The following is a 72089-nucleotide window of genomic DNA, read 5'->3' on the forward strand; positions in this document are numbered from 1 at the left end:
CTGATTGAACTAAAGGAAAACAATTTTCTGGGTGCTACATAGACAGTTGTACTAGAGAAATATGTGCATAAGTCCTCAATCGTTGTGCTTATATTCATCAAGACATTTCCTGAAGTTTAAAATTAGTTTTCAAAAATAAAGAAAGTGAACATTGCAATAGTAAACTGTATTCAGTTGCCTAAGGAAGTCCTCAGAGTTCCATGTGTTGGGTATATGCATCCCTGGTGTGTCTTATACAAGTGATGGCCAAAGCTTTCTGACACTTCAATGTACATTTTTCTTCCATACTTTGAGTTTATTAAGTGAAAGTTTTAAAAATAATTCTTCTCATTAGGGAACAGAAATATGATAATAATGGGAACACAAAGTTGAGAGAATGATTCTCTAAAATTGGCTCACTGTGCTGACCCTGAACATGCTTTATTTTCCAAGAAGCAATTGACCTGTAGCCCTGCCTGGCCTAAGTCGACAGGATATGTCACATTCCTCAGGAAAATACCTGTTAACTGCAGGAAAATGGAGACTCAAGATAATGTTAATGGGAGGAACCCAAGAGACACTTGTCTTAAGATCCTGAAACTCTGGAAGATAACAATAGTTCTTCCTCAATGTAAAATATGTAAGAATATGTGGTTAAGAATCCAATTAGAAGCTGGGCACAAGGCTGCACACCCATAATCCCAGGGACTCAGGAGGCAGAGACAGAAGGCTCATGAGTTCAAAACCAGGCTTCGCAGTTTAGCAAGGGCCTAAGTCACTCAGTGAGACCCTGCCTGTAAATAAAATACAAAATAGGGCTAGGGATATGAGCTCAGTGGTCAAGTGCACTGAGTTCAGTTCCAGGTTGTAAAATAACAACAAAATCCAATTGGAACTAAACAGCATGGGCCAAAGTGACCTATAGTTGCCATGACAGTCAGTTCTTCAAAGTCTGATGTCACCCTGCTCTCAGTCAAAATCCAAAGGTGGACCTGGGCAGAACTTACTGGAAACTTCTCTGGGATTCCCAATGAAACCCAAGTGCAGGAGAGGCATGTCTTCCTTTTCCTCTCTGAGAGGAACAATTCTCTCCTTTGAGAGTGTCCCCTTTCCCTTTTGCTATATCCCTTCAGTAAATTCATTCCTGTTACTCTGAGTGACATGTCTGAAATTATTCTGAACTGATCACCAGACTCAGGGTTTGAATGGGGTCTTTGCATTGCCTCAGTGTCTCAGAAGTTCCCAGCTCAGTTAACACTATGACTTCATAATTTTGTAAGATTTTTTGGAAGCCATATATGAATTATGGGTTTCTTTGAGCCAACATAAGGCTGGGAAGTTGCTTTTCTGGGAATTCCTGTGTGAAATTCCCAAACAACTGATCATGCATGTTCTCTGCCTTAGCTCAGAGTCCTAATCAAACAACAGCTCCCCAGAAGTGGGCAGAGATGGCCGTGACCTACTAAGCATAAAACAACCTGTTTACCAGAGGATCCCCTGCTACACTGAAATCTTACACATACGGAACCCCTTTTGTCTATACTGCTATAACTAAAGCAAATGCAGGGTATTTCTTTGTTAGAGTCAGATTCTTCTGCTCTGTTCAATCAAAAATCAAAAAATTGATATTTTATATATAAACCAAAAGAAGGAATGAAAATGAGAACATCTAGGTGAACATTTTTAAAGGGCTAAGAGCAAAAATGAATGATCTCATGAAACCAAATATTTCCCACATACTCCCATTTGATAAGAGAAAGCAGGTAGGCATCACTACATTTCTAAAGCCACTGACAAATGACTTTCTTTTCTACATCTTTCAGGAAAGAGGGATGCTGGGGCTCAATGTACAATGAAAGGTAAGCATCACTTCCAGTTTCCTGGAAAACCAATGGAAAGGCAAATCCCAACACTCTAATTTGTGACCTCTGTCTTCAAAGAGGTGAAAGCTACAAAACAGAAACAAATGGCAATATAAACACATATGGTTTAATTTTATTTTCTCAAATAACTTTTCCTTGAACTGAAATATTTCTGTCTCTTATACAGGGAATGAATATCATGGAGATAAAATTTGACTTGACAAAGTGATTTGTGAAAAGTGTTAGGATAGGTAGGACCCTGGCCATATAACCTCCTCTAATGGGAGCAACGGGAGGAGCCAGGCCTAGATAAAATTACTCCCTTTTTTTCTTCTTTCCAGTTTTAGAAAACATCTGGCAACAAAACAGACAACATTTAGTGATGATGAACATCACAGTTGCCACACAGACCAGGAAGAACCCAATCACATCCAAAGAGTAGTACTGGAACCAGGAGAGGTCATGGGCAGCCACCCGGAGGTGTTTAGCTCCTTTGTGGCGCATGACAAACTCAATCCAGAAGACAGCTCGGTCCAGAGGCTTCACTGGCTGATCACGGTGAATTCTTGATAACTTCATAGCATTCTCTTTATATCTAAAGGTGAAACATAAAAGGATCAAAATTGAAAGTAAGTTAATCTGTCTATGCACATGAAGTCAATGAAAGTTTTTCACACGTGCCATATGGATGATTTAAAAAAATTATCAAAGACTTGCCCTGCATATGATTTGTTTTTTTTTTTTTCTTTTGTCACCATCTAATGTCTGATTTTAACTTATGTTCTGATGTATAAATATTTCAAAAGTGCCCATGGAATTTCAAGAAGGTGAGTCAAATTCATTCCATCAGAGGAAATTGTTATGAACAATTCTGAGTCCAATAAGTGAGAGAGAAAGCACATAATTTGTAAAAGATCACCTTGAAGCTTTTAAAGAGGAATCATATCATGGTGTGCAGTGCTTCCTAACTATTCTCTCTGTATTTCCTCTTCTTTTTTACCCTCTACTGTATTTTCCACTCAGTAACCAGTTTGGGATTATTAAAATATACACATGTAATTATGAAGCCATCCTGCTCAAAATCTTCATATGACTTCTCATCATAAATAGAATAAAATTGAACTCTATTCTTGTACAAGTAGATTCTTATGGGTTAGACACTGGCCATGATTTCTGATATCATTTTTTCTCACTCATTCTGTTTAGGCATATGTGTCCTTTTAGTTTTATTTTTATTGACTTTTTTTAGTTATATGTAACATTAGAAATAGCCTGGGTTTGCTTTAGTTATAGCAGTACAGACAAAAGGGTTTCAGTAGGTGTAAGATTTCAGTGTAGCAGGGATCATATGGTAAACAGGTTGTTTTATCCTTAGCAGGAAAAGCAATAAATATAACTTGCTCTAACTCAGCCCCTAGCACTCCTGTCTTCCCATATCCTCCCCTTGCTTCACTCTCTCTACTCTACTGATCTTTCTGAAATTTATTTATACTTTTTTTAATTAGTGTTTTTTTGCATATAATTGATATTGAGATTCACTGTGATATCGCCACAAATGTACACATAAAGTTTAGCCAGATTTTTTCCACTCTTCTTCCCTTTTCCTGTTCCTGCTTATTCCTCCTCAATATCCTTTGTTCACTCTATTGATCTTTCCTCTATTTTGATAAAATTCTCTCTTCTTTTTTCCCTTTCTCCCCAGATGCACCCCATAATTTTGGATTAAATTGCACATATGAGAGAAAATTTTGACCTTTGGCTTTTTGAGACAGGCTTGTCTCACTTGGCATGATAGTCTCCAGTTCTATGTGTCTACTGGCAAGTGCTATAATTTCATCTTTTATGACCAATACTCCATTATGTGTATACACTACAATTTCTTTACCCATTCATCTGTTGAAGGGCACCTACATTGGTTTCATAGCTTGGCTACAGTGAACTGTGCTACTATAAATATCAATGTAGTTGAATTCCTATAGTATAAAGATTTCAGATCTTTTGAATATATACTGAGAAGTGGGATAAGTGAATCATATTGTGGGTCCTTTCCTAGTTTTTAGTGTTTTAGGCACATGTGTGTTTTCCTGTTCCCCAGTGTCACCAATGTGTTCTCCCTTGACACCTTCATACTTTATAATCTCATCTTGCTTTTCCTTGAGCATCCTTTCATACAATACCCCCAGTCTTGCTTCTTTCTCATGGCTAAGGTCTTGGCCATCATGTCACTCCTCAGAGGTACTTTTCTTGGCCATATTAGCATAGCAGCCCTAGGCATTTCTTCCATTATTTTATGTTGTTTTAAAAGTATTTCTTAATAACAAAATATATGACATTTTCTAAAATAAGCCCCCCAATAGTACAAGAAATACACAGCATATCCTAAGTGATCACCTGAAAGTATCACTATTAACTTGCAGGGATGGTGAAGTAAGAATACCTATGTACCCACTATTGGATCAAATTTCAGGATTTGCAGGTCATATGTAATGCCACTTAGAAGATCCTTAAGAATCAACTAGAAGACTTAAATCTCATAATGAAATACAAACTCAGAAAAGTAATAGTATACAAATCACCACACAAAACACAATAGCTTTTTTAATATACAAACAAAAACTCAGTGAGAAAGAAATCAGAAAAACATTTTTCAACAATACCTTCAAAGAAAAATCAGTAGGAATTAATGTAATCAAGGAAGTGTAAGTTTTGTAAATACAATTTATAGAATATTGAAGAAAGAAGATACTAGGAGATGGAAAGTCATGAATCAGCAGAAAGAATACTGTTGAAATAGCCATCTGGCTGAAACCAATCTACAGATTTAATAAAATCCCTGTCAAAATACCAATGGAATTCTTCACAGAACTAAAATAAAAATCATAAAATTTATATGGAAGCCCCAAAGACCCCAAATATCCAAAGCAATTCTGAACAAAAGGAGAAATGCTGGAATTATCACAATTCCAATTTTAAAATAGTCTACAGAGGCATAGTAACAAAAATAACATAGTGTGGGATAAAAAGAGTCACAGAACAATGAAATATAATAAAAGCCCAAGAAATAAACCCAGACAGCTATTGCCATCTGATTCTTGAGAAAGGTGCCCCAAATACACATTGGAGAAAAGATAGCCTTTTCTAAAAATGGTGCTGTTAAAACTGGAGAGCCATATGTAGAAGACTGCAGCTTAATCCCTAACTCTCACCCTGTACAAGAATGAACACAAACAGGGTATAAGACCTGAAACTTTGAACCAACAAGAAGAAACACTTCAAGATATAGGCACAGGCAATGACTTCCTGAATAGGACTCCTATATTTCTGAAACTTATAGGAAGTATCAAAAAATGTGACTCACCAAATTAAAATGCTTCTGCATAGTAAAGAAAACAACCACCACAGAGGCAGCCTACAGAATAGGATAAAAACTTTGCCCTCTCCTCTTCTGACAGGATTAATATTCAAACTACATAAGGAATTCTAAGGCTTAATACCAAAATATTCTCCAAATAAACCAGTCAATAAATTGGCCAATGAACTGAACAGACAAGTTATGGTTTGAATATAAGATATCCCCCGCATAGCTCATATGATAGTGCAGAAGTGTTCAGAGGTGAAATAATTAGATGATAAGATTTACAGCCTCATCAGCAGATTAATTCATTTGAATGGAAGTGAATGCATTCCTGGTGGTAACTATTCCTAGGGTGTGGCTGGAAGAAGGAGATTACTGGGGGTGTAAACTTGGGCATTATATTTGTCCCTGGATCCTTATCACTCTCTCTCTCTCTCTCTCTCTCTCTCTCTCTCTCTCTCTCTCTCTCTCTCTGATTCCTGGTTCCCATGAGCTGAGTAGCTTTCCTCTGTGGTGATGTTCTGCTGTGATTTTCTACCTCATCATAGGCCCAGAGCAATCGAATTGGCTGATTGTGAACTGAACCTCTAAAATTATGATCTAAAATAAAATTTTCTTTCTGTAATTTAAATTATTCCTGTCAGGTATTTTGGCCACAGCGGGGAAAATGTGACTATAACCCAATATATTTAAAAACGTTCAACATTTCAACATTTTAGCCAACAAGAAAATGCAAATTAAAACTATGCTGAGATTCCATCTCAGCCCAGTCAGAATGACTGTCATCAGGAATCCAAATAAAATAATTGTTGACAAAGATGCAGGGAAAAGGGAATACTTATGTACTGTTGGTGGAAATTGGAAGTAGTGCAGCTAACATAGAAATTAGGGTGAAATTCCCGCAAAAAAAATAAACATAGAACTACCAAATAATGAAGATATGCCACTGCTGGGTATATACTAAAAGGAAATAAAGTTATCATACTATAGAGATACCTGCATATTTCAGTCTTCATGGTACAATCTACAGTGGCCAAATTATAGAACCAGCCAAGGTTTCCATCAACAAATGAATGGATAAAAAAAATGTTAAATCACACACACACACACACACACACACACATACACACACACACACGAGAGAGAGAGAGAGAGAGAGAGAGAGAGAGAGAGAGAGAGAGAGTATTTTTGAACCATAAAGAAGGAAATATGTCATTTGTAGGAAGATAGATGGAAGTATACATTTCAGTAGTAAGTGAAGTTAGTAAAAAATCAGAAATACAAATATTTCATGTTTCCCCACACATGTGGAATCTGGCAGGGTAGGTGATATAAAAGTAACAGGAAGACTATTATACAAGAGGAAAGGGATCAAGGGAGAAGGAGGAGAGATTCTTAGGGAAATGAAAAGTATTTTAGGACATATTATAAAACTGATATATTCATATTTAAGTCCGATGGTTTAATCTGTATTTTCTTTTTCGCTTATATATTGTTTTATGTCTCTTTTCCCATTCTTTCTTAATTTCTCTCAGAGTATTTTTATTATTCATTGTGTTACTATTTTTTTTTCTTCGAAATGTAGTTTTGAACTTGTCCATTAAGTGATACCTTTCTTAAACAATAATACTATCATTAGGAGAAATGAGAGTTGAGTTGAAGACAGTCATTCTACCTTGAAACTATATACTTCATATAATTTCCTTTTGCAGCATGGAAAAGGTTAATTATTGAAGTTTTGTTTTATCTATTATAATGAAGAACATTTTATTGTGCTTCTAAGATTACCACAAAGTTAAAAAAAATCAACCATATGGAATATTAGGAAAATATTTGCAAATCATATACCTGATGAGACTTATATCCATAAAAGATGGAGAAATATTAAAATCAATAATTAAAATATAAATCACCTGATAAAAATGAGCAAGAGGTTGGAACTAACATTTCTCTCATGAAGATAAGTGAATGACCAAAAAGCACATAAAATGATGATCTTAGCTATCATGTAATGCAAGTCAAGAGCACAGTGAGCTACAATCCTTTTTACTAGGATAGTTACGATAAAAGAAACAGGTATTAATAAATGCTAAAAATGATATGGAAAATTGGAACTCTCTTATATTGCTTTTATGCTGCAAAAGTTTTTGCAACTACTTTGAAAAATAGTTTTGCAGATCTTAATACATATAAAATTATCATATGATCTAACAGTTCTATAACTAGAAATTACCATAAGACATGAATACTTATGTTCATACAAATTATACACATTGTTCATAATAATCAAAATTGGAAACAGAAACCTTTATTAACTGATGAATTGATAAATGACTTTGAATATTTCCAACCACACAATGTTATTCAACAATAAAAAACAATAAAGGCTGACCCTTGGCAAAGCATAATGAAACTAACAGCATTAGTGAATGAAACCATTGAAAAAGACAATAATTTTATTATCTTTTTATGTGAAATATTAGAATAGGATGATGTATAGAGACAAAAAATAAATGGAGTTTGCCTAGTCTAGATGGCAATAAAAAATGACTTCAATGCATTGTCACATTTCTTTGTTGTGATAAAATTTCCAAAAATTATAGTATTTAAGAGTTTTATAACTATGGAAATATCAAATGTATTTGAATTTGAATTCACACTTTTTAATTCAGATATAAATTGTATATTGTGTGTTATACATCTTTAAAATCTGTGAAAATATTAATACTGATGAAATAATTTTTGAGAAAAATAATTTATGGTTGCAGAAATTTTAAGTATGGATTTAAGATACTGTCATATCTCTTCTATAAGTTTATCATTCTTTTCTTGTGAAGATCCTGTAATATTTAAAAATTAAATCCTCATTGCAAATGGCTCAATATGGCAAACATTTTGTGTATGTGTAGAAATGGTGCAGTAATCATTTACGTATGTAATTTATAAGATCAATGCAACTTTGAAATACTTACGATATTTGAAGTTGTATATAACTGTGAAATAGTAATGGTTAAACTGGTTGAAAATAGATTTAATATGGGTTGAATCTTTATTTTTTTTCACAGTTATATGTCCTAAAATTTATTTTACTAATTAGACAGCAGGCTCCCTTCGAAAATATCACTCAGAACTGGGCATTTCCCACATCTTTTAAATACATCTCATTTGTAAAACCTCTGTTTCACATTTCTGAAATAAAGTTACTTGTCGTATGCTGATTGTTTTAATTAATTTCCAGTCTTCTAGTTCACCAGTTCTTGTAGACTTTGTGATCTGTAAGTCAGACATAAGTACCTCTTAACCTATTGAGGTAATATTCACATTGGAACTGGCAGTTCAATGCTTCAGTATCCTCATGGGTAAGCCAGTACTTCCCTAGATCTCCACTCTCTGAAATTCTATCACCAATAAGTTTTGTATATATCAGAGCATCTGTGGAAAGGAGTTGATTTCATCATCTGAACCATGAACCATAAAATAAAGTTTAATAGAAAATGGCCATGGGGTATCAATCAAACCATTCAAGTGTTACACTTGTAATAGAATAAATTTCATAGTTACTTAAAAGAGAAGAGTTGTTTTCTTTTACATTTGAAAAGACAAGGAGAATATGGATGAAATAAGATTTCAGTGGATATTTATGGTTCATAATTAAAAGGGACTACGTCCTACTAAGACCCCTTATAACTTCTAAAGCTGCAATGTGAGGACATCATTTTCAACAGGATGAAATGTAAACAATATGGGAGGGGAAAAGGGGGGCATGGGGTTATTCAGATGGTGGAATGTGATGATAATTATTATCCAAAGTACAGGTATGAATACATGAATTGGTGTGAATACACTATGTATACAACCAGAGATATAAAAAGTTGTGCTCTATATGTGTAATAAGAATTGTAATGAATTCCACTGTTATATATAAAAAATTAATTAATTGAAAAAATACCCTCCTCAAAATGGGCTAAAATTTATACTCATTGATGAAAAGACAATCCTTCTATGAATACTACCCAATGTCAAAGTTGTTGTACTCACAAAGGGTCATTAATGACCATCCTCAAGGCCTTGAGAAGATCTGCACTTGTCAGTGTTCTGTATTCCAACCTAATAGCTGCTCCCTTGGCCTTCACATGAGCAATGTTGTCAGCTTGATCCGCAAACAAAGGAATGCCCACCATAGGGATCCCATGGTAAATCCCCTCATAGACACCATTGGCTCCACCATGAGTTATAAAAGCTTTGGTTTTTGGATGACCTAGAATTGATTCAATGTGAGAAAAATTAATAATGTAAATCTTAGAAAGAACATGAGACATGTGTATCAGAAGACATTAAAGGGATCAGTGTGTATTTTAGATGACAAATTATTATAAACATGACCCTGCATTAATTATTGTTTTCATATCTCAAAGGAACAAGCACCTTAGTCCACTAGAGTGCTAACCGAAAACTACATGAAAGAGAGAGTACATGACTTGAGACTTGAATATTGAATACAACATTAATAGGTAGAAAAAATAGAATATTTTTTAGTAAAATTATCAATATGCACTTATGAAAAATAGGGTCATGAAGGACATGTTAGCATATTATTTCATTAAAAAACTGAAGTCGCTAAGTTTGCTATGTAGCATGTCCAAAGCAGCAGGGAATAGGATGGTGATGGTACTGAATTCAGAGAAAAGAGAGCCTACACTTCATTACAAAATGTGTTTGCACTTCCTATTGAAGATTGTGCATTAATTTCTAGAGAAAATAATGTGTCACTGTCCATAAAAATAATCCTGGATGCCATTTTGAAAGGTATTTGAAATACACCTGCAGGAGAGGAAAGAATAAGTGAAAGACATACAAAAACACAGAAAGGCAATCCAGGAACTGAGTGACAAATTCTTTCAGAGGTAATTGCACCAGAAATAAAGATAACTTGGATTCTGTATATAATGACGGTGTATATTGAAATTGCAGCTTTTTGCTTTGTTTTTTCAAACCATCCCTGGGCCTGGAAAATAATTAAAAAGAAGTTGAACATTGTGTTTGATTTTTTTTTTAAGTAACAAGTATTGAATAAAATGTTTCCTGTTGAATTGTAAGCATCCAGATTGATGGTACTCATGCTTTTAGGACTTATCTCAGAGTCTTAACAAGAAAGTCATTCTGGGGGATCCAGTTGTATATTCGAGTGTTCGGTCCTAATATATCTGGCTTCTTGCCTTGATATCTCCAGATGACCTTTTTGGTAAAGACTATGCCTTATTCTATGATTTAAAGTTTAATGTTATAGCATGTTTGCATTCTAAAAATTTAAGAGATCATCTACTTCAACATTTAACACATAAGGAAATAAGTACGATTTTAAGTAACAAGAATTATGAAAATACAAAATACAACTTCATAATTATTTTTGTTTTATGCAATTTTATCCTAGATTTCATTTTCCAAATTAATATCATTATGTTTATTTCTTGTGAGTGACATAGATTAGACAGGACATGTATTGTTTAAGATGCTTATTTCAGTTTGCATTGTTTTTTATACATAAAAGCAAACCAATGCAGTCAGCTACTGTGAGAAATAAATGAATACTAACTAAGAATTACATGTAACTTGTATTTGACTTCAATTTATTAAACCCTACCTATAAGAAACCTTTTTCTGGTACTTATGGACCTTGACCCACACTTCTATCAATATTGGTGAATTTGGAAATTCTTTAAGTTTTAAAAGGAAGAACCCATTTGCAACTTAAAAATAATTACATGGATATTGAAATAAAGTTCAAAATTGTGAGGTTGCTAAATGTTTTAAAACTGTGTGTTATCATTTAATGATGCAGTACAAATCTTGCTACTAGTCTTATATATATCCAAGATATATTTATGTCTAGGAGCTGACTCTGGAAATTAAAAGCAATCTTCATGAACTGGAGTATAATTTCTAAGTGCTTATCCTCTATATGCAATGGGAACAGCAAAGTACATTTAGGTCTACAGAAGGAAAAATAATTGGGCAATTAGGAGAAACCTATATCAGATAGGAAACTGCAAAGCGGATGGAAAACACTGAAAGACCACGAGAGTGGTTATGTTAGAAATTTTGGTATTAAAGCATTTTGTGGAGGTGGGAACTTTTGAATTTCACCACATGCCAGGCTTGTTTCTGCTTGACTCTTCTTTATACTCTCTTCTTCCTTCTTAAAATGTATTAGTCTGATGTTTTAGAAGCAAAGTCCTTTGGGGTACATTTCATAATGCACAAGGTCCATTTCAAAGGCAGAACTAATCTCTCCACTTTCTCTAATTGTCAGACATTGTCAGGATCCCATCCACTGGTGCAAACTGTTTTTTCTTTTTCTACAAATACATGTGACTGAGTGGGAATTTCGCCCATGGTTTGGGTAGCCTTTCTCCTCAAAACTTCAGGAACAGTTTCTTAAATAAATTTATACTTTTTTTAATGGGGAGGGGATATATTTTGGGCTTACCGTTTCAGCAGTTCAGTACATATTGGCGGACTCCATTGTTCTGGGCCAAAGATAAAGTAGAATATCATGGCAAGAATACTATTCTTAAATGAGGGTAAGCAAGGAATAAGGGATTGCCTGGGGTATCTAAAATCATGATAAAATTCAGCCTTCTTTAATACCTGCTTAGCATTTGTGGTGGTTATGAGTTAATTTTATACCTTTCTGATAACATTAGCCATGTATATAGTGCCCTCAGGGATTCTGCAAGGAAAAGAAAGAAGTACCCAGAAAGAATGTGGTACCTGTGTAAATAAATGCCTGTGATACCCTTACAATTAAATTTCACAATGGACCTGTAAAATATATTCTTTATGATCACAATGTTAATATTAACATGAATTAAACACTCTCTACTGTTTAGAATTACCACACATATTTTTGTTTAAAAACATGATATTTGAGATCAATTAGAGATATCACTATAGGTTATGCTTCATAAAGGATGCTTCATTAAGCAAACCCTTTATAAAGTTTAACAAACTTTTTACATATTTGGTCACTAAGAGGGCACTTTTTCTTACCTTTTGTGGAATCTGTGCAAGGGCAAATGCAATTATATTAACTCTCTCTTCTGGTATGTTAGAAACCATGGACCCCAGAGAAAACACCACAATACCATTTTCTCCAGAACTCTGTAAAAATTCTTCCATTTCCTGTGAATAAAACATTTGCTCCATCAAAAAAGATGAAGAGGGAGAGGATACAAGATATGAGTTTAGAGGAAGGCTGCCTTTCTAGTTGCTCCAAGGATCCAAATACATGCAGTGAGAATACTGCTTCTTAGTGAGATGGGTGATAGAAGGATTTCACTAAAATTCAATACTGGACAGTGAGAGTGTCTCAGAAACTCAGAAGTTTGGGTTCATTAAACAAAGAAGACTACATTGACACCAAACTGTGGAAGCAGCTACAAGCAGTAGTAATGGTGCTGTCTACCACAGAGAAAGGAAAAATGCAGGGAGCAACACAGTGGACATATTTGGTATGAAAAAAACCTGAGATCAGAGAAGCAACATGAACTTAGCTGATCCGGAGGCTCCACTGAGCACTTGTGATTGAAAAGTGCTCTTTATTTACTGCCTGGGGACAGATAAGGTGGATTCATCTTGAGGTGGCCTTTCTACAGTGTCTGTTACCAGAAAGAGGAGATCTGAGCAAACACCGTTAGAATGCTTACTGTGTGGCCTAGAGTGTACCTAGCTAAATGGGAGTGAAACAGGTATAGATAAGATTTTACCCCAGGGGATTCAAGTCAGAAAAGCAAAGGGGCAGCACAACTTGCTTTTCCTTTGAGCTGGTGGCTCTTGTGACCAGCTGAAGTGAGTGAGAATCTGAACAAGGAACTTATGGAAATGTTCAGGGACTGAGCCTAGGAAAGATGTGCAGGTGAACAGCAGAATGTGTGGAAGATCAGCTCCCCTGTGAAATGAGTAGAATTCTTAGGAGGCTTCTGAGACTCAGACTCCCTACAGAGATAAGCAAGTGCCAGGGCCTAGGTGTGTGTCCATCTAATTTCTTCAGAGTATGTATATACCAAACAAAACCCCTGAGGTCTGATTAGACCTAAGTTTCCTCCATCAGAACTCATTTCATAGAACACTGCAGCAACCCCACCCCAGGAGTGCTTAGATCTGGTCTGTGCACACAAAGCTCCAACTGACACTTATTCCCTTTCCAACCTATGTCATACTGGTAAGAAGGGAAGCTGAGAATTATTTCAAACACCTTCAGTCTTAGGCTATTCCCAATGGTAGCTCGGAGAGAAACACAAAAAGAGGAAGGTGATAACAAAATCCAATCTTTGCTTTTACTCTCAGTACATAGCTAAAAAAGAAATGCAAAGATAAATAGTTGAGTATAGTCAGTAACCATCCATTCTGACAATTTTGGCCACCTCAGTGGAAATGATTCCTTCATTTATCATTAAGAATATTTTACCTTTTCTTATTCTTTCTGTGTGTTTGTGTATTCTTCCATTACTGATTGGTTTATGGACATATATACATTTCTTTCTTTTTTTTCAGCATTATTTAAATGTAGCTATTTTTCCTTGGATTGTCTTTTGAGAGTTAGGATATATATATATTTGTATTTTTTTAATTGTTTGTTTCTGTATCTCTCTTTTATTCTCCTGGTTATAGCAAAAATCTATTCTCTATTTTTCTCTCCATTTATTTATTTCTCTTATTTTCTCCTCCATCCTTATAACTCTCACCTGCTCTCTCTTCTGCATTCTCTCTCTTCACTATTTAAAATTTCAAACTTTTTTTCCCTATCTTCCTGTCTCACATTGTTTCCTCTTACTGACTGTAATTTTGCCATCTTTAAACTAATTGGTTTATATAACTCTTGATCCCACCAGTAATGTTATTGCAATTATTACTTCTGTGGATGACATAGTTGACACCTGTTTCTTGTCTTCATGTCAGTTTAGTTTATATTTATGCACTGATTAATTGTTGGCAATTGCTCACCTACTTTTTCTGTTTTTTGTAGCAATTAACATTTTAGAAGTCATAATAGAATCCAGGTATTTATTTTAATGCTGTATATTATTTGTATCCAATGTTGTTATTGTTTATTTCCCCTTATTCTGTGAGTAGCTGGATATCTACCATGACACTACAGGTTTACAGGGTAGAGAAGTGCATTGCTGAAATAAATTCAACCAAAATACCGTTCATCTTGCTCCACATGAAAATTAGTGTTATTCAATCACTAACTATACTTTAATACAGAGAATAATGGAGATAAAACTCAAACTAATGATAAGATCTCAAATAGAAACAGCTGGGCCCCCGCGCTGGCAAAGTAGACGGAACTGTGACCACCCACAGAACAGGCCCAGAGGCCTGCTGAGGGGCAGAACCGCCCCCCACCCCCCACGTCTGCCAGGTAGGCAGAACTGTGACCACAAATGGAAAAGGCCCAGTGGCCCGCAGAGGGGCAGAGCTGCCAACCACACCGGCAAGGTAGGTGGGCCTGCTGAGAGGCAGAGCCGGCCCGCCCCCCACACCGGCAAGGTAGATGGAACTGTGACCACCCACAGAACAGGCCCAGCGGCCTACTGAGGGGCAGAGCCGCCCCCCACCCCCGCACCTGCCAGGTAGGCAGAACTGAGACCACTGACAGAAAAGGCCCAGTGGCCTGCGGAGGGGCAGAGCTGCCAACCACTCCAGCAAGGTAGGCGGGCCTGCCACCCACCGGCAGAACAGGAGCAGCAGCCTGCTGAGAGGCAGAGCCGCCCCCTCACCCCGCACCGGCAAGGTAGACGGAACTGTGACCACCCAAAGAACAGGCCCAGCGGCCTGCTGGGGGAAGAGCTGGCCCCTACCCCACCCCACCCCCGCGCCTTCCAGGTAGGCAGAACTGTGACCACCGACAGAAAAGGCCCAGTGGCCCACGGAGGGGCAGAGCTGCCAACCACTCCTGCAAGGTAGGCGGGCCTGCGACCAACCTGCAGAACAGGAGCAGTGGCCTGCTGAGAGGCAGAGCCGCCCCCCCGCGCCTGCAAGGTAGGCAGAACTTCGACCACCAACAGAACAGGCCAGACCTGCAACCGACAGACAGAACAGGCCCAGTGGCCTGCGGAAGGGTATAGCTGCCCACCCCCACGCCTGCAAGGTAGGCGGACCTGCGACCCACCTGCAGAACAGCCCCAGAGGACTGCAGAGTGGCAGTGCCGCTGCCTGCGCCTGCAAAGTAGGCAGAACTGCGACCCCCGACAGAACAAGCCTAGCGGCCCGCAGAGGGAAAGAGCTGCCGCCCGCGCCTGCAAGGTAGGCGGACCTGCTACTGAACGGCAGAACAGGCCCAGCGGCCTGTCGGCATGGTAGGCACATTGCCCCAATTGGAGGAGGGGCAGAGCCGCCGCCCGCGCCTGCGAGGGAGACTTTGCAACTATACAAGACCAATATAAATATATAGGGGGAAAATCCAATAGCACAAAGTTTCACCAAGCAGAAAGAAATGCGAACAATATGAAGAGACAAGGAAAGAAAGGACCACAAGCAATGCAGGTCAACTCAACGTTAGAAGAGGTAATAGCTGCAGCAGATGGAATGTCAGATAAAGAATTCAGGATATACATGCTTCAGATGATCTGGATTCTCAAGGAAGACATCAGACAGCAAAATCAGACAATGAAAGATCACTTCAACAATGAATTACATAAACAAATCCAAGAAGCAAAAGATCAACTATACAGGGAGATAGAGGTTATAAAAAACAAACAAACAGAAATCCTAGAAATGCAGGAAGCAATAAACCAACTTAAAAACTCAATTGAGAATACTACCAGCAGAGTAGAACACTTAGAAGATAGAACATCAGACAATGAAGATAAAGTATTTCAACTTGAAAAGAACATAGACAGCTCAGCAAGACTGTTAAGAAACCATGAGCAGAACATCCAAGAAATATGGGATAACATCAAGAGACCAAATTTAAGAGTCATTGGGATACAGGAAGGGACAGAGTTTCAAACCAAAGGAATGAGCAATCTATTCAATGATATAATAGGAGAAAACTTCCTAGACTTGAAGAATGAGACAGAATCCCAAATCCTAGAAGCCTACAGGACGCCGAATGTGCAAAATCATAAGAGACCCACACCTAGACACATTATAATGAAGATGCCCAACATACAGAATAAGGAGAGAATTTTAAAATCTACAAGAGAAAGGAAGCAGATTACATTGAGGGGTAAGCCAATCAGGATAACAGCTGATCTTTCAACACAGACTCTGAAAGCCAGAAGATCCCTTAATAACATATTTCAAACACTGAAAGAAAATGGGTTCCAACCAAGAATTGTGTTTCCAGCGAAATTAAGCTTCAGGATGGAAGATGAAATTAAAACCTTCCACGATAAACAAAAGTTAAAAGAATTTGCAGCTAGAAAACCATCTCTTCAAAACATCCTTGGCAAAACATTACAGGAAGAGGAAATGAAAAATAACAATGAAAACCAACAGTGGGACATGGACAGTAAAGGGGGAAAAATAATCAAAGAGGAAAACAAACCATGTTTAGTAACATAAATAAAAAAATATGGCTGGAAGAACAACCCATATCTCAATAATAACCCTAAATGTTAATGGCTTAAACTCACCAATTAAGAGACACAGGCTAGTAGAATGGATCACAAAACAAGACCCAACAATATGCTGCCTACAGGAGACACATTTGATAGGAAAAGACATACATAGGCTGAAGGTGAAAGGTTGGGAAAAATCATATCACTCATATGGACTTCGGAAACAAGCAGGTGTGTCCATACTCATATCAAATAAAATACATTTCAAGCCCAAGTTAATCAAAAGGGATAAAGAGGGACACTACATACTGCTCAAGGGAACCATACACCAACAAGACATAACAATCATAAATATATATGCTCCTAACAATGGTGCAGCTATGTTCATCAAACAAAATCTTCTCAAGTTCAAGAGTCTAATAGACCACCATACAATAATCATGGGAGACTTCAACACACGTCTCTCACCAATGGACAGATCTTCCAAACAAAAGTTGAATAAGGAAACTATAGAACTCAATAACACAATTAATAAGCTAGACTTAATTGACATATATAGAATATACTACCCAACATCAAGCAGTTACACTTTTTTCTCAGCAGCACATGAATCCTTCTCAAAAATAGATCACATATTATGTCACAGGGCAACTCTTAGACAATATAAAGGAGTAGAGATAATACCCTGCATCTTATCTGATCATAATGGAATGAAACTGAAAATCATCGATAAAAGAAGGAAGGAAAAAGCATACATCACTTGGAGAATGAACAATAGGTTACTGAATGATCAATGGGTTATAGAAGACATCAAGGAGGAAATTAAAAAATTCTTAGAGATAAATGAAAACACAGACACAACATATCGGAATCTATGGGACACATTGAAAGCAGTTCTAAGAGGAAAATTAATTGCGTGGAGTTCATTCCTTAAAAAAAGAAAAAACCAACAAATAAATGATCTCATACTTCATCTCAAAATCTGAGAAAAAGAAGAGCAAAACAACAGCAAAAGGAGTAGAAGGCAAGAAATAATGAAAATCAGAGCTAAAATTAATGAAATCAAAACAAAAGAAACAATTGAAAAAATTGACAAAACTAAAAGTTGGTTCTTTGAAAAAATAAACAAAATCGACAGACCCTTAGCGACACTAGCGAAGAGAAGAAGAGAGAGAACTCAAATTACTAGCATACGGGATGAAAAAGGCAATATCACAACACACACTTCAGAAATACAGAAGATAATCAAAAATTATTTTGAATCCTTATACTCCAATAAATTAGAAGATAGTGAAGGCATAGATAAATTTCTTAAGTCATATGATCTGCCCAGATTGAGTCAGGAAGATATAGACAACCTAAACAGACCAATATCAATTGAGGAAATAGAAGAAACCATCAATAGACTACCAACTAAGAAAAGCCAAGGACCGGATGGGTATACAGCAGAGTTTTATAAAACCTTTAAAGAGGAACTAATACCAATACTTTTCAAGCTACTTCAGGAAATAGAAAAAGAGGGAGAACTTCCAAATTCATTCTACGAGGCCAACATCACCCTGATACCTAAACCAGACAAAGACACTTCAAAGAAAGAAAACTACAGACCAATATCTCTAATGAACCTAGATGCAAAAATCCTCAATAAAATTCTGGCGAATCGGATACAAAAACATATCAAAAAAATTGTGCACCATGATCAAGTAGGATTCATCCCTGGGATGCAAGGCTGGTTCAATATATGGAAATCAATAAATGTTATTCACCACATCAATAGACTTAAAAATAAGAACCATATGATCATCTCGATAGATGCGGAAAAAGCATTCGACAAAGTACAGCATCCCTTTATGTTCAAAACTCTAGAAAAACTAGGGATAACAGGAACATACCTCAATATTTAAAAGCAATCTATGCTAAGCCTCAGGCTAGCATCATTCTGAATGGAGAAAAATTGAAGGCATTCCCTCTAAAATCTGGAACAAGACAGGGATGCCCTCTCTCACCACTTCTGTTCAACATAGTTCTCGAAACACTGGCCAGAGCAATTAGACAGACGAAAGAAAGTAAAGGCATCAAAATAGGAAAAGAAGAACTTAAATTCTCACTATTTGCAGATGACATGATTCTATACCTAGCAGACCCAAAAGGGTCTACAAAGAAACTATTAGAGCTAATAAATGAATTCAGCAAAGTGGCAGGATATAAAATCAACACGCATAAATCAAAGGCATTCCTGTATATCAGTGACAAATCCTCTGAAATGGAAATGAGGACAACCACTCCATTCACAATATCTTCAAAAAAAATAAAATACTTGGGAATCAACCTAACAAAAGAGGTGAAAGACTTATACAATGAAAACTACAGAACCCTAAAGAGAGAAATAGAAGAAGATCTTAGAAGATGGAAAAATATACCCTGTTCATGGATAGGCAGAACTAACATCATCAAAATGGCGATATTACCAAAAGTTCTCTATGGGTTTAATGCAATGCCAATCAAAATCCCAACGGCATTTCTTGTAGAAATAGAGAAAGCAATCATGAAATTCATATGGAAAAATAAAAGACCCAGAATAGCAAAAACAATGCTAAGCATTAAGTGTGAATCAGGCGGTATAGTGATAACAGACTTCAAACTATACTACAGAGCAATAGTAAAAAAAAAACAGCATGTTACTGGTACCAAAACAGGTGGGTGGACCAATGGTACAGAATAGAGGACACAGAAATCAATCCACAAAACTACAACTATCTTATATTTGATAAAGGGGCTAAAAGCATGCAATGGAGGAAGGATAGCATCTTCAACAAATGGTGCTGGGAAAACTGGAAATCCATATGCAACAAAATGAAACTGAATCCCTTTCTCTCCCCATGCACAAAAGTTAATACAAAATGGATCAAGGAGCTTGATATCAAATCAGAGACATGCTGTCTGATAGAAGAAAAAGTTGTCTACGATCTACATACTGTGGGGTCGGGCTCCAAATTCCTCAATAGGACACCCATAGCACAAAAGTTAATAACTAGAATCAACAAATGGGACTTACTCAAACTAAAAAGTTTTTTCTCAGCAAAAGAAACAATAAGAGAGGTATATAGGGAGCCTACATCCTGGGAAGAAATCTTTACTCCTCACACTACAGATAGAGCCCTAATATCCAGAGTATACAAAGAACTCAAAAAATTAGACAATAAAATAACAAACAACCCAATCAACAAATGGGCCAAGGACCTGAACAGACACTTCTCAGAGGAGGACATACAATCAATCAACAAGTACATGAAAAAATGCTCACCATCTCTAGCAGTCAGAGAAATGCAAATCAAAACCACCCTAAAATACCATCTCACTCCAGTAAGATTGGCAGCCATTATGAAGTCAAACAACAACAAGTGCTGGCGAGGATGTGGGGAAAAGGGTACACTTGTACATTGCTGGTGGGACTGCAAATTGGTGCAGCCAATTTGGAAAGCAGTATGGAGATTTCTTGGAAAGCTGGGAATGGAGCCACCATTTGACCCAGCTATTCCCCTTCTGGTCTATTCCCTAAAGACCTAAAAAGAGCATGCTATAGGGACACTGCTACATCGATGTTCATAGCAGCAAAATTCAAAATAGCAAGACTGTGGAACCAAACTAGATGCCCTTCAATAGATGAATGGATAAAAAAAAATGTGGCATTTATACACAATGGAGTATTACTCTGCATTAAAAAATGACAAAATCATAGAATTTGCAGGGAAATGGATGGCATTAGAGCAGATTACGCTAAGTGAAGACAGCCAATCCCTAAAAAACAAATGCCAAATGTCTTCTTTGATATAAGGAGAGGAACTAAGAAGAGAGTAGGGTCGAAGAGCATGAGAAGAAGATTAGAAGGGAAATTGCATGGAAATGGAAGGAGACCCTCAGGGTTATACAAAAGAACATACAAGAGGAAATGAGGGGAAAGGGAAAAATAATACAAGGGGGACAAATGAATGACAGTAGAGGGGGCAGAGAGAGAAGAGGGGAGGGGAGGGGAGGGGGGATAGTAGAGGATAGGAAAGGCAGCAGAACACAACAGACACTAGTATGGCAATATGTAAATCAATGGATGTGTAACTGATGTGATTCTGCAATCTGTATATGGGGTAAAAATTGGAGCTCATAACCCACTTGAATCAAAGTGTGAAATATGATATATCAAGAACTATGTAATGTTTTGAACAACCAACACTAAAAAATTAAAAAAAAAAAGAAAGAAACAGCTGGGGGTGGTTTCATGGTTTCCACCTATGGAAATCCACTGCACAGGACAAATAGAGAGAATTAATTCAAAGGTTGTGAACACCATACTTATAAAGGAGTCTTAATCCAGATCAGTCCAAGACACTTTGGAATTTTTTTTTAAATCAGGCAAATATTATGCCTTAACATTGGAAGAGGCCTGGGGTTGTGACTAGGTTGTAGAGTGCTTGCCTAGCACACATGAGGCACTGGGTTTGATCCCTAGTATCGCATAAAAAAACTAACTAAATAAAATAAAAGTATTGTGTCCATCTGTAACTAATTTTTTTTTAAAAGTATGGAAGACAAATCCATTCTAACATGTGCATAAAACCCAACACAAGCCTATAAGAATTATGTAAAAATAAGGTAACATGAAATCACTTAAAAGTTCCTAACTTAGCAACAACTGATGCCAAATATATTGATATTTTTAAAATATCAGGTATACAATTCAAAAAGTAAATAATTATAAACTATAATCAATGAAATTATCATATTTTAAAATGATCAATGAATTATAAAAATGATCAATGAATTCCAAGAGAACACAGAAAAACAATTGAATGAATTAAAAAAATCATTACAGAATATAAATGAAAAATTCAACAAGATAGAAATATTGAAAAAGAACCAAACATAAATCTTGAAAGTCAAAGATAAAATAAATCAAATAAAAGGTCAGTTGAAAATCTTTATACTACAGTAGACAATACTGAAAACAGAACATCAGATATAAAAGAAAAAGTGGCCAATTTGAATATTCAGACAGTACTAAAGTAAAGAAAATAAGCAACCATGATGATAATAATTGTTTAATGAAAGAGTCCATATAGAAGAAATAAAAAAACAAACCCTGAAGTTCACAAATGAGCAAATCTGATGGGAAGAGTAGCTAAGCAAATGAGAAATAGGACCACATTAAACATAAATGAATCAAAATAACAGGAATTAAAAAACATCTCTTTGTAATGACATTGAATATAAATTGTCTCAATTCTTTAATTAAACTATATATAGTCTGGAAGAATGGGTTATAAAACAAGACCAAATGATATCTTGTTCACAAACAACACACCTAACAGGTAAAAACAGCCATAGGCTGAATGTAACAAGATAAAAATTGATACATAATGCAAATGGAATCAGAAAATAAGCAGGATTATCTACTCTTATCTGCAAACAGACTTCAAGCCAAAATTAATCAGAAGAGAAAAAGCTGGTCTCTTCATACTGGTAAAATAAATAATCCAACAAGAAGATATAACAATTATAAATATTTAAGTCATAAACATGGATCCAACTAATTACATAAGAGACACTAGTCCAATGGAAGCCTCAGTTAGATCTGAATAAAATGATTCTTGGTAATTTCAACACAATTGTCTCATCTTTTGATAGGTCATCCAGACATAGAATAATTAGAAATCTTTGGACCTGAAAAATATTATCAGTCAAATGAACTTATGGATATCTATAGAACATTTCATTCAACAGCATCTGAATATACTTTATTCTCAGCAGCTCAAGAAAATCTTCTCCAAAACAGACAATATTTAAGGCAACAAAGCAACTCTCATCAAATACAAAACAAGTGGTATTACTTATTATATTGTACCAGATCATAATTGGATGAAATTAAAAATCAACATGACAGAAACATACAAAATCTATATGAACATATGGTGATTGAACAATCTCTATTGTATAAAAATGGATTATAGAAGAAATTAAGGGAGAAATTTAAAAATTCTTAAACTCAACTGAGAATAGTAATACAACCTCTGGCACAGAATGAAGGAATTTCTAAAAGAAAAGTTTATAGCTATGAGTTCCTGTATAATAAAATCATGAAGATTCCACATAAAACCTATTTTTTCATTTCATGGCCCTTGAAAAAGAAGAACAAATCAATTCCAAAACCAGTAAAATAGCAACAAGGAAAGATAAACGAATAAGAGAGAGAAAACAGGAAAGAAAGAAGTCAAATTATTAGTTGGTAGATGATATGATCCTATATCTAGAAGAGCCAAATGACTCCAACAAAAGACTGATATTGCTAATAAATGAATTTGACAAAGTAGCTGAGTACAAAATCAACATATAAAAATCAATAGCTTTCTTATATACCAACAATGAGTCTGCAGAGAAAAAAAATCAAGAGCATTATTTCATTCACAATAGCCTCAAAACAAAATAACAACAACAACAACAACAACAACAAATACCTAGGAATAAAACTAACAAAAGTGTTAAAAACCTCTAAAATTGAAGATTGAAATTATAGAAGACATAAAATAAGATGAAAAGACCTCCCATGTTCATGGATAGGTAGAATTAATATTATTAAAATCACCAACTATACAAAGCAATATACATAATATATATATATGTAATCCTCATGAAATATCAATGACCTTCTTCACAGAATTAGGAAAGATAATCCTAATGTTCATCTGGAAGAAAAAAAGACCCATAATAGTCAAAGCAATTATAACCCTAAAAGCAATGCTGGAGGCATCACAATGTCTGATGTCAAATTATACTACAGAGCTACAGTAACAAAAATTATGTGGTACTGACATGAATAAGACATATTGATCAGTAATATAGAATAGAAAACACAGAGAAAACCACACACATGCCAAAAAATATACTTGGAGAAAAGATTGCCTTTTAAATAAATGATGCTGGGAATATTGCAGAAAAATGAAACTATACTCTTTTCTCTTACCCTACACAAAAATCAACTCAAAATGGATCAAAAACCTAGAAATTAGAACCAATATTATACAACTCCTAGGAGAAAATATAGGGTCAACACTCCAGCATATAGGCACAGGCAATGGCTTTCTCAAATAGAACACCTAAAGGTCAGGAAATAATTCCAACAGTAGATAAATTGGAAGGCATCAAATTAAAAAGCTTCTGAACAGCAAAGGAAACAATTAGAATTGTGAAGATATAACTTATGAAATGGAAGAAAATCTTTGATTACACCTTGTGACAAATGATTAATATTTAGAATATATAAAGAATTCCCAAAACTTTACACCAAAAAAATTCAAACAACCCAAATAATCAAAGAGAAAATGAACTAAAAAGATGCTTCTCAGAAGAATAAATATAAATAGGCAACAAAAATATGGAAACAAAAAATGATCAACATCATTACAAACAAGGGAAATGAAAACTACACTGAGATTTTATCTTTCACTAGTCAAAATAGAAGTCATTGAGAATAAAAAGAAAAATAAATGCTGGAGGGGATATGCAGAAAAAAATTTTACATTATTGGAGGAATTGTAAATGAGTACAACCACTAGGGAAATCAGTATGGATAGTTTTCAAAGAGTAAGCATGTAAATATCATATCACCCAGTATACCATTTCTCAGTATTTACCCTAAAGAATTAAAGTCATCTTATAACAGTGATACATGCATACCCATTTTATAGCAGTACAACTCATAATACACAAACTATGGAACCAGTCTAGGTGTCTGCCAATGGATGACTGAATGAAGAAAATGTGGTATATATACACAATGGAGTTTTATTCAGCCAAAATAACAAATAAAATTATGTCATTTTACAAAAAAAAATATGAATGGAATTAGAGTCTTTTACATGAAATAAGTCAAACTCAGAAAGTCATGGGTTGTATATTTTTTCTCATATTTGCAAGCTAGAGAGGAAAAATGGAAAAAATGAGGGTTGATCTCAGGGAAATCAAAGGGAGAGCAGTGGAGAAAGAGACCAATGGGAGGGGGGTGGGAAGGGAAGGGAAATTCCTGGGAAGTTTTATTGGCCAAATTATTCTCTTATATTGTGTACATGTATGATTATGTAACATCAGATCTCATCATTATGTACACTCAAGTGAACCAATAAAAATGTAGGAAAAGCAGAGAAATTATTGGTATGTAAACTAAGAAGAGAACAGCATGTATTTTTAGAGTTTGGAAGTTATGGATATTTTTAAATTGACCCAGTCACTCACTTTTTTTGGAAAGAGATTGTGTAATGACATAGAAGACTCCATTGGCTTACTTGTAGAAATAAGTGTGTGTGTATGTAAGAAATGACATAGAGCCATTAAATAGTAATTCAAGAGAAGATGTTAGAAATTATTATATGTAGACTCTTAATTTATAATTTTATTCATTACTAATGTTAATTTTTTGTGATAAACGCTATAGATAGCACTTGGTTATAATTCTTATTGTTATAGTAATTCACTTGATTTTATTCAAGGATTTTAATTTGGATGATTTTTTAGTTTGGAATTAATAGTACTTATTTCGGTCCTTGTGAGCCCAGAGTAAAGTTACCTGTGCATAGGATTTTTGCACATTTTTATGTTTCCTATCTCTATAGTATTTCATTCCTTACTTTATAATTTGTGAGAGTTTCCCAAGTTTTCCTCTTTAATAGCTCATAAAAACTGGAGATGAACAAACACTAGCATTCAGTAGATTAATATTATGGTTTGGATTTTCTTTTACATAATTCTAACGATCCTAACAGTCCTGTACATGTCCAGAACTATACTGATCCATAATCAGCATTTTCACTGCATTGGAAGGATACATATACTTGAGTAATCATATCTTTGGGCTATTATATGTCTTATCTTTTGCCATGAAATTTTTTTAATGATAATGAAGTTCTATGAGAATGAACTGTGTATCAGTGGCTGTAAAGAACCCTTATTTTTCACCTCATTATGAACCATGGGAGCTCTTGCACCACAGTGGGACTTCCTCTGGCCCTTTTATTGAACAGGTCAACTTGTTGAGTAGCTCATTCACATATAGTGGACATTGCACTACTCCTAGGAACTTGTGACTATTTTGTGATTCCAGTAACCTAGAGCAATGTGTACAACAATATATTCAATATATTTTCTCCCTGCTAAAAATGTTCTTAATCATGTATTGTACAAAGATTTTCTCACTACTACTGTCTTATAAATATACCCTTTTTTTAAACCAATTAATCCCTGACATAGACAGGTCCCAGTCTTTCTTTCTGCAACATTATTTTTAAAGGAAAAATAATTTAATCATATGAAAATTTGGAAGAGCATGAAAAAAGTATGCAATGTTTAAGAACATTTGCCAAAATGATCTTTGGTTCATTTAGAGATACTGTTTGACCAAAATTTGAATTTTTTTCATTGTGGTCTTTTTTTCTGTTAATGTAAGTACATGAATAAATACATGCACATATATAATGTCAATGGAAGATTAAAATTCTTTTGTATATATAAAATTATTTTCTTCTCACAAAGAATGATATTATTATAATCAGTATTTTGCCTTTTAATCTCCAACTAAACTTGTGTTATGACTTAATGTAGTTAAGCATTTATTTGTAAAGTAATTGTACTGGGCAAGATGGTACACACCTGTAATCCCAGCAGCTCAGGAGATTAAGAAAGGAGGATCTCAAGTTCAAAGCCAGCCTCAGCAATGGCAAAACATTAATCAACTCAGTGAGACCCTGTCTCTCAATAAAATCTAAAATAGGGCTGGAAACATGTCTCAGTAGTTGAGTGCACATGAGTTGAATCCATAGTACCAAAAGAGAGACAAAAATAAATATATAAGTAAATAAAGTGATTGTGATGATGTCGTATGTACCAGAATAACTTTTAAGATCATTACTTAATGTATGGCATCACTTAATGTGTTAATTAATTAACGTAAGACATTTTTCCAATATGTATTCTATAAGTAACTGCCATGAACACAGATTACATTCATTTGATTTTTTGTTTGTATAATTACAATTGGTATACTGTGACACCCAAGGCTATTTGCATTGTTAAGAGTAATGATACATTTGGATCTTTGACATTTTGACAAATTTCTGTATTTAAACAATACAGAAATTGTCTGAGAATCTATTTATTAATGGAAAGGCAAGTAATTTGGGGGAGAATTACTTTACATAATTAAGATCAAGAAGACAGTGTTTGTAATATTGGCTTGTATTCTAACCTTGTTTATTCTATTAAATAACACCTGCTACTATTATTCCGTATCATGATCACACTGCTATCTACCTTCTCATCCTCCTCCTCCTCTCCCTGCTCTCTTTCACTTTTATTGACCTGGTCACTTTCTCCTACTGTGAATGGGGAAATCTCTCAAGATCAGAGGTTAATGGTTTAAAACTTGCAATAACTCTGTCTCAGTTTTTAGTCAGAACTTTCACTAGCTTTGGTTTTCTGTTTGTATTGTATGGAACTTATCACAAAAAAAAATAATAATTCTATTGAATATGAGGCTTGAGTAAGATCTCAATATGTTGGTGCCTTAAAGAGATAGAAAAAAAAGAAACTCTTAAGAGATCACATAACAGTATGGCAAGTAATGTTTTCTTCTAAGCATGATATTTATTTAAAATGTTTAAGACTCTTCTGTTTCCTCCTATGAAATATTATCCTATTTGCTGACAGAATGATTTTGTAATTGTAAACTAAAGGGCTGGGCTCAAAAATAAATGACAAGAAATCTTAGATCATCATTATGTTTGCAATTTTCTATGATCATTCTGTCAGGAAATTGTGATGTTGAGGCCTAAGTTTTCCAAGGGAGTTTTTCTGAGGTGTCCTCTAAGATTGGCATATGGCAGAAAGCTCTCTCAAGGTAACATCCCTATCATCATCTAAGATGTAGTGGTCTCACTTCTCAGATGAGTTTGTTCAAATCTGGAATGAAGACAAGTAAAGGCCACACATTCATATCACTGAGAAAAGCAATTACTTTAAAGCTAAAAGGTTGTGAAGAGCTTGAACACTTACAATATAATTTCAGCAATTCCACTTACTCATTTGATTGCCAAAACTGATGCATTTACCTTTAAGCAAATTGATGGAATATCTGTTCTCTAGGTCTTTGGCTGAAAATACAGTGTTGATTTTTCAGAAATCTAGTTTCTGTTATATATGAAATTGTATCCTCTGTGCCTGGCACATATTACCTAATTAATATTATTGGTAATAGAGCTATCATACTGTACCTGGGTGGCCTACATTTACAAGAGAACATCTATGGTAGTTTGTTTCAGCCATATTGTGAGTTTCTATCTCTCAATTTGAATATAATCCAAATTAATGTACACAGCAGTGTTTAGGGTATGCTAAAATGAATTAAATGTAAAAATACCCAAATACTACTATTTCTAAGTGTTAATCCTAACTTTTTGGTACAGTTGGGGTCTTTAAAAGTAGATAACCAAGTTCAGCTTTTCAGAAGGAAAAATAGTTTTATAGAAACAAAAAAGGAATAATTACAACAGCGAATATTGCTATGGGTCCTATGTTTGTACCAAGGACATTGTGTATCAGTATTATCTACTTTTTCCAGGTAACACAATATGAAGTTTGATTATTAATAGATAAATAAGCATAGTCACATGTAAGAGCAACCTCATCCATGTTTACATCACTTGTTATCTGCAGTCTTGCAACAACTTTCTGAGTGGTTCCTCTGCATTGCCTTTCCATCTAAAATCCTGCTTGGTGACTGCATTTTGAAATTTTTCAAAATGGAAACTTTATTCACATTTCTCTTGTGCTTAACTCTTTTCATTGGCTACCCAATGCACTTCACAGATATTTTAAATAACTACTAAGTATCTGGCTTTCACTTACCTCTCTAGCATCATTTGCACTTTGCTGAGCCTTCTCCTGCAGAACTACTCTTGAAGTTCTTGGTAGTTTCCCTTACTATTGTATATGCTTTTCCTTTTGTGTCTTCCTCCCTCCCTCAACCCCTTTTTCTATCATGTGGATTCTTAAAATTCACCTTAGTTATTAAGGCTTTTAGGATTTTTTTAATGATCTTTGCTGGAGGCTTCATTAGTATTGTATGATTTCCTTATGATAACACACACGAATTTATTACTTGTTACAGTCTCTGTACCCAGATGGAATATAAGGTCTGGTTGATGCAGAAACTGTGTCAACTTTATAACTCTCTATATCCAGCACTTATCTCTGGTATATGACAGTCACTTAATAAATATTCTTTGTATTTATTAGAAGAAATGATTGATTCTTTATTATATATTACATAATGAAGGCCTCAATTTTCCTGATTATTCTCAAGGATGCCAGATATCCTACTTTCTTCTGCGACAATAATGAAATACCATTACATGTGATGGCATAGAAATGCCTGGGTCTATAATTGGAAGAACTCTTTATCTTGCTTTTCATATCTCTGAGTTAAACACTCTGAATTAAGAATGCAGAGTCACTTCTACCAAAAATGTTAATCAAACCGAACAAAACAAACAGGAGAAGATTTACCTTAGGGAGGGGTTTGGCAGGTTTACAGTGGAGTCCACCAACAAAGTCAAAATTTGGTAAAAGTGGACGGGGAAATTCTAAATCCCAATAGGATCGAATGAGCCAAAAGTCAGCTTTCCCCATTGTCTCATATATTGTAGTGGGTCTCCCTGAATGGAGAAAAGAGAAGAAAAGAAAATGAGAGACATGTACCTTGAATGCTTCATATATTTGCCTTGAAATGAGTTGGATTTGTGTAGGCAAGGTGTTCAAATGCACGTGTGTATGTGTTTTCTAGAGCACATTTTGCATACTATATTTGATGTTTTACATATGTTAATATGTACATAAACTAGTTGTATGGGTACTTTCTAGTGTTCCATTAGTATATTTACAATAACAAATAATTAAGTTATTAACCTATGCCTCCATAGAAGTAAACACACATTTTATTTTCTCTCTAAATTACGAAAGTAACCTAAATTTTTAGAATCTTTGTGATATCCATTAACAATCAGTGCTCCCATAACTGTAGAGATATCTTTTCTAGGAGTAGTCAGTCTAATTCTTACCATTGAGCAAACCATTCCCTTGATCCTTGATTCAAGTAAACTGTAATGATTTAGTGAGTATGCCTGAATTCCTAGTGAACCTCTACTGCATTTGCCTCATATTAAGAGATTAATAGTATTAACTTGGTAAAAATATACATTTCTGAAAGTAACAGCCAGAAAAGTTATACAAATATTAAAATAGATATTGGTTCTGATGCTTAATTTAGTTCATATTGTCTTAAATGGTAAATGCAGTTTAAGAAATATAGATGTATAAGGTGTGGTTCCACTCTACACCAAGGTTTTAGGCCTTAACACATGATTAGTTTGTTTTTATCAAAGGAATATGAAATACAAGTTATCATAATTTATAACTTTCTGTGCCTGAGATAGAGACACTTTTAACTGTGAAGGAATCTTCACAGCAATGCAAATAAATATTAATTTAATTTCTTACTTAGTAAACAATTCTATTCAAAAGTAAACAATTTCATCCATGGTACATATATATGGTTGTGCTAGAAATACATGTGTATGTTATTAATGTACATATCTATCAACATTAAAACATATAGTGAGTTTAATAATGACTGTCCTTAAAGATGAAAAAATACTAAAATGGATATGTAATTGCTCAGAGAAATATTCAGTGATTCAATTTGGAGGTTATTATTTTCTGAAGCATTTTGAATAAGTAATTGCCACTGGTTTCTAACTGGCCCTATAATATAAGGGCCCTTTTATATTGGTGAGACTACTTGTTCATCTTATATTTTCATTCCATCCTTTTAGTTACAGATAAGAAAGTTCTTCTGATTATATATTCATGCAAGCTCAGCTTCAAAGTCACAGGAAAATTAGGTTTCACAGTACTAATTAAAGAACCAGCTTACCTAGAACTTCACTGTAAAACTGATTCCATTTCTTCACATCAAATGTTTGGAACCAAAAATCAAAGTAAAGCATATACATTATGTTTTTAACCCGATCCATGAATGTCATTTGATCACTTAATTCAGACATAACAATGGTGGGCACATAGGAAGGAGGGAATGTAAGTCCCCCACTATACTTTTCATATGTATAGCCAGGAGTAAAGCGGAGAGTGTATACAAATGGTACTTTAAGTAGCTCAGCCAGCAGCTCACCACAGGGACCAAAAGCATCTGAAAGAACAACATCAAATTTTGATTCATGTAGTTTCACCATAAGTTTCTTATTTAAAACTACATTTCTGCAGAGTTGTTCAATTGTATCAGAATATTTCTTGAAATTTTTTTGCACTAATGAAAAATATTGCCAGAAATCATCTTTTGGAGTATCATAAATCCATTCATGGATCCATTTGGTGATACGTTCTTCCATTTGTTGTTTACTTGAAGATGCAGGGTAAATCTCAAAATTAATAGAGGATGTTGTGTTGGGATTAATAAGAATGGAAGCTGTTGATGTCAGAACAGTCACCTCATGACCTCTCTGGAGAAGTTCATCCAGGATTTTCTTTATGTTGATCCAATGGCTGTATTCTGTGGGCCACACCAGCACTTTTCCACAGCTTCCAGAGCTAAAGTAACACATCAGTTGTATCAGCAGAAGGACTGAGTTCCTTTTCACAGACATCTTGGTACAAGGTAATGCTTCTTTTACATTATCAGCTCTTCTTTTCTTCAATTTCTCAGGCTTATATGTCTCAGGATAAATCAATCCAAAGTTAAAGTATAACTCCTGCACTTCAAAGTACAATTGTACAGGCTGATCATGTGGAACTTAGGAGAACAAACACAAGGTAGAGTACCTCAGGTTATAAAAGTTTGTATGCCCTAGAAGGGTTAATCTGTCCTGTGATGCCCCTCTCTCTTTCTTTCTCTCTCTCCCTCTCTCCTTCCAGATACTGACATGAGCTGAGTGGCTTTTCTTTGCTGGGACTTCCCTCAGGATGTGCTACTTCACCTTAGGCCCAGAGCAATGGAGTTAGCCATCAATGGACTGAGACCTCTGAAAACTTAAGCCCCAAATAAACTTTTTCTCCTCTAAGTTGTTCTTAGGTATTTTGGTCACAGTGATTAAAAAGTTGACAAAGTAATCACACCTCTCAATATTGTACAACCAAACCTCAACACAAACATGGGTGGTGACAAGCTATGTTCAAACCAGAAGACTCCCCTACTGAAAATATGATTTCTGTGATGCAGATACTTGAATGAAATCTACCTTACTATTTTTAAGAGTTATTGTTAATGCTTTTTAACAGTAGTGTAAAACATTCTAATCTAATCTAATGTTACTGGGTTTTTTTTATTTTTAATATATTCTTAGAAGCACACAATACATAGGAACTGGGGCAGGAGTTGTGGCTCAGTTGTAGAACACTTACCTGACATGTGAGACACTGGGTTCAATCTTCAGCACCACATAAATATAGATAAATAAAATAAAGTCAACATGTCCATATACAACTAAAATAATTAAAAAAATAAAATACTTAGGAACTTAACTCACCTTTAGATATTTATAATTATTGTTTTACTAAGAAATGTGTTGCACTCAAGTTATCTGAAGAAACATTTTAGTTTCATTATTATGTTTTTCAATTTAAGAATACTAAAATGAAGTTACACATGAAATTATTTGATTTCACTTTCTCTCAGATCTGTATTCCTGTATAGCTTATCTTAAATTTTGGTGAACTTTTCCAATCACCACCCCTTAAATCACTCCTTCAATAAGGTTAAGATTTTTACGATTATGGTGGTATGGTTTAGAATTTCAATGAAACCGTTCCAAGAGTCCTGTTTAGAATCTAGGAGTATACATGTATAGCTACATGTTTAAATTATCGTATTTCTTAGGTTATTGTTTCTATACGGCAACTTTTGCCCTGATAGCCAGTTGATACTATGGTAGAATGTGCTATTAAGTAACTGGATTTGAGTAGTCTTTCTTTTCACTTTTCTGTGTCCCACATGGAGCACTTATACCACAATCAAAGGGGTTCAGTCAGCATTTCTCCAGTGTAGATCTGTACAAAGTTTTGATCAAATCACCTCATCTTTTAGAAAGCTCCTGATAAAAGCATGTATTCTTTTAATTCCTTGAAAATTATTCTTATTTCAGATCATCAATACATACCAACTGCTAAATTATTATCTATAATAACAGCAATCCCATATCATTCAATTTAAACTCTGTTGTGAGTTAGTCTAATTTCCATTGTTACTCTAATAAAATTCCTAAGATAATGAATTGATAAGTAAATATTATTTTGGCTCACAGTTTGGGACATTTCACAGTCTGTTGGAACCACTGCTTTGGGCTGATTTTGAAGGGGTACATCACAGTAGAAAAGTATGTCAGAGAAAATGGCTAGGAATTAAAAAAAGAGACATAGAGAGAGGAAGAGAAGAGTCTTAGATCCCAATATTCCTTTCAAGAGCATATGCCAAATGACCTAACTTTCTTCCACTGAGCCTAACAATCTAAAAATTCTATCACCTCCCAGTGGTGCCTTGAGCCAGGGACCAATCCTTTGGGACACATTCAAGATTCAAAGTATAAACCATTTTCCCCACAACAGGAAGAAAAATGTGGAGGAGACAAAAGTTTAACTACTTGTGTTTTCAAAACCAAAATGATATTCTTTCTTTTCTTTTCTTCATTGCATTGTGTATGCATGATTTGTTATTTTTTCACTGTATAATAATGAGCAACCTTTGAACATAAAATGTATATTTTCTAATATAGAGAGCTTATATATAAAAAAAATTTAGAGAAGAGATAAACAAGCTAAAACTTTTCTAAATATTGACCATGCAGACTGTACATTGTCCAGAGCATTATTCAAAAGTATAATTATTTTCTTGTAGGGAGACCATTGTATTATTTCTGTGACTTGCATGGGGTATCAAGGTACTCTGTGTGTTTCCAGTAAACTATAGCAGCATTAACTTATGTTCAATCTTTGTCTCACAGGTTCGTGGTCCAAAGCTATTCATTCAGTAGATGACATTACACAAAAAAGGTAGAGTAATACAACCTCAGTTGGTGAACTAATTACAAACATGTATTTGTTCTCATTCTGTGATATCCTTATGAAAAAATTACAAGCTCAATTTGAGAAAATTGTGGAAAAGTAAAAAAAAATGAAATAAGATTGACTTTCTACTTTTTCAACTAATCTATTATATTTCTTCATTGTCCTCAGATTCCAGCTAAATTCATAATGAGGCTGACTTAGGCAAACTATACCTGCTTGAATGAAATATTTTGTAATGATTCATTATGCAGATAAAGGTTTTAATTAATTCAGCAAGGTAAGATAATCACATTATATCCAGTGTTCACTTTATAGATAACTGCTATAGATAGTATTCTGTACACCTTGATCATTTTTCCACTATATTATTATGAATATCTTATTAAACCAATGACTATATTAATTTTTAAGATTCTTGATGAATTTTGACAGATGTCTCTTCTCTAATATATTCTGAAGTTATCTATGAATCCAGCAGGAAAACAAGATATGTGGGGGAATAATTTCTTTCTACAAAATTTAGAAGAAATATTCACAACTGTTGATGCCAATTTGAATGTTTCTATGAATTAATAACAAAAGCTGGTAATACTAATTATTGATGTTGCATTATTCTTGATCTTATTCCTTATCTTCATTTTCTTCCTAATCTCTACCCACACCCGCCCCATACACAAACTGCCACTGCCACTTTCTGTTAAAGTGAACAACAAAATCCTTCAACAATAGAACTAGAATCGGGGCTCATTGGCCCATGCCTGGAGGGTCTCAAGTTCAAAGCCAGCCTCGGTACTGGTGAGCCTAAGCAACTTAGTGAGAACTTGTGTCTAATTAAAATACAAAAAATAGGCCTGGGGATGTGGCTCAGTGTTTTAGTGCTCCTGATTTCAATCCCTGGTACCCCTGCCCCACCACCAAAAAAAAAAAAAAATGAATAGAATTGGATTATACAAAACTTCCACAAGTCTTAGTTCAGGTCTTGTAACTTGAAAGGTGACAATAGTTTAAAATAGTTCCATTCCAGATAATATTGGGTTTATTCTTTAAACAATATATCATTATTTATATTGCTTTTTATCAAGAATGGAGACAAAGATAATTTTCTGAAGATTAAATAATAATACACATAGAAGACTGTTTTCTATATATATCTTAAAGTGTGATATTGAATTAAAATACATTAGGATCTATGTTCTTTTTTGAGGAATATCTTGCTTTATATTGACAGAATTACTTCTTTGTTATAATATAAGAGTAATTTTTCAGGTACAGGTGGTAGGAATTTTTAGATTTTTATTTTATATGCAATGTACATTTTCTGAGAATCATTTTGTTTGTGAGATTCATATTCCTCAAGGAAGCTTTACAGAAATGGGCTAGAGACTTGGTGGAAGGCACTAAACAAATTCATTTTGATAAGATAAATAATACTTTTATGCTCAGAGACATAAAAGCCTAGAATCTGAAGTGAAAAATAGTTAAAATGCATGAATGACAAGAAAATGAATGTTGAGTTTGGCTGCAATATCGTGGGGGAATAGATATTTAGTTAAATAACTCAAAAACATCTTCTATATAAGCTAGGATATTGGAGAAAACCCATAATACTTGCTACAGTATTTTAACACTTCTATTTGTACATTTGACTGTGAACACATTTCTTTTTAATCCAATCTATAAAGTGTCTGTTCACTAGCACTGTGTTAGAGAATACAGGGTTGATCTATTGAAAAACCATTTCCCATTAAGTGAGAAGTTATATCTAATGTGGCTCGTGTAAATTAGGCACTTAGTAGTATTAATAATAACAAAAGTAGCAATAATGACAATGCATAGTGTTAGTTCTGGACTGCTAAGTACCAGATATATTACATTAGCATTGTGTTCCTCCTTTATTATAACCCTTTTGACACTCATTTTATTACGTATTTACATGCTATCTGTCCAAGTATTATGTAAGGTACATGGGGGAAAAAAAATGTCTGATTTGTTCCTCTGCATATCCAGTACTGACCTGAGCTGCATACTCTTCACTTTATAAGTATTTTTTGATTGAATAATTTATACTTATGTATTGAATAAGGAAGAACGTAATTTAACTGACATTATTCTCAAAGTATCTCATGTATTTCTCTTTATTCTACAATAATAATGAAATGCAGTCATTTGTGATAGTGTAGAAACACATGGCTTTCTAATAGAAAGACCCCTTTATATTACTTTGCATATTTCTCCATCTATGAGTCAAAACTCTGGATGAATGGTGAAAATTCATCCCTACTGAAATTCAAATAAAATAGAACAAAACACAGGAATGTGTTGACCTTAGACAAGGGTTTAACTGGTTTCCATGGGAGTCTTAAAACTAAATCAAAAAGTGGTGGTAGGGGAGGGAGTATGGGGAAAATAACAAATTGTGATAGATTTGAATGAAATACATTTTGGATATCCTCATTTCTCAAATAATGCTGTGAATCTTCCTTTAAGGAAACAAGAAAAAAAAGTTACAGGGAATTAGAAAATTTTCATGTGAATATGTTAGATAATGTTTGGAAAAAAACGTTGGAATCATATAATCATAGAAGTATAAACTGTGGTTTTATAAAACCAATATATTTATATATTTGAGAACTGAAATACAAGCATTTAGATACTTACATATTTGAATACTTACACATTCATACATATGCATGCATATTTTAATTTATATGTATATTATATACATAGTGTATGAGCAAAGCAAAGTTAACTTGAGAAAAAATATTTTTTATGTGACTTCAGTATATTCAATTTTTAAAAAATCATTAAAATAAAACACTGTATTATGAACTCCTTTTGTTTTCTGTTTAAAGGTCTAAAAGTAAGAGGTATAAATGTGAGCAACCATTGTAGCTCCACAATTTATTGATCTTGCTATATCCATAAATACTTTGCCACAATTAGTCTAGTTTGTAATAAGGTAGCAAGTTAAAATTTCCAAGGAAAACATGAGGAAATTCCTTAGGTAATATGCCAAATATTTTAATTTCTGAGGAGGAAACAGAAATGTGAGAGAAAACTATTTCTCATTTCTATACAAAAAGTGATGCTAGAACTGTTCAAAACTCCACACCTATATAACTATGTAAAGACATTCAGTGAGGTTTATACTTGTTATTTTGGAAATGAAATTAAAAATAGCATTAAATAAATGTATAATTTCTAGAGAAATTCTAAGGTCTTCAATTGGTAGGATGAGGATATTCTGGAATGCCTAATGAGTGATGGCCACAGAGCTCTAAATAACCCTGCAAATAAGCCTTAAATCTTTGTGAGATTTATCAATGATTTTATATTTCCCTTTTATAATATCACCTGTACAAATTTCTCTGATTTCAAATATTCCTTCACACTCACCTTCAAATGAGGAAAGTTATGACTTCATGCTACCAACTGAAATTATAATTCATTTAGTATTTCAAAAGCAAAAATGATTCTACTTCTTCTTAAATGTGTAGACCCAAACACAAAATAATGTACATGCGTCATATTCTTTCCTTCTCCATAAATACCATTTTGCCACTTAAATCTTAGATAAAAGCAACCACGTCAAAAGGAAAAGATAAAATTCCTCTGTTCTACTACTTCAGTTTACATCCAGGAAAGAAGCTGACATTGTACACAAAGTGTGTTTCAAGTATTTTAGCCAGCTGTTCACCACAGGAATCGGTGGCACCTGAAAGCAGAATATTCTTAGTTGATTTTTGTTGCTATAATTAACTACTTTGGTATATTTAAAGAATGAAAATTTATTTCTCAGACTTCAGAGGCTGGGAAGTCCTTGAGCCAGGCACTTGCAAATTTTTTGTTCAGTGGTGTGTGCTTTCACTAAGAACACAGCACTCCTCCAGAGAGGAGGAATGCTTTGTCCTCATGTGGCAGATGATGGAAGGACAATGAAGTTTTGATTTGCATTTTCTTGATGGCTAAAGATGCTGAATATATATTTCATATATTTACTGGCTATTTTTACTTCTTTTGAGAAGTGTCTGTTCAGCTCATTTGCCATTTATTGTTTTTAATATGATGCAGTTCCATCTGTCAATTTTTCCTATACGGGTCTTATTCAGAAAACTATTGCCTGTGTCTACATCATGAAATGTCCTTCTTTGTTTTCTTCTAGTAGAAGATTCATGATTCAAGATTCATGAAATCGTGAATCATTCATTTCATAAATGATCTCATACCTGGGTCATTCCTCTATTTTGAGTTGATTTTTTAATAAGATGAGATAGAGGGATCAAGTTTCAGTCTTCTACGTATGGATATATGACTTTCCCAGTAAAATTTATTAAAGAAGCTATCTTTTCTCCCATGTATGTTTTTGGCAATTTTGACAGAAATTAGATAACATAGCCTCATGGGTTTATTTCTTGGTTTCTGTTCTACTCCATTGGTCCAGGTATCTATTTTTATGTCAGTAACATGCTGCTTTTATTACTATGTTTTGTAGTAACATTTTGAAATTGGGTATTACGATGCCCCCTGTCTTGCTCTTGTTGCTCAGGATATCTTGGGCTATTAAGGATCTTTTATACGTTCATATGAATTTTAGATATTTTTTCTAGTTCTGTGAACATGAACATTTGAGTTCTTTGTATTTTCTAGCATCTTCCTTAACTTTATTCTAGAACACATGCTTATTAAGACATATATATATATATATATATATATATATATATATATATATATAGACAATTTATTTACATTTTCATGCAGTTTCTGAAAAGAATATCTTCAGTTTTCCCCTAGCATGAAATATAGAAAAATTTGAATAGTAGATAGTTAGTTGAGAGCAAAGGAAATAGAAGATGAAAGTTTAAGGAAAGCACCTTATGGCCTGTCAGGCCAAGTTCATTCAGTACTTCCTTATAAATGACCTTGCCACACAAACTCTTTTATACCAGTCCCAGAGTTGGAGTAATAGTTCAGAACATTTTGATTGTGTTGTTTTCTTATGTTTGAGTTTTAAGGGATTTTTAAAAAATATTTCTTCACATATTTATACTCAACTTTTTTCAATATTTGATTTGCAAATATATCGTGCAATCTTGTGATTTGTCTTTTTATTTTCTTGTTGATATCTTTTTATGAATAAAACTTTTAATTTAATGAAGTCCAACTTATCAATTTTATTTGGTCATTTTTGCTTTTAGTGTCATTTCAAAGACCAAATTAGAAATAAAAAATTATTTAACCATATTTTCATTAGGTTCATATATGTCATCTGTATAAAATATATGCTTCATATTACTTTCTTTTGATTTGTTAAGAGAATTAGAAGAAATATACACTTTTACTCTATCTTATAATTGCAAATTATATTTATTGTTCTTTATCATGTGGATTAGAATTGGAGTTTGAGTCAGGTACATTGGTGAATGCCTGTAATTCTATTAACTCAGGAGGCATATAAGCAAGAGGATTGAAAGTTTGGCACCAGCCTGGGTAACTTAGTGAGACTTTCAAAAACATAATGGTCGGAAAACAAAAAATATAAAGAGGTGATTATGTAGCTTAGTAATAAAGCATCTCAGAGACCAATCCCTAGAACCTACGAGAAAAAGAAAAAAAAAATTAAAATAAAAAAGAATCGAAGCCTGGGTTTACTCACGTTGAAGCTGAAGAATTTATTTAGAATTTTTTGTTAGGCAGATTTTGTAAAACAAATTATCTTGTTTTGTTTGTTTGAAAATGTCTTTCTTTCTTTATTATTTTGGAAAAAAAATAGTTTAATGGTGTTGGAATAACTTTCAGTTTACAGCTAGAAGCTAGCAGCTATGAGCAGTTCAGAATGCTTGAAGAATCTACACTCATTCAGACCTGATAGGAATGCCTACAGGATGGGATGCTCCAGAGAGCCATTAGTTAAGCCACATCCTTAGTATTTGTGGTTTGTGTTGCCAAGCTGCCAGGCCAGGAAAGTGATAGACAGGAGCTTCAGGCATGGAACTCCTAACTTAGAAACCCCCTCCCCTAGGGACAAAGACCCTTCCTGATGATAGCAATATTTAGAGCATCCTTGTAGTGTGGTTACATTAGGCTTAAGATGATTGGCTTATGGATACTATCTTGCTTGTGTATGATTGATGGCCCGCCCCACTCGAACCCTACAACAATTGTATGCATTCCAAAAATAAACTGAGCTACTGGACGACGACTTGAGGTGGGTCTCCAGCCAGTTCTCTCACCAGCTCCCGGAGTCTGTGAGTTGATTCCATGTCTCTACCCACCACGACTGAGGTAGCCAAGCAACTAACTAACCACATCATAATGGTACATAGGATTTATCTTCAACAGAATTTTATCATTGTTTTGAATATGACATATTAGCCCCATGTGGGTCTCACAGTTTATGATAAGAAGTCAATAGGTACTATTTGTGGAGTTCCTCGAGTGTCATGAATTGTTTTTCTCTTGCTACTTCAAAATTTTCTCTCTTTAGTCATTACCTTTTACTTTGATGTGTCTGTGATTGGACCTCTGTGTGTATCTTACTTGGAATTCATTGCACTTCTGGATTTTATAAATCAATGTATTTCATCATATATAAAAGTTTTCAGGTATTTTTAAAGGTTTTTTTTTTCTGCTAATTCTCTTTTCTTCTTGTACCCCCACTTTACACATATTGGTGTGCTTAAATGTGTTCCATAAATCTGCAGTGCTCACACATTATTCTTCGTTTTTTAAATCTCTCTGTTTGGGGGTCATATAATCACTGTTTACCAACCTGCCATGTTGACTGACTTATCACCTGCTGTTTCAGATCTACATTTGGATCCCCTATGATGAACATTTTAATTTCAATACAGTAATTTTCAATTCCAATATTTTCTTTTGATTCTTTTTAAAGAATATAATTACTATCAGTATTTGTGTCTTCAATATTAGATCTTAGATTCCAATTACAACTTCTTTTATTCTTCAACATTGTTTTCTTTAGGTCTCTGAACATATTTATAGTGGTTATTGTGAAGAGCAGTGACTTGAACCATGGTTTCTGATTGCTTATGGCTGTATTTTCACCTGGAACTACCTGTAGAAAGGTACAGGTCAAGATGGCCCAGTTGTTATGCTGACACTAGTGCAAGGAGGCTATGTACAAAGGCACTGAGCTGTATTAATTGGGACCTTGAGTTCAGGCACCAACTCACAGGGATGGAGAATTCTGAGCATAACAAGATGAACCTAATATCTCACCAGTCCTGCATTCTTCATATTACCTGCTTTGCTGAAACTTTACCAAAAATAATCTTTTGAAGAAACCTATATAATAAATGTGCTGTACTAATTCTGGGCCATTCATCCTCTTTCAGAGGGTGATATTCCATTTGGCCTCACCTTTTTCTCCTTGTGTGTCTGTCTTTTCTCAATCCCCCTTTGTCCCTCCTCCTGTTTTTGTTTGTTTGTTTTACCCATCTGAATTAACAGCCATGGCTGAGAGATGGGACCACAGCAGCCTATCTTGAAGCTTTTACCTGTTAAATACAACTCATCCCTCTATTAGAAGATTCTACTGCCTGTTTGTTTCAGATGTAAAGATCACACTTTCCTGATTATTGGCATGCCTTTTCAATTTCTGTTAAAAACTTTTTTGCAATACTGCAGGTCAAAACAAAGGCCTCACACATGCTGGGCAAATGCTGTACTATTAGACTAAATTCCCACCCCAAAACTTTTTTGATAATAGAATATAGAAATTCTGGATATTAGATCTCCTTCTGTGGATTATAATTGGTTTTTGTTTTAAGATGAACTATTTTAATGAAATCTTTCTCCTACTACAGTGGTTAGTCTTTGAATTTTCTCTCACGTGTGTAGATTTTTCATGCTCATAGATCTTGTGATGGCAGAGCTGGTAGCAGAACACTCTTTGACAGCTACTTTTAATGGTTCAGTATTCTGTTAGCCTTCAGAAAACTAAGATTTACTGAATGCCTGAAACCACTAACTACTCCTATACTTTCCCTAACATTGATGTTTTATTTTAAAAACAAATCATGCCTGAGGCTGGAGAATTTTTTTTGTCTTAGATACTGGTCTTCTTGCCCATAAAGATTAATAGGTTTTACTAAACCTGGATCACTTTGATTTTAAAGTGGTGTGAAGTATTCAGGCAGGCCTTGAGAATCTCTTTGATTTTATTTGCCAAGTTTTCATAAAATGTTTTAGAGTTCTTTCTTTCTTTCCTTCTCTCTTTCTTTCTTTCTTTCTTTCTGTCTTTCTTTCTTTCTTTCTTCTTTGCATTGTTACTGATTATGGTAAGACAGAATATGTCCAGGTTCAAAATAAACGAATGGATAAAAAAATGTGGCATTTATACACAATGGAGTATTACTCTGCATTAAAAAATGACAAAATAATAGAATTTGCAGGGAAATGGATGGCATTAGAGCAGATTATGCTAAGTGAAGGTAGCCAATCCCTAAAAAACAAATGCCAAATGTCTTCTTTGATATAAGGAGAGTAACTAAGATCAGAGTAGGGATGAAGAGCAGGAGAAGAAGATTAACATTTAACAGGGATGAGAGGTGGGAGGGAAAGGGAGAGAGAAGGGAAATTGCATGGAAATGGAAGGAGACCCTCAGGGTTATACAGTGGAGGAGGTAGAGAGAGAGGAGGGGAGGGAAGGTGAGAGGTGGGGAGGGGGGATGGTGGAGGATGGGAAAGGCAGTGGAGCACAACAGACACTAGTATGGCAATATGTAAATCAATGGATGTGTAACTGATGTGATTCTGCAATATGTGTATGGGGTGAAGGTGGGAGTTCATAACCCACTTGAATCAAAGTGTGGAATATGATATGTCAAGAAATTTGTAATGTTTTGAATAACCAACAATAAAAAAATTTAAAAAAAAGAAAAAAGAATATGTCCAGGTTCAAAATGAAAAGGCCATTATTTTACCTTAAGTCACACAGATTATTTAATGTTTTTGTATTTGGTTTATGGAAAGATGCAGCAAGAGTCTCCTGAGAAAAAAGAAGGAATAAGAAGAGGAGGAATATTCACTAGAGTATGGCCATATAGAATAACTGGCATTTTTTAAACACTCCTCTCCAAACACATTTAACATCACAGAATATCTGTAAGGTAGCTACATGGCACTGTGTCTCCTTCTGAAAGAAATGAATATATGTATATTTACTTGTCACTGGGAGAGAATGAAAATTGACTATGTCCTGTTAGAGTACAGGTTTTATGTTATCACAACCTGTAAGTCACACCTTACCTTATATCTACTGTCAATTTTTAAAAATGAGAATGAAATCATCCATGTAAATTTTTGTAAAGTCCCACAGTGAAAAAAAAAAAAAAAAACTACTTAGTGGAACCAAGACTTTCCCAGACAACTCAAAGGTATAGGAAGTTGACTGAGGTGATAGTATTTCTAATTCCATGTGCATTGCCACTGAGAAATGAAGTGAGATGTTAATTTTGCCATGTCCTTTAGAAGAAAAATGTAGAACAGCACTTGGAGGCATATTAAAGTCAAGCAATATAATTTGTCTTCCAAAGTTGAAGAGAACATTGTGAAAATACATATATTATTTTCAAGTGCAAATGAAACATAAAGGAGATCTCAGGCATGGTCATAGATGAAATCTCAGCAAATTTAAATTTTTAAAATGAGATAAATCTGACTACAGTGAAATAAAACTAAAAAATCACTGGGAGAAAAAAGGAATGTACCTCATCTACTGTCAAATGCATACATTTGGAGTTCCATTTATTGCAGCAGACTGAAGTGTTCCTAAATGACTCAACATTTTCCCACTATTTCTACTCCCAATATAAACACATCCTAAAGAAGGAGCTGTGTACAACAGCAATCCCATCCAGATATGGGTCTGAGAAAGATATTCACTAATGATTAGTGTGTTCTTGAAATCCAAATGAAACATAGGCCTTAAATGTAGGGACAAAAATTTTTATTCTATAGACTGCAGTGACTTTCTGCTTAAAAAACTAAGCACAAATTTTGGAACTGAAGATCTCTGTAGGCTACAGCAAAAGCAATCAACTGTTCTCTAAAATAGAACACGCATTCATATACTTGAAACAATATTGAACATATGAAATAATATGGAACAGAATGGATGAACAAAATAATGAGCAAGATCAGCAGTGGAGAGAATTAGTGAGTTTTCTGGGTTTTGGAATTAAACTTATCTATTAGAGCCCCCCAATAGGAATTACATGTGTACTTTAAAAATTTCCAGTTAACTGATTGAAAGTGTGTTTTTTTTTCTCTTTTTTTAAAACACCTTATATTAGGGCCCATTGCATTCCCCGATTTCTTTGCCCTAACTATCTATCTTATACATCATTGAAGTACTTATGAACTTATTAAATATGTTCTTCTCTATTTTGATTTTTTTCTAGGTTAACTCTTGCATCATGCATGTACTCATTATAATCGATTAGATGTTTCCAAATCTCACCTTCTCTGACCTATAATTTCTGGTTAATTTTTTACCCAGCTTCTAGAATCTATATTGATCTCAAATTAAGCCACAAACATGACCCCTGTCATCATGATTCAGGATTTCAACAGTTTTACAAGTTTCACTTTCTTACTTTCCTATATTAAAGGAGAGGTTTGGAATCTACAAGATTCAATATTGAAGAAACAAACACATGGATAACATTTAAATTTGGGGCATTTAATATAAAAAGGGATTTATATGACTCTGTTAAGTCTGATTTCATGTTTGCATATTTCCCTAATGTGTAAATATTGCTCTATGTGAAAAAACTTTCAACTTAAAACAAGTGAAAAAATTTTGATGACTGCATATGAGTAGCAAAGGACTTATGTATCTGGCTTTATACTTCAAGAATTGAAAAGACTGATTTTGACAAAGTCATTAGAGATTTTGCAGAATTTCTTCATTATGAAAAAAAAAATACTTTGATATATGTAGAACTTATAAAGCCTCATTTGCCTCGTAATAATATACACACAAAATTTCCATATTTACAAAATACATTAATGTAATATAATAATATATTAATATAATGCATTACTTTTCCCCTTTTTATTTTTAAATTAATTAATTAATCTTTTTTTTACACAACTGAAATACAACTTTCCATTTCTCTGGTTGTACATGATGCATAGTCACAACATTCATGCAATCATAAATATACATAGAATAAAAATGTATCTCTTATTCCACCATCTTTTCTACCCCCACACCCTCCTTTCTGCCCTCACTCAACTCCACCCAATCCAAAATTCATACATTCTACACTTCCCTCCCATATGGATCAGATTCCACTTATCAAACAAGACATTGGCCTTTTTTTGGGGGGGCGGGGTGGTGGTATTGGCTTACTTTACTTAGCATGATATTCTCCAGCTCCATCCAGTTATCAGCAATGTCATAATTTCATTCTTTAAGGCTCAGTAATATTTCACTATGTATATATACCACAGTTTCTTTCTACATTCATCTACTGGGGGATATTTAGGTTGGTTCCACAGTATAGTTACTGTGAATTAAGCTGCTATTAACATTCATGGGACTTCATCACTATAGTATGCTGATTTTAAGTTGTGTGGGTATAAATTGAGGAGTGGGATAGCTGGGTCAAATGGTGGTTCCATTTCAAGTGCTTTCCAGAGTGGTTCTTTAATTTGCAATCCCACCAGCAATGAATGAGTGAAACTTTTTCCTACATCCTCCCAACACTTATACACTTATGGTTGCTTGTATTCTGCATAATTGCCATTCTGACTGGAGTGAAATGAAATCTTAGAATAGTTTTGATTTGTATTCCTCTAACTGCTAGAGATGGTGAACACTTTTTCAAATATTTTTTGATCAATTTATTGATTTTGTTGATTTTTTTAGTTTATTGATTTTTTTATACATTATCATTTATTTGAATTTTGATTTTTATTGATATGATGGTGTTGCATCACACAACTAAACCAGTCAGGGTCACTCCAAGGGAATTTGGGGAATAAATAAAGGCATAGACACAGAAAGTACCTTTTCTTTGGGTTCAGTGACCACTTCTCAACTGCAGCTCCCAGAAGAGGGGCAAGGCAGGCAAGAAAGCGAGTGAGGAGCACATGCTGAATGCTTTTATTGGGGAGAAGCTATTCAAATGAGGCAAGGGGTCAGGTTTCAGAGGGTTGAGTCTAGTTTCATGATATCTTGCTGTGAGCAGGTTGACTGACATCTAGAAAGGCCACGCCCATCTCATATGCTGTGTGAGGATAATAGGCAGAGTGAGCAAAAAGAGGCTGACATTGCCTGCTCAAACAGAGGGGCAACATTGGTTCAGTCCATCCTGTGTGCTCAATTCTCATAGTTCATTTTTATTTTTAACTCAATACTCATGATTCATTCACACAAAGCCCATGGCTGGCTTGCCACATCTCCATATTCTCATCATTCAAGGCTAAGGGGCACTCCTTTCCAATGTGTCAGCTCCTGACATGATGGTACATTCAAAGTTTAATAAAAGATGCTAGTACTTATCTACTTTTCTGGACATTATTATAATAATTAGCTTCAATAACAATTATTCTTATTTTTGAACAAAAATAGTCCTGTAAAAATCTTTTGTATGTGTCAAAAATGAAAATTATGTCTCTCTTCCACCCAACTAATTAAACTTTTCTATTGTCAGGCAAAAGAACTGTTCTTCATTTAATTTCCTTCCTCTCAGAATTTAAAAATGATATTTGCACATATTAAACAGCAAGTTGTGGAGTCCAGCACAGGCTTTGAAAATTGCTGCACACACTATTTGTTTTTATTGAATTTTTAATTTATTCACATTTCAATTTAACTTGGTTCTCTATTTAATTTTCTGTTTATTTTTCTATGCACTGTGGGAGAAAAATAAATAAAAAGAAAAATACAAATTTCTGGTTTTCATATCCTAACTAGTCCAGGTATTAAAGTAGCTAGAAGAATCTAACTAGAGAGGTAAGGCAAAAGATGGGAGATGTTATTGTAGAAGGAGGGAAATATAACATTATAATCTGGTGGGACTGAACCAAACTCGCAAATCTCCAACTCCCATTCCTAACTAAAGGGAATAGTCCCTCCTCTTATTTTTTCTCTTATGACTAAATTGCATAGGATCATTAACAAAGTAAAAAAAAAAGCAATTCAAGAATATTTAAGACCTCATGTGGAAATGATCTTTTGTCTTGCTAACCAAAAAGTTTACCAAGTTGCATAGTTTTGGGTAGGAAGCTACTTAGGATCATCCACAATTTTTGAAACAAAGAAAAATTCAACACTGAAATATTTTGTACTTCATGAGGATGTATACTGTAAACACTCATGTAGCACAGAGGATTTTCTTTAAAAATGTGTGAAGAGATTTGACGAGACTTAGCCTGGCTTCCATCTGCAGTAATTCATAGATTATTTCCCAAGAGATGATCTCATCATCCATGATACCTCTGTGCTCATGAAAATCAAATTCTCTCAAGGAACAAAGTACACATTGTTAAATCCCCCTGCTAGGCCATTTTCAGAAATGTTCTACCTCTTCCTCTTCAATTTTCCATTTATACATAGCTCAAAAGTCCTCTTTGTTGCATCCACTTTTTACTGGTCCCTCTCCAGATTTCCTTCTTATTCCTATGAAAACCTCACTCATCTTTGTTTTAGTATGAGTTGAGCTGAATTTATACTATAGTCTCTTTCCCCTATGTCAATGTTCTGAATAAGTTAGGTTCATCCACCTTTAACAAAGATGTGGCTCTGGTATGTTTTGAAAAGCACACAAATGGTTCATTTGATTGCAATTTATACCAACAGAGGATGTTTCAGAAAATTCACAATAAAAAATAATTAGGTTTCCTGCTATTCTGAAATCAATAGCTAAGGTTTCAGTGGTCTCATTTTATTTTTCAGTTATGACAATATACAAGATAGTACTAAAATAAAATTATTTGAGGAGTTTTGAAACTATATAGAAGTATATATACCATTATATAGAAGCATATACCCATTAATGTTTAACAAGAAATAAAAAAAAATTCAGGAAGACAAAAATCTTATAGAACATGGAGCCTAATCTTGCTACACTTTGATTCAGAGTGGTTGAATTAAATGAGAGAGTCTGCCTATCATGCATAAGGACCATATGAATCAGAGAATTCTACTCTTTTTCTTCTTTCCTATCTGTTCCTAAGCTTTTTTTGGGGAAAAGTGGGTACCAGAGATTGAACTCAGGGACACTTTACCACTGAACTATATACCCAGCCCTATATTTTTATTTTATTTAGAGACAGATCTCACTGGATTGCTTAGTACCTCACTTTTTCCTAAAGCTGCCTTCAAACTCTCAATCCTCCTGTCTCAGCCTCCCAAGCCACTGAGATTACAGGTGTGCACAACTGCACCAGGCTTCACAGTCTTTTCATAACAGACATTATATGACAGAAAAACTCACAGTTGCCATACAAGCCATTCAGTCACAATGACATCCAGAGAGTAGTACTGGAACCAGGTTAGGTTGTAAGAAGCTGGCCACAGGTATTTGACTCTTTTGTGGGTCATGACAAACTTGATCAGTCCAGGTGTTTCAGAGACTGGTCATTGTGAATGTCTGATAACCATATTGCCTTCTCTTTAGAGCTAAAGGAAAATCAAGTAGAAATAGATAGCATGGGCTAGAAAAGATAGAAATGAAATGGTTTGTGTATATGGGAAAATGAGTGCACAAAATGTGGAAAGGAAATACATTATTTTCTTCAGTGATCATTACACAGATTTTAGTTCACAGACCAGAACTTGAATCCATAGGATTTAAACAAATGAACAGAAAAGATGGGAGAGCAGAGCTCAAGTTTAGAGCTCAAACTCCAACCTAGAGATTGGATTTGTTAAATGTCAAAGGAAAAATAAACCAGAACAACACATCTATCATTTGCGAGTGCGATGCTTGAATTATCTAGTAAACAAATATTAATGGATTATGAGTACAAGTACTCAAAGAAAAATCACAATTTAGTGATAGAAACCAAGTCCATGGCTTCTTTCAGATACCTGTTTGAAACATGATAAAGACATCATATTGATCTGAAGATGTATTGAAATTTTATGGATGGATAAGTGATTAAAACAATAAAAGCAGATTAAATCCTGGCTCTGACTCTTACACTTGTCCCTTTTATAAAATTCTGTTTCTAGGTGTTCACTGTAAAACACGAGGTCTATGAAAAGTAGATTTCTTCATGGATTATGACAAGCAATATTATAGTGATCCTTAAAATCCTTTGAATTGTTCATATTATTTGGTAGCTTCTCAATAACTGTTTACTATCATTGTTGTTGTTTTTCTTCTCAGTATGAAGATTTTAGCTTTTGAGAAGTCGTCAATATTTTCCATTGAGGCATTGTACTTGCATTTGCATCTAGTGTTAAAATGATTATGGCTAATGGTTCAGAAAGAAAACATATAGGGAAATGGCTTGCCAATCTAAATCCCAGAGAGCTAAAGCGTGACAAGGTAGGATTAGCTATGGAGGCAGCCTCTCTTTCTCTTTAATAAAGGAGTGTGAGAACTATTTTTCAGAAAAGTACATTAATTTTGATACATTTCTATATAATGGGGAAAAGTTATAATGAAAAAGTTACATAATTAATTTATAGAACTTGTACATGGGTGTCATATGCATTCAACATGTGTCAGCTAATTAAGATAAATTTAAATATGTGGATAGACATCTGTCTGAGAAAGACATATTTTTACATTAAAAAGCATATAAAAGACATGTTCATTTAAAAAAAAATCAATATCAATACACTCCTGTTATATTTTGAATAAGCATCCCCCAAATGCACATTGCTCAAGATTTGGACACTAGCCTATGGTGGTATTGGGAAGTGGAGGAGTCCTTAAGGAGGGAGAAGAAGTTAGGTTACTGTGGGGGTGCCTCTGAAGCAGAGTTTGGGACCCCCACCTGTTTCTTTCTCTCCTTTTTTTGTTTATGGGCCATCCTCATGTGAGCAGGTTAGATCTACCAGCCATGATATACCGCCTTGCCGTAGACCCAAAGCAATGGAGCCAACCACAATATACTGTAAACCTCTTAAATCGTCAACCAAAATAAAACTTTCCTCTTTGGAAGTTATTTGTCTCAGGTATTTTATCACAGTAAAAGAAAACTGAATAACAGAAAAATTACTAATAGGAAGTTTGAACATTGCTGTGACCATTCCTGAGAAGATTTGGACAATTCTTAGGAATTGGTTTATGGGAGGAGTTTGGAAAAGCATACTAGTACAACCACAGGATACTATCAGTGTAGTAATATGTGACTCTGGTAGAACCCAGAGGACCCAAATTCTGACGGAAATGTGGACAGTAGAGGAGATGCCCAGATAGATATCATGACTTTATTGGGAAATGGACTGGAGGATTTCCATTTTATATCAACAAAAACAAAACAAAACTTCATGTTTTCCATACTCCGAGACTGTGAGAGCCTATCTGAAGTTGATAGAATAGTTAATGTCTTAGAGAAAATTTCGAAAAGGCAAAGCATTCAGGCTCTGGCCTGGGGATTTCTGGATGCTTTAAGCCAGATTCAAAGTGAGAATCAGTGGCAAAAAAGAGATCAGAAAGACTTAAAACATTCACATTTTGGTGGTAAAATGAGAGCTTTGAAGGCATTGCCAAAGAGGGTTCAGAGGCTAATGAGATGAACTCCATGAAAAAGAAACCAAATACTTCTCACTGGGAAAATAGGAAAGATGTGCCTTATGGAAATCTCAGGAATTATCAAAACCCCACTCATCAGAAGCTCAAAGATGTAAAAGTAAGAACTTTCATTTCTAAGACTTTCATTTGAGAAGAGAGCCCTGGGATTCCCTGCTTGCATAAGGTCATTTGGCATGTTTGCCTGCAGGATTTCTTTCTCTGTATCTATCACATAAACCCTGTCATAATGTGCTGCATTTCCTCCTCTGTGTTTAGCCCATCACAGAAACCTGAGGCCACTGTAGCTATGGTCCAACCAGGCTTGATACAGCTCACACATGTGATGGATCTTATCATCATCCATGTGATGCTGGTTGTGTGTACACAGAATGAAAGAGTTGTATGCTCATGGAGGTTTTCACAGAGACTTCAGTGAAAATCCTGGAGGCTAGGTAGTAAGTGGAAGTATTGAAGGTCCTGCAAGCATCTATTTACGTGGCAATATATGAAGCTGTCAGAATGAAACTGAAGCTTCAGTGGAGACCCCAGGAAGCTGGAGATGCCAGGAACCTAGAACATTTGTCAAGGGAAGCTGCAGGGCAGGAGCAGAGCCAGAAAAGTGTGACCATGTGGGTTGCATCCAGCAAGAAGGCTACAGGGACAGGGCTGGCCATGACCTTAGAAGCTCACATTCTGCCACCATGTGTCTAGATGATGTATATGAAGAGTAAGGATTTATTGTTTGCTTTGCTGATTTTTGGTCCTGCTTTTTTCTTCATACTTTTTATTTTCTATAAATAAAATTATTCCCTTTTAGATGGGAATTATTAACTCATGCCAGAGTACCTTGGAAGTATGTAACTCATTTATTTATTTATTTTTAAGTTTTATAAGGGCTCAGAGATGAATTTGCTTTGAGTACTAGAAGAGATTTTGAAAATAGACTTTAGTACAATTGTGAAATATTTAAGTCTCTGAGGACTCTTGGATTAGGCCTAAATACATTTTTAATAATGATATAGAAATGAGCCTTTGAAGACCTAGAAAGGAATTCTTTGATTTGACTAAATGTTCCCCAAGGTCCACATGTTAAAGACTCTAGTTGTCAGCCTGTGGTACATGTGGGAGGTGGTACATGTGGGAGGTAGAACAGACTTTAAGAAGTGAAGCCTAATGGAAGAAACCTAGGTGACTTCAGGTGACACCTTGTGGTGGATATTAGAATCTATCCTCTTCCCTTCTCTCTTTTTGCTTCTTGGCCACCATGAGGTGAACAATTTTGTTTTGTCTATCACATAAACCCTGTCATAGTGTGCTGCATTGCAACAGCTCTAAAACCAACAGGAACAGTAGACCATGGACTAGACTTCTGAAATTGTGAGCTAAAATAAAACTTTCCTTATTATACATTGTTTATATTAGATATTTTGTTACAGTAATGGAAAGCAAACTGATACCCCCCAAAAATGCTTTATTTCCATTTAAAGTCATTATGAAAGGGAGAAATGCATTCAGAATATTAATAATATTAACTTTTTAATGATAATAACATAACAAATTAATATACCTATTGAAATACATTGGAGTCCAAATTTTCTCACTCAGAAATTACGTTTAATACACAGAAACATTCCAACCTATGTCATACAAGGCAATTGATTTTTTATTTCACAGTTCCTTCAAATGAAACAAAAGCAACCATGACCATAAGCACTAAAAGTATACCTACATGTATAAAACCATTTTTCTCAATGGTTTTAGCTCAGCAAATTTGAAAACCTTAGTAACTTACCATTTATCATTGACCAGGAGAACATGGTTGGAACCCAGGCCCCAGGACAAGGACTGCACCCACAGGCGCAGAACTATAACAGAAACGAGGCCAACCCCACCTCCATTGGGGACAGTGCATCCAATGCCATAGCCCTCCCCCACATTCTAGGCTTAATCTTCAGACAACAGATAGGACATGGAGGCAGCTGTATCTCTGAATAGACAGCCTACCTCTCAGGATCATCTCTGAAACTGGTTGCATCCATCTTGGAAGACCATTACTGCTTTCTTGAGTTATCTCTGCTACTTCCACCAACACCTTTAGTTGCAGTAAGGCGAGGTACAGGTAATCTGCAGGGACACTATAAGATTATAGGGTAGAAACTGTAATACCCCATAAATGCACTGCAAGAAAGGAAGACACATAAACAGCATGAAAAAACAAGGGAATAAATTGCCCCAAATAAACCAAGATACTACAATTATAGAATCCATGGACAGCACAGTTGATGAATGTCAGAGAAGAAGTTCAGAATGTACATAATTAAAATGATCTATGAAATAAAGAATAATCTAAGTAAGCAAGTACAGGCAAAAATTGATCACTCCAACAAAGAGATAAGAGAACAAATACAGGCAATCTTGATCAAACCAACAAAATGTTAAAGAAGCAAAAAATAGACAACTATTGATCACACCAAAAAAAGAGACAAAGGATCAAATACAGGTAGCAAATATTACTTCAAGAAAAACATACAGATTCTAAAACAAACAAACAGAAATCCTTAAAATGAAGGAATCAACAAACCAAATAAAAAATTTAATAGAAAGCCCATCCAACAGACTAGATCACTTGAAGACAGAACATCAGATAATGAAGACAAAATATACAAACATGAAAATAAAGTTAACCACACAGAATCTATGAAGAGAACATCCAACAACTATGGGATAATATCAAAAGACCAAATCTAAGATTTTGGGGGACAGAGGAAGGCACAGAGGTTCAAACAAAAGAATCCAGAATGTTTTCAATGAAATAAAGAAAATTTTCCAAACATGAAGAAAGAATTGGAAAATCAAATACAAGAGACTTACAGGAAACCAAGTGTACAAAATTACAAAAGATCTACACCAAAGCACATTATAATCGAAATGCCTAGCATACAGAATAAGGATAGATTTTTAAAAGCCACAAGAGAAAGGAATCAGATTACATAGAGGGGGAAACCAATTAGGATATCTACAAAGTTTTCAACCCAGACGCTAAATGCTAGAAGATCCTGGAACAGCATACACCAAACTCTGAAAGAAAATGGATGCCAACCAAGAATATTATATCCATCAAAATTAAGCTTTAGATTTGATCACAAAATAAAAAAGACTTCCATGATAAACAAAAGTTAAAAGAATACAACTAGAAAGCCTGCACTACAGAAGATCCTCAGCAAAATATTCCATAAGGAGGAAATAAAAAACTATAATAAAATTCAGCAAAGGGAGGTATTACACTAAAGTAAAAACCAAAGAGAAACCAAGTCAAATTCAATACCAAAAAAAAAAAAAAAGAACTGGGAATACAAATTATGTCTCATTAATAAAAGTGAATGTTAATGTCCTAAACTCAACAATCAAAAGACATAGACTGGCAGATTGGATTAAAAACAAAAAGACTCAACAATATGCTGCCTTCAAGAGACTCATCTCATAGAAAGACATTCACACACTGAAGAAGAAAGGTTGGGAAACATACCACTCACATGGACTAAGAAAACAGCCAGGGATTTCCATCCTCATATTAAATAAAGTGGACATTTTATACTGCTTAAGGGAACCATACACCAAAAGACATAACAATTATATATACATATGCCCCAAACAATGAAGCATCTATGTTCATCAAACAAACTCTTCACAATTAACGAGTCAAATAGACCACAACACAATTCTGGGTGACTTTAACACACCTCTTTCACCACTAGCTAGATCTTCTTAACAGAAGCTAAACAACAAAACTACAGAACTCAATAATATGAACAAAAACTTTGACTTAACAGACATATATAGAATAGTTCATCCATCAATGAGTGAATACAATTTCTTTTCAGCAGCTCATGGATCCTTCTCTAAAATATACCATATATTATGCCACAAAGCAACTCTGAGTGAATACAAAAAATTAGAGATATTACCCTGCATTCTATCAGATCATTAATGGAATGAAATTAGAAATCAATAATAAACTAAAATATAGAAGCTACTCCAACACTTGGAGACTAAATAATATGCTGTTGAATAAACAATAGGTTGCAGAAGACATCCAACTGGAGATAAATATATATATATATATATATATATATATATATATATATATATATATATATCTTTTTTTAGATAAAAAAATTTCTTAGGCAGATGGAAGGCGGTCCAGCGTGGCATGGTCAGCGCAGAACACAGAGGCTTTGCTTGTGGGTCACCACACCAAGCTCTGAACACAGCACAAAGTCACTCCAGCACCCTCCACTTCACCAAACACCCTACGTGGGAAACAGATGGATTCCATCTTGGAAAACCTTACTCGCCATCTATCAGTGGGCATGGCTACCAGCCCAGTTCTGTGGCTGATGAGAGAGATTTTAGAATTATACAAGAGAAATATAAATATATAGGGGAAAAACATTAACATAACAGTCACACAGAGCTGGAAAGAAATATGAACAATATGAAAAGACAAGGAAAGAAAGGACCATAAATGCAGGATAACTCAACATTAGAAGAGGTAACATCTGTAGCAGAAGGATTGTCAGATAAAGATTCCAGGATATACATGGTTCAGATGATCTGGAGTATCAAGGAAGACTTAAGACAACAAATGCAGACAATGAAAGATCACTTTGACAACAAATTACATAAACAAATCCAAGAGCAAAAGATCAACTCTATAAGAGATAGAGGATATACAAAAAAATCAAACAGAAATCCTGGAAATGAAGGAAATTATACAACAAATTAAAACCTCAAATGAGAGTATCGCCAGCAGAGTAGAACACTTAGAAGATAGAATATAAGTCAACAAAGACAAAGTATATCATCTCAAATAGAGTGTAGACAGCACAGCGAGACTGATAAGAAACCACGAGCAGAACATCCAAGAAATATGTGATAGCATAAAGAGATCAAATTTAAGAGTTACACGGACACAGGAAGGTATAGATGTCCAAACCAAAGGAATGAACAATCTGTTCAGTGAAATAATATTAGAAAAATTCCCAGACATGAAGAATAAAACAGAAATCCAAATCCTAGAAGCCTACAGGATACTGAAGGTGCAAAAATCACAAGAGATCCACACCAACACACATTATAATGAAAATGCCCAACATACAGAACAAGGAGAGAATTTTAAAAGCCACAAGAGAAAATAAGCAGTTTACATTTAGGGGTAAACCAATTAGGTTAATAGCTGATCTTTCAACACAGACTCTGAAAGCTCGAAGATCCTGGAACAACATATTTCAAACACTGAAAGATAATGGGTTCCAACCAAGAATCTTGTATCCTGTAAAATTAAGCTTCAGGTTTGAAGATAAAATAAAAGCCTTCCATGATAAACAAAAGTTAAAAAAAAAATTGCAGCTAGAAAACCGGCGCTTCAAAATATCCTTGGAAAAACATTACATGAAGAGGAAATGAAAAATAACAATGAAAACCAACAGTGAGGGATAGTACAGTAAAGGAAAAACTAATCAAAAAGGAAAAACAAATCAAGTTAAATAACAAAAATAAATAAATATGGCTTGAAATACAAACCATATATCAATAGTAACCCTCAATGTTAATGGCTTAAACTCACCAATCAAAAGACATAGGCTAGTAGACTGGATTAAAAAAAAGATCCAACAATATGCTGCCTACAGGAGACTCATCTGATAGGAAAAGACATACACAGACTGAAGGTGAAATGTTGGGAAAAATCATACCACTCACATGGACTTCGGAAGCAAGCAGGGGTGTCCATACTCATATCAAATAAAATAGACTTCAAGCCAAAGTTAATCAAAAGGGACAAAGAAGGACACTATATACTGCTAAAGGGAACCATTCACCAACAAGACATAACAATCATTAATATATATATGCCCCAAACAATGGTGCAGTTATGTTCATCAAACAAACCTTTCTCAAGTTCAAGAGTCAAATAGACCACAGCACAATAATCACACACCTCTCTCACCACTGGACAGATCTTCCAAACAAAAGTTGAATAAAGAAACTATAGAACTCAATAACACAATTAATAACTTAGATGTAATTGACATATATAGAATATACCACCCAACATCAAGTGTTTACACTTTTTTCTCAACAGCACATGGATCCTTCTCAAAAGTAGATCATATATTATGTCACAGGGCAACTCTTAGCAAATACAAAGGAGTAGAGATACTTCCATGCATTTTATCTGATCATAATGGAGTGAAATTGGAAATCAACAACAAAATAAGGAAGAAAAATTCCTACATCACATGGAGAATGAACAATATGCTACTGAATGAACAATGGGTTAAAGAAGACATCAAGGAGGAAATTTAAAAAGTCCTAGAGGTAAATGAAAACTCAGACACAACATATTGAAATTTCTGGGACACTATGAAAGCAGTATTAAGAGAAAAAAACATTGCATGGAGTTCATTCCTTAAAAGAAGAAAAAGCAAACAAATAAATGATCTCACACTACATCTCAAAGCCCTAGAAAAAATAAGAACAAATCAGCAGCAAATGCAGTAGAAGGCAAGAAATAATTAAAATCAGTGCTGAAATCAATGAAATCAAAACAGAAGAAACAATTGAAAAAAATTGACAAAACTAAAAGTTGATTCTTTGAAAAAATAAATAAGATTGACAGATCCTTAGCCATGCTAATGAAGAGAAGAAGAGAGATAATCCAAATTACTAGCTTACATGATGAAAAAGGCAACATCACAACAGACATTACAGAAATACAGAAGATAATTAGAAATTATTTTGAAACCTTATACTCTAATAAAATAGAAGACAGTGAAGGCATCAATAAATTCCTTAAGTCATATGATCTGTCCATATTGAGTCAGAAAGATATACACAACTTAAACAGACCAATATCAAGTGAGGAAATAGAAGAAGCCATCAAAAGATTACCAACCAAGAAAAGCCCAGGACCAGACAGATATACAGCCGAATTTTACAAGACCTTTAAAGGAGAACTAATTCCAATACTCAACCAGACAAAGACACCTCAAAGAAAGAAAACTTCAGACCAATATCTCTAATGAATATAAATGCAAAAATCCTCAATAAAATTCTGGCAAATCGACTACAAAAACAAATCAAAAAGATCATGCACCGTGATCAAGTGGGATTCATCCCAGTGATGCAAGGTTGGTTCAACATATGGAAATCAATAAATGTAATTCATCATATCAACAGACCTAAAGATAAGAACCATATGATCATCTTGATAGATGCAGAAAAAGCATTTGACAAAATACAGCACCGCTTTATGCCCAAAACACTAGAAAAACTAGGGATAATAGGAATTTACCTCAACATTGTACAAGCTATCTAAGCTAAGCCTCAGGCCAGCATCATTCTAAATGGAGAAAAACTGAAGGCATTCCCTCTAAAATTTGGAACAAGACAGGGATGCCCTCTCTCACTATTTCTATTCAACATAGTTCTTGAAACACTGGCCAGAGCAATTAGATAGATGAAAGAAATTAAAATAATAACTATAGGAAAAGAAGAACTTAAATTAGCACTATTTGCTGATGATATAATTTCTATACCTAGAAGACCCAAAACCTCTACCAAGAAACTTCTAGAACTAGTAAATGAATTAAGCAAAATGGCAGGATATAAAATCAACACCCATAAATCAAAGGCATTTCTGTATATCAGTAACAAATCCTTTGAAAAGGAAATGAGGATAACTACCCCATTCACAATATCATCAAAAAAAAAAAAATACTTGGGAATCAACCTAACAAAAGAGGTGAAAGATCTTTACAATGAAAACTATAGAACCCTAAAGAAAGAAATAGAAGAAGACCCTAGAAATGGAAGGGTATACATTGCTCATGGATAGGCAGAATTAATATTATTAAAATGACCATACTACCAGAAGCACTATATAGGTTCAATGCAATTCTGATCAAAATCCCAATGGCATTCCTCATAGAAATAGAAAAAGCAATCATGAAATTCATCTGGAAAAATAAGAGACCCAGAATAGCTAAAGCAATTCTAAGCAGAAAGAGTAAAACAGATGGTATCACTATACCAGACCTTAAACTATGCTACAGAGCAATAGTAACAAAATCAGCATGGTACTGGCACCAAACAGGAAAGTAGACCAATGGTACACAATAGAGGACACAGAGACTAACCCACAAAATTACAACTACATTATATTAGACAAAGGTGCCATAACCATGCACTGGAGAAAGGATAGCATCTTCAACAAATGGTGCTGGGAAAACTGGAAATCCATATGCAACAAAATGAAATTGAATTCCTATCTCTCACCATGCACAAAAGTTAACTCAAAATGGATCAAGGATCTAGGGATTAAACCAGAGACTCTGCATCTAATAGAAGAAAAAGTAGGCCCTAATCTCCATCACATGGGGCTAGGCCCCAGCTTCCTTAATAAGAGGCCTATAGCACAAGAATTAAAACCAAGAATCAACAAATGGGATAAATTCAAGCTAAAAAGATTTTTTTTTCAGCAAAAAAAATAATATGTAAGGTGAATAGGGAGCCTACATCCTGGGAACAAATTTTTACCCCTCATACATCAGCTAGAGCTCTAATCTCTAGGGTATATAAAGAGCTGAACATGATAAGCACCAAAAAACCCCAAATAATCCAATCAATAAATGAGCCAAGGACCTGAACAGATACTTCCCAGAAGAGGATATACAATCAGTCAACAAATATATGAAAAAATGCTCATCATCTCTAGCCATCAGAGAAATGCAAGTCAAAACTACTCTAAGATGCCATCTCATTCCAGTAAGAGTGGCAGCCATTATGAAGACAAACAACAACCAGTGCTGGCGAGAATGCAGGGGAAAAAGGTACACTCATAAATGGCTGGTGGGACTGCAAATTGGTGCAGCCAATTTGGAAAGCAGTATGGAGATTCCTTAGAAAACTAGGAATGGAACCACCATTTGACCCAGCTATTCCTATTCTCATACTATACCCAACGGACCTAAAAACAGCATATTACAGGGACACAGCCACATCAATGTTTATAGAAGCAAAATTCACAATAGCTAAACAGTGGAGCCAACCTAGATGTCCTTCAGTGGATGAATGGATAAAAAAAAAATATGGCATTTATACACAATGGAATATTATTCAGCAATAAAAAAGAATAAGATCATGGAATTTGCAGGTAAATGGGTGGCATTAGAGAAGATTATGCTAAGTGAAGTTAGTCAATCCCCAAAAAACAAATGCCAAATGTCTTCTCTGATATAAGGGGGGTGGCTCGAAACGGATTTGGGAGGGAGAGCAAGGGAGGAATATTACCTCTAGATAGGGAATAAGGGTGGGAGGGAAATGGAGGGAGAAGAGAAATAGCATGGATGGTGAAAGGAAACCCTTATCATTATACAAAATACATGTATGAAGATGTGAATTTGATGTCAATATATCTTATATATCAGAGATATGATAAATTATTGTATAATGGTGCATTAAGAATTATATGCAAACATATGCAAAAAATAAGAATAAAAAAGAAGTCTTAAAATGTCAAAAAGTTCTTAGAGGTAAATGAGAACACTGATACAACATATCGAAATCTCTGGTACACTGTGAAGGCAGTACAAACGAGAAAGTTCATTGGATGGAGTTCATTCTGTAAAAGAAGAAAAAGTCAACAAATAAATGACATAACATTATATCTCAAAGCCCTAGAAAAAGAAGAACAAACCAACACCACAAGCAGTAGAATACAGGAAAAAATTAAATCAGAGCTAAAAATCAATGATTTTGAAACCAAAAAAATTGAAAAAAAATTGACAAAACATAAAGTTGGATCCTTGAAAAAAATTGAATATGAACATTAGTAAAAAATATACAAATACTTTATTTCTCTCATTTCTTATTACTTCTCTTGTACTCATTTCCTCAAATGTTGCATTTTCTATGATCCCTTAACTAGGTGATCTCTGAACCTCCTTTAGAATTTCAATATGCTATATTTTGACATTTGACTAATAGAATAAAGTATTGTCTCTCCCTAAAGTTTCTTTAGAGAGTTGACAGCAAGAAACCAGATACCTTAGGATCCAATTCTCTGCTTTACAAGGGGGTCCCTCAGAATGAGCTTCTTGATGTAACTCTAGAAGTAAATCCTGAAAACCTTAGTAACAGTCAATAAGGTGAATAATGGTTGAATTGATAATTTAGTATTGAAACATTAAATTAGAACCAAACTTCTTTATGTTTATTTTGAAGTCCCAACAAAATTTCAATACACCTTCATATTGTTTATGATCAAAGAATCTTTATTTCAAGCATAGTTACCTTTCATATAGAATTTTCCAAAATTACCTAGATGCCTCCTGTTCCCTAGGTGTATTTTAAGTGTCACTGAGAGATAACACCTTTGTTTTATTATGAATAACTCTGTATTCTGCATGGGGGAAAATTACACAATCTTTGCCATGAAATTACACAATCTCTCTTTGCTGCCTTGAATAACCTTCATATCAAACCTAGTGATTACACTATTTTTTTTTCCTTTCCACGGTTTTTGGTACTATTTATTTTAGAGGATGAGTTCTAACAAGTACCTAGTCTTTCTTTGGCCCAGGGCTTCTTTAGTCTGTTGTTTGCTCTTTCTATTTGTTCACATAGGAATCATCTGTTCATTGTCCAATCTCTACTCATACACCATTTCTGATATATAACCTTCACTTATATCTCCATTGGAGGTGGAGCTGTTTGTACTGAGATAACAAAACAATTTAAATGCAGTTTCATGGATGCAATAAGCTTTATCTGGAAAACCTACTTTGACCAATCCACTGAGTGTTTTAACTTCTTGGTTAGTTTCTTCTTGAATACAAGCATGACTAGTGCATTGCATTTAACCAGGATGTCTGTGAAAAGGATTTCAGTTCTGCTGTTACAGTTGAGTTGTCACTTTGGTACTTGAAGTTGTGTAAGAGAGCTAATTTCTTAAATTCAGCCATTGTATGAGTTTAAATATAATACTGGATGACCTCACCCAGAGGGGATATGAAGTGATATTTAAAAAGACTTGGTTTTTCACTTCTCTTGATGTCAACAGGAAAAAATGCATGAAATTTAAACATTTTCCTACATCTTCGAATAAAGATGAGCTGGATGATTTTTTCACATAATGAGTCAGTGCATTGGTCTATAGTGTGCCAAGAGATTCATATTGATAATATTTTCCTCTACTGCAAGAGTTACTTTTGAAATATTCAGGTGCAGTTTCAAAGAAGAAACTGATTAAAGTACAAGAATCAAGGTTTGATGTCCTTCTTGCAGATGCAGATACAGAGAAACAAAAATTTCTGCTCTGTAATTTACTTCTTTCCTCACAGATCCCTCAATTATTGTACACAATGAAGATATTTCAGAAAGGAATTTTAATTACCAACAGAATTAACACAGAAACACTAAACAGGTATTAAAAATAGACTGAATTTCCTCATGCATTTTAGGTTACCTATGGAATCTCTACCTCTTTATGTACACTAATTACAGAATAGGGCTATTCAGTATGCCATTCAATTCCCCACCCAGCCATACAGATTAAGAGAAAGAAAAAAAAAATCAGCCTTCCCTTGTGGATTGGACTTTCATAATGTCTAAAGTGGGAAGATGTAAGAGAATTTTGGAGATGGGATTCAATCCTTGTGGTGAATCTAGTGGGTTTTAAAATATGCCACTATTGTTTAGATATGAGGTCTTCCCCCAAAGCTCATGTGATAGACTATGTAAGAATTTTCAGAGGTAAAATGATTGGGTTATGAGAGTCTTAATGTAATCAGTGGATTAATCAACTAATATGAATTAACTGGGTGATATTCTAGGCCAGTAAGATTTGGCTGGAGGAGAAGATCAGTGGGGACATGCCTTTGGGATATACTTTTTGTTCCTGGTAAACAGAGCTCTTCTGTTTCTTATTACCATATCTTGAGCTGCTTTCTTCCACCATGCTCATCTGCCATGATATTCTGCCTAAACTTGGACCCACAGCTATAGAGTCAGACCATGGACTGAGACCTCTGAAACTGAGTCACAATAAACTTTTCCACCCTAATTGTTCCTGTCAGATATTTTTATCACAGAGATTACAAAGCAAACTAAAATTTAAAGTGTGCCACAAAGAGTTTGCTTCTAACCCATAAGATTTATACCTCCTCCCAAATGAGAATGGAAAGAGGAAATAAAAATGAGTCAAGAAGCAATCCTTAATGGGGAAGATTCCCTCATCCATAAAATAAAATAGGTACTAATTTTCTACTGCATATAACATATGCATATTGCATATTTATTAATTACTGGAACTAGAATAGTTTTCTATCAGATATTGTTTTCTTGTAACACCTATGCTAATTATTAGCTTGGAAACTGAAGATACTTTTAACATTCACACAGTAAGTAAAAAATAAATGTCTATAAATGATGCTCCAGTTTATGAGGATTGCTTGGGAATTCTAATATCATTATCTTATTTTGGAACTGGGCATGAAATGGTTTGGCAATAGTAAACCACTTCAATCTCTGCTATGAATGCTTTGTAGTAAATTGTGGAAGACTAAATAATCAATGGAACAAAATTCAGTACAATTACAATTTTCAATTTTTTTGCAACTACCATAAAGAATTTCCAAGCCTAGCAATAGTGATAATAATCAGAATTCTTGTTGAAAATTCCACTTGAAATTTTTCCTGGAAGTCATGCTTAATGATTTGTAATTTTCAAAAAAAAGAATACGTGTAATTGCTAAACAGAAATGATTTCTCACAAAGAATTGATTACATGGTTTTTTTGAAAATAAAAAAAATGTGAAACTTAAAATAATAATTTGTAAAATAAATGAATATAAGTAAACTCACTTAAGAAGTGAAAAGATTAATATTAAATTTGGAAGACAAGAGCTAGTATAATACACATACTATAAATAAAGATGCGAACTCAGTAATCTGTTACTCATTTTTATAATAAAATTATAACTGCAGAACAATTTCTTATCTTTCTTTATTTTTTTTTGAATATTTTTAGTTATAGATGGACCTTTATTTTATTCATTTATTTTTATGTGGTCCTGAGGATTGTACCCAGTGCCTCATGTAATTTAGGCAAGCATTCTACCACTGAGCTAAAACTTCAGCCCTAGAACAATTTCTTAAATACTTGACTTTATCATTTTTTCCTCTTTTGTAAAAAGTCACTCAGTATGTGAAAAATAAATAAATTACATTTTCCATATAGAATATGAAGATAAGTAATGAAAACATAAATACTTTATTTGTCTCATTTCTTACTCGTTCCCCTTGCTTAATCACTCTTGTCTTCATTTCCTCAAATGTTGCATTTTTTTTAATATTTATTTTTTAGTTATCGGCGGACACAACATCTTTGTATGTGGTGCTGAGGATCGAACCCGGGCCGCACACATGCCAGGCGAGCGCGCTATTGCTTGAGCCACATCCCCAGCCCAAATGTTGCATTTTAATGATCACTTAATCTCTGAACCTCCTTAGAATTCAAAATGCCATAATTTCACCTTTGAATAATATAAGATATTGCCTCTCCCTAAAGTTTGTTTAGAGATTTGAAAGCAGGAAACCAGATAACTTAGGATCCAATTCTCAGATATACAAGGGGGTCCCTCAGAATGAACTTCTTTGTAAACCTCTGGAAGTAAATCCTGAAAACCTTAGTAACAGTCAGTCAGTATGATAATAGTTCAATAGGTAACACTCTGATTAATAATTTATTATTGAAACACTAAAAAATTAGAACCAAACTTTTTTTATGTTTATTTTGAAGCCCTAACAAAATTTCATTACACCTTAATATACTTTATGATCAAAGAATCTTTATTTGAAGCACAGTTACCTTTCATATAGAATTTTCCAAAATTACCTAGATTGTCTCCCTGTTCCCTAGGGGTATTTAAATGCCACTGAGAGATAACACCCTTGTTTTATTATGAATGACTGTGTATTTTTCATAGGAAAAAAATTACACAATCTTTGTCATGAAGTGATAACACACTTCCTCTGATCCCAACACCTCTGTTTGCTGCCTTGAATAACTTTCATATCAGACCTAGTGATTTCACTATTTTTTTTTTCTTTTCCACATTTTTTTTGTACTTTTTATTTTAGAGAACAAGTTCTAATAACTACATAGTCTTTCTTTGGCTCATGGCTTCTTTTGTTTGTTGTTTGCTCTTTCTATTTGTTCACCTAAGAATCACATGTCCATTGTCCAATCTCTACTCATACATCATTTCTGATAGGTGGCCTTCCCTTATATCTCCATTGGAGGTGGTGCTGTTTGCACTGAGATTTAAAAACAATTTAAATGCAGTTTCATGGATGCAATAATCTTTATCTAGAAAAAACTGACCCTTTTAGTGCTTCATATAATGTCATTAGCATTTTATGTCTAAGACATATTTAAATGAAAGCTTTTATAACTCACAGTATCGCTAATGGAATTTATGAGGCCATCAATAGGGAAATTCCTTTAGTGGGTTCCTTTGTTTGGGGAACAACATATTAACATTACTCACATGAAGGTCAAAGAAGCAACTGCTAGTCTGGAGATCCAAATAAAGCCAAGCACAGATCTGTTCAATGCACTCAAGACAGTCATGGACAATCCTTCATGGTATAATTGTATTTTTTTAACTACATTATATTTATAGATTAATTCTCACCTGAAGGCCAAGGTGGCTCCAGTGAGTTTGAATATGAGTCTAATGATTAGAACAGATTTACTTAATATTAGATGAAAACCATTAATATTGTAAGTGTTACAATGTCTTTTTCAGTGTTTTGTCAGAGTTTTAATAATAGTGCAAATTTTTTAATAACCAATAAGAGAAATGAGAGGAGTCATTGAAAGTAGCAATGAAGGATTATAAGGAAGCATTAGGAAAACTTTGAATGTTATAATAGTACAAATGCTCAGTATGGTTATAACATTCAGCATGATGTGGAATGTATAGAAAGTAAAAACAATACTATACTGAAATAAATTAACATACTTATTATCTCATAAAATCATTTTGTTTTTTAAACTATTCTACAATAGTTTACTTTTATAAAACCAGTAAGATAGAATTAATCTTCACTTCCAATTACATTTAATTCTTCCCAAATTTGTTGTGCTTATATTTTCAGCGCAACACTAATAAATGGTAAATGACTAGGGTTTTCAAATTTTCTCAGTTAAAACCATTTAAAAAAAGAGGATACTTCTTGTACTGGTAGGTGCATTTTTAGTGCTTATGGTCATGGAATTGTGAAATCAAAAATCAATTGCCTTATATGACATAGGTTGGAATGTTTCTATGTAATAGACACAATTTCTCAGTGAGAAAATTTGGTCTCCAAAGTACTTCAATAGGTATATTAATCTGTTATACTATTATCATTATAATCTTAATATTATTACTATTCTGTATACATGTCCCCCTTTCAAAAAATGACTTTAAATGAAAATAAAGGATTGTTGGGGGGGGGTGTAAGTTTTCTCCCATTACTGTAACAAAATATCTGATATGAACAAGCTGTCAGAAGGACAGTTTTATTTTAGCTCACAATTTCAGAGGTCTAGTCCATGGTCTACTGTTCCTGTTGCTTTTGGACCTGTGGCAATGCAGCACACTAGGACAGGGTTTATGTGATAGACAAAACAAAATTGTTCACCTCATGGTGGCCAAGAAGCAAAAAGAAAGAAGGAAGGAGGATAGATCCTAATATCCACCAGAAGGTGCCACCTGAAGTCACCTAGGTTTCTTCCACTAGACTTCACTTCTTAAAGTCTGTACTACCTCCCACATGTACCACAGGCTGACAACTAGAGTCTTTAACATGTGGACCTTGGGGAACATTTAGTCAAATCAAAGAATTCCTTTCTAGGTGCCCAAAGGCTCATTTCTATATCATTATGAAAAATGTACTTAGGCCTAATACAAGAGTCCCCAAACACTTAAATATTTCACAATTGCACTAAAGTCTGTTTTCAATCTCTTTTGGTACTCAAAGCAAATTCATCTCTGAGCCCTTATAAAACTTAAAAATAAATAAATAAATGAGTTATATAATTCCAAGGTACTTTGGCATGAGTTAATAATTCCCATCTAAAAGGGAATAATTTTATTTATAGAAAATAAAAAGTATGAAGAAAAAAGCAGGACCAAAAATCAGCAAAGCAAACAATAAATCCTTAATCTTCATATACATCATCTGGACACATGGTGGCAGAATGTGAGCTTCTAAGGTCATGGCCAGCCCTGTCCCTGTAGCCTTCTTGCTGGATGCAACCCACATGGTCACACTTTTCTGGCTCTGCTCCTGCCCTGCAGCTTCCCTTGACAAATGTTCCAGGTTCCTGGCATCTCCAGATTCCTGGGGTTTCAGCTTCATTCTCAAGACTTCATATATTGCCATGTAAATGATTGCTTGCAGGACCTTCAATACTGCCACTTAACTACCTAGCCTCCCAGGATTTTCTCTGAAGTCTCTGTGAAAACCTCCATGAGCATATAACTCTTACATTCTGAGTACACACAACCAGCATCACGTGGATGATGATAAGATCTACTGCATGTGTGAGCTGTATCAAGCCTGGTTGGAACATAGCTACAGTGGCCTCAGGATTTTGTGATGGGCTAAACACAGAGGAGGAAATGCAGCACATTATGACAGGGTTTATGTGATAGACACAGAGAAAGAAATCCTGCAGGGAAACTTGCCAAGTGACCTTATGCAAGCAGGGAATCCCAGGGCTCTCTTCTCAAATGAAAGTCTTAGAAATGAAAGTTCCTACTTTTACATCTTTGAGCTTCTGATGAGTGGAGTTTTGCTGATCCCTGAGATGTCTATAAGGTACATCTTTTCTATTTTCCCAGTGAGAAGTATTTGGTTTATTTTTCATGGAGTTCATCTCATTAGCCTCTGAACCCTCTTTGGCAATGCCTTCAAAGCTCTCGCTTTACCACCAAAATGTGAATCTTTAAAATCTTTCTGATCTCTTTTTTGCCACTGATTCTCACTTTGAATCTGGCTTAAAGCATCCAGAAATCCCCAGGCCAGAGCCTGAATGCTTTGCCTTCTCGAAATTTTCTCTAAGACATTAACTATTCTATCAACTTCAGATAGGCTCTCACAGTCTCAGAGTATGGAAAACATGAAGTTTTGTTTTGTTTTTGTCATGATATAAAATGGAAATCCTCTAGTCCATTTCCCAATAAATTCATGATGTCTATCTGAAACCTCATGGGCATCTCCTCTACTGTCCATATTTCTGTCAGCATTTTGGTCCTCTGGGTTCTACCAGAGTCACCTATTTCACTACAGTGATAGTATCCTATGGTTATTCTAGTCTGTTCTTCCAAACTCCTTCTACAAACCAATTTCCTAAGAATTGTCCAAATCTTCTCTGGAAAGTTTCTGATACAAATAACTTCCAAAGAGGAAGTTTTATTTTGGTTCATGTTTTCAGAGGTTTACAGTACATTGTAGTTGGCTCCATTGCTTTGGGTCTATTGCAAGGTGGTACATCATGGCTGGTAGATCTAAGCTGATCACATCAGGATGACCTGGAAACAAAAAAGGGAGAGAGAAACAGGTGGAGGTCCCAAAATCTGCTTCAGATTCTTCTCCACAATAACCTAATTTCCTCTCCCTTCATAAGGACTCCTCCACTTCCCAATAGCACCATAGCATAGGGTCCAAATCTTTAGTAATATGCTTTTGGGGGATGCTTATCCAAAATATAACAGGAGTGTATTGATAATAATAATACAGAAGGAAACTGTGTTTTAAAAGTAATGTTGTTTTAATTCTTGTATGGCTATTGCTCATCTTAATGAATACTGTGTCAAGAATATTTTCTGTTTAATTTTTTGAAAAATAATATGTCTTTTATATAATTTTTAATGTAAAAATGTCTTTCTCAGACAGATGTCTTTCCACATATTTAAATTTATCTTAATTAGCTGACACATGTTGAATGTATATGACACCCATGTACTAGTTCTATGAATTAATTATGTAACTTTATCATTATAACTTTTCCCCATTATATTAGAAATGTATCAAAATTAGTGTACTTCTCTGAAAATAGTTCTTACACTCTTTTATTAAACAGAAAGAGAAGCTGCCTTCATAGCTAATGGTACCTTGTCATGATTTAGCTGTCTGGGGTTTAGATTGGCAAGCCATTTCCCTATGTGTATCTTTCTTTCTGACCCATTAGCCATAATCATTTTAACACTAGATACAAATGCAAGTACAATGCCTCAATGGAAAATATTGACCACTTCTCAAAATCTAAAATCTTCATACTGAGAAGAAAAACAACAACAATGATAGCAAACAGTTATTGAGAAGCTACTAAATAATATGAACAATTCAAAGGATTCTAAGGATCACTATAATATTGCTTGTCATAATCCATGAAGAAAGCTACTTTTCATAGACCTTGCGTTTTACAGTGAACACCTAGAAACAGAGAATTTTATAAAAGGGACAAGTGTAAGAGTCAGAGCCAGGATTCAGTCTGCTTTTATTATTTTAATCACTAATCTATCCATAAAATTTCAATACATCTTCTGATCAATACCATGTCTTTATCATGTTTTAAACGGGTATCTGAAAGAAGGCATGGATTTGGTTTCTATCTCTAAATTGTGATTTTCTTAGGATACATGTACTCATAATCCATTAATATTTGTTTACTAGATAATTCAAGCATTGCACTCTCAAATGATAGATTTGTTGTTCTGGCTTATTTTGCCTTTGAAATTTAATAATTCCAGTCTATAAATTGGAGCTTGAGCTCTGAACTTGAGCTCTGCACTCCTAGCTTTTCTCTTCATTTGTTTAAATCCTATGGATTCAAGTTGTTCTGGCCTGTGAACTAAGATGTTTGTAACGATCACTGAAAAAAATAATGTATTTCCTTTTCACATTTTGTGCACTCATTTTCCATATACACAAACAATTTCATCTCTATCTTTTCTAGTCCATGCTATCTATTTCTACTTGATTTTCCTTTAGCTATAAAGAGAAGGCTATATGGTTATCAGCCATTCAGATGACCAGTCTGTGAAACCCCTGGACTGATCAAGTTTGTCATGACCCACAAAAGAGTCAAATACCTGTGGCCAGCTTCTGATAACCTAACCTGGTTCTAGTACAACTCTCTGGATGTGATTGGGTCTTAATGGCTTGTGTGGCAACTGTGAGTTTTCTTGTCATAAAATGTCTATTATCAAAAGTTTTTGAAGCCTGGCGCAGTTGTGCACACCTGTAATCCCAGTGGTTTGGGAGGCTGAGACAGGAGGATTGAGAGTTTGAAGCCAGGTTCTGCAAAAAGTGGGCACAAATTATTAAGCATGTCTTCCAGGAAAAATTTATTGAGAATTTTTACATCAATGTTCTACAGGGATATTGGTCTTAATTTTTTTTTCTTTGATGTGTCTCTGCCTGGTTTTGGTATCAGGATGATAGTAGCTTCATAAAATGAGTTTGGAAGGGTTTCTTTCTTTTCTATTTCATGGAATAATTTAATGAATATTGTTATTAATTCTTCTTTGTAAGTCTTCTAGAACTCAGCTATGAATCAGTCTGGTCCTGGCCTTTTCTTCATTGGTGGGCTTTTGATGGTGTCTTCTATTTCCTTGCTTGAAATTTATCTGTTCAAATTGTGAAGGTCCTCACTAAAGAAAGAAATAGGGTTAATCATATGCCTCTAGAAAGAAAAAGAAAATCTTAAAAAACAGGATTATAATGCTAAGAGAATAACCACTGGAGATCATAAAAAGTATCCCAGAGCCACTGAAATAAGAGTAAGAGATGAATGGTGTACAGAAGTAATCTAAAGTACAGGGGGAAAAGAAGACACAGTTAGAAACAGGAAAAAAGCCAGGAGATATTGTAAAAGCAATTCCAAACAACTGCATCTTTAATTAGCAGGAAGCCAAATCCAGGCCTATTTTGCTGTAAAAGTAATTTGTAATCAGATAATAGACAAGAATTTGAACCATCTTAAAAGGCACTGGGATTCAAAGAAGACTTGAGCTTAGCAGATATATAATCAGAATTCCTTTTAAAAAACAGAGAGCCTTCAGGATACAACCATTGGATTAGATAGCAGAGGGGCAAAACTGTGGAAATGGAGAGTATTATAAAGTTTTCTAAGAGTTCAGGCAACGGGTGAAAATCCTAAAGTAGGATTTTCATAGAGACTACTACACTCATGTCCATAATATGAATACTGACCTCATAGTGAGTTTTGTGGGGGGGAAAGATTCCTAATAACTTTGACATTAATATTGAGAGAAGAAAGAAATATATTTAACAGGTGCAATGTGAAGTTTTGTTATCATGATATTGTATGCAGGTACACAGACATGAAAATTTCTCTCTGTCATTTACTCCTTTCCTTGCAGAATCCCTCAGTCATTGTATACATTGAAGATGATTCAGGAAGGAGTTTTAATTTCTAACAGAACAAGCACAAAAACATTAAGCAGGTATCTAAAATAGACTAAATTTCCTCTTGCATTTTAGGCTACCCATGGAATCTCACCCTCTTTACTTACCCTAATTACAGAATAGGGGTCTTCAGTGTGCCTGTTCAAATCCCCACCCAGCCATACAGATTAGGAGAAAGAAAAAAAAAAATCAGCCTTCCCTTTTGGATTGGACTCTCCTAATGTCTAAAGTGGAAAGATGTAAGAGAATGGTGGAGATGGATTTCTATCTTTGTGATAAATCTAGTGCATTATAAAATGTGCTCATTATGGTTTAGATGTGAGGTGTTCTCCCAAAGCTCATGTGTTAAACAATATAAGAGTTTTCAGAGGTTAAATGATTGGATTATGAGAATCTTAATGTAATCAGTGGATTAACTCACTAATATGAATTAACTGGGTGGTAAATCTAGGCAGGTCGCACATGGCTGGAAGGGGTAGGTCACAGAGGGTGGGACTTTGGCATTTATATTTTGTTCCTGATAAGCAGAGTTCTTCTTCCTGGAACCATATCCTGAGCTGCTTTCCTTTCTATGCCCTTCTTCCATGATGCTGTGCCTAACCTTAGACCCAGAGCTATAGAATCAGCTGCCCATGGACTGAGGCCTCTGAAACTGAGTCACAATAAACTTTTCCTCCCTAGTTATTCCTTTAAAGTCTTTTTATCACAGAGATGTCAAAGCTAACTAAAATTTACAGTATGCAACAAGGATTTTCTTCTAACCCACAAGATTGTTACCACCTCCCAATTGAGGAAGGAAAGGGGAAATAGAAAGGAGTAATCTTTAAATGGGAAAATTCCCATATCTATCTATAAAATATGACTAATTTTCCACTTCATATAA

General features: G+C 34.5%; 1 protein-coding gene across 2 annotated transcripts; it reads right to left on the reverse strand.

The window, feature by feature from the left end:
* Window positions 1-2156: 2156 nt before the first annotated feature.
* Window positions 2157-31519, reverse strand: LOC139706503 (UDP-glucuronosyltransferase 2B31-like). Of its 2 annotated transcripts, none has more exons than XM_071614800.1 (7): window positions 31048-31519; window positions 29367-29515; window positions 12247-12378; window positions 10345-10431; window position 9580; window positions 9235-9454; window positions 2157-2436 (listed from the first exon to the last, which is right to left on the reverse strand). In XM_071614800.1, the coding sequence occupies exons 1-7, from the start codon at window positions 31517-31519 to the stop codon at window positions 2157-2159; spliced, it is 1341 nt and encodes a 446-aa protein (XP_071470901.1). The 2 variants fall into 2 exon arrangements, with proteins under 2 accessions (XP_071470901.1, XP_071470900.1); XM_071614799.1 differs by having other exon boundaries at window positions 30793-31519.
* Window positions 31520-72089: the final 40570 nt, after the last annotated feature.

Source organism: Marmota flaviventris, chromosome 7 (genome assembly GCF_047511675.1).
Source record: "Marmota flaviventris isolate mMarFla1 chromosome 7, mMarFla1.hap1, whole genome shotgun sequence".
NCBI lineage: Eukaryota > Metazoa > Chordata > Mammalia > Rodentia > Sciuridae > Marmota > Marmota flaviventris.

Bases quoted from the DNA above. Each gene is read 5' to 3' on its own strand.
- LOC139706503 (XM_071614799.1), bottom strand. From the start codon at position 31,519: ATGTCTGTGAAAAGGAACTCAGTCCTTCTGCTGATACAACTGATGTGT. The intron at 10,432-12,246 runs GTAAGAAAAAGT...TTTACCAAAAAG, and splicing joins TTGCACAGATTCCACAAAAG to GTCATCTGGAGATATCAAGG. The intron at 2,437-9,234 runs GTGAGTACAACA...TTTCACCTTTAG, and splicing joins ATGGTCATTAATGACCCTTT to ATATAAAGAGAATGCTATGA.